The 66,056-nt window shown below is 42.8% G+C and overlaps 3 protein-coding genes across 3 annotated transcripts; all 3 read right to left on the bottom strand.

The window, feature by feature from the left end:
• Nucleotides 1–7,457: 7,457 nt before the first annotated feature.
• LOC105358433 (deleted in malignant brain tumors 1 protein) lies at nucleotides 7,458–17,645 on the bottom strand. Its single transcript, XM_023950396.1, has 7 exons — nucleotides 17,549–17,645; nucleotides 17,427–17,456; nucleotides 17,032–17,343; nucleotides 16,644–16,937; nucleotides 16,250–16,540; nucleotides 8,212–8,343; nucleotides 7,458–8,137 (listed from the first exon to the last, which is right to left on the bottom strand). Exons 1-7 carry the CDS (start codon nucleotides 17,589–17,591, stop codon nucleotides 7,866–7,868), a joined length of 1,374 nt encoding a protein of 457 aa, XP_023806164.1. The 5' UTR covers nucleotides 17,592–17,645; the 3' UTR covers nucleotides 7,458–7,865.
• A 5,151-nt stretch (nucleotides 17,646–22,796) lies between these two features.
• On the bottom strand, nucleotides 22,797–30,539 carry LOC105353568. Its single transcript, XM_023950397.1, has 8 exons — nucleotides 30,465–30,539; nucleotides 30,342–30,371; nucleotides 29,945–30,256; nucleotides 28,769–29,056; nucleotides 28,381–28,671; nucleotides 24,072–24,395; nucleotides 23,496–23,630; nucleotides 22,797–23,415 (listed from the first exon to the last, which is right to left on the bottom strand). The coding sequence occupies exons 1-5, from the start codon at nucleotides 30,505–30,507 to the stop codon at nucleotides 28,394–28,396; spliced, it is 951 nt and encodes a 316-aa protein (XP_023806165.1). The 5' UTR covers nucleotides 30,508–30,539; the 3' UTR covers nucleotides 22,797–23,415; nucleotides 23,496–23,630; nucleotides 24,072–24,395; nucleotides 28,381–28,393.
• A 12,737-nt stretch (nucleotides 30,540–43,276) lies between these two features.
• On the bottom strand, nucleotides 43,277–50,730 carry LOC101167265. Its single transcript, XM_023950390.1, has 10 exons — nucleotides 50,708–50,730; nucleotides 49,859–50,146; nucleotides 49,467–49,754; nucleotides 48,196–48,519; nucleotides 47,377–47,700; nucleotides 46,557–46,880; nucleotides 45,740–46,063; nucleotides 44,923–45,246; nucleotides 44,103–44,426; nucleotides 43,277–43,609 (listed from the first exon to the last, which is right to left on the bottom strand). Exons 2-10 carry the CDS (start codon nucleotides 50,118–50,120, stop codon nucleotides 43,278–43,280), a joined length of 2,826 nt encoding a protein of 941 aa, XP_023806158.1. The 5' UTR covers nucleotides 50,121–50,146; nucleotides 50,708–50,730; the 3' UTR covers nucleotide 43,277.
• Between the last annotated feature and the right edge of the window lie 15,326 nt (nucleotides 50,731–66,056).

Raw genomic sequence — 66,056 nt, 5'->3', positions numbered from 1 at the left:
CCCCCTTGTAACATAGCGCGCCGATCCACCACACCTGCTCCTCATCAAGAGGGACTTATAAAAGTCCCGACGAGGAAAGCCAAAGCAGGGCGCACGCCGACAGCAGGCGCATGCACGCGGGGCGCGAGTGGAACGTCGGGACCGCCAGACGTCGGGAAGACTCGCTGTGATCGGGACACACACTCTGAGAGCGCTGGGCGCTGGGACCATCAGTCTGCAGAGCGATCGACACGCAAGGGCAGGGCAGGGACCCTGCCTGTGTGTAAGTAGCCGAACGGGCTTCAGCAGACTGGTGGAAATAGGTGGGAGGGCTAGTGGCAGCCTGCATCAGGAATTGCTTTTCGTGCTGCCGCTTGCCTGTTTCCGCAGATTCCAGCGTGTCCAGGAGAGCCAGCTGGAGGTGACGCGGAGGAGTGCCAGTCACAAATCACAGAGGCGGAACGGAGCCCGCCCCCCAGGTCTTTGTGTGTATGACTGGAGGGATCCTCGGAACAACGTCGGGGGAAGAGAGACGTCTCCTGGTTTGGGATCAGTGATTCCCCCCTTTGAGCTGCATTTTTAAACCAGTTTTAACTGTTCTTTGGACTTTTAGCTCTCTTTTATCCTTTTTAACTGTTCCTGGGATTTTTATCGTGTTTTACTGTTTTAATCCGTCCCTAGAATTTTTAGACGCATTTTATGCTTGTTTTAAGTGTCTTTTAACTGAAACTTTGTGGCCTTTCATATGTTTTTTCCATCGGAATAAATTGTCATTGTGGCCAAGAATTTGGGTCCTCTTTGGTGGTGTGCGTGCGCTCTCCCCAGATCATTCCTCTAGCCCTTCAATACCCTCATTCAATTTTTTGTTGTTTACCCCAACTTTCAACCCTCCAGGCCTTACATACCTTTCTAATTTGGCGTTGTCGGCAGGATCTGGGTTCGAGCGCACTACCCTACCGAAGAGGCACCAGCCAAGATGATGATGATGCCAGTGTACCCAGGTGCTCCTTGGCTCCCAAAGTTTAAGGGACCAGGGGAAGAGTTGAAGCTCTGTGATTGGAAGGAGCAGATAGATGGGTTGTTGGGGTCTCAAGAGCTCACAGAGGCCAGGAGGGTGGCCATAGTCTTGGGAGCACTAGCAGGGGACGCTAAGCGACAAGTAGGTGTCTTACAGGAACGCGAAAAGAACACTGTTCAGAAAATCTTTTCCTACTTGGACTCGCTGTATGGGGACCGGACTCCAGTTGCTGTTTTAAGGTCACAGTTTTTTAGTTGTAACCAGAAAGCAAGTGAAACTGTTCAATCTTTTATTTTACGACTCCGTGAGTTATACTGCAGGCTGCAGCAGCATGACCCTGACGAATCTCCCTCTGCTTCGGCTCTAAAAGATCAACTACTCCTGGGGTTGCAAGCAGGACCGCTAGCCCAAGCATTAAAAGTGTATGCCCGGCGCCACCCAGAGGAGGATTTTGAGGACTTGCGGCAGGAGGCTTTTCTGTTGGACGCTGAATATGGAAACTCATCTGCTGAGGTAACATGCTCCATGGTCAATAACCAACCAAATTCATCCAAACAGCCACTGTTGGATTGGAAAGAAGCCCTCAAACAGGAAATTCTGGAGGAGGTGAGGAAGGAGATGAAGGGAGTAACCCAAGAAATAATTAGGGAACTCAAGCCCCGCCAGTCATCCGCTACGGCCACCACCGAGCCACCAGTGGCAGCCAGGGGGCTTCGCAGGCCAGCCACATACAACCAGCGCGATGAACAAGGTAGGCCCATCTGTCGACGGTGTAAAAGACCAGGGCATATTGCTAGGTTCTGTCAGACACAATCCACCCCAGAACCAGGGTTAAACTAGGAGTCCCCGCCGCCGAGGTCCGTGGGGTGGGGATGGCTGAGTTGACACCAGCATCAAGGGCCACCGAAGCATTTATAGGCCAATGTCCAACAGTAAAAATCACTGTAGAGGGGGTTGAACTAAAAGGGCTGCTGGATACCGGGTCGCAGGTCACCCTGATGGCGGAGAGTATGTTCAATGAACACTTCAGTCAGACTAGGCTTGGGAAGGCCCCACTAATGTTCAAGCTACGAGCAGCTAATGGTCTGGAAATCCCCTATGTTGGCTATGCCATCCTGGACGTAGAGGTCGAAGGGGTAAATATTCCTGGCCGAGGTGTGGTGGTGGTAAAGGATGATGACTGTACTCAGCCTCTCATTGTGGGCATGAACGTTGTGACGGCATACCAAGAAATCTTTTCTAAGTTGCCTAGAGAGTCTCCTCGCCCACCACAGAAGCTGGGTAGCCCATGGAGGGAAGCTTTTGCCGCCTGCCAACATATCGAGGCCACCACAGCAGAAGATGGATTTCTGGGCCACGTACGGCTGGCTGGGGGGCGACCGGTGACTGTTCCCCCTAACAGTGAGCTGCTAGTGTGGGCTAGAACCCGGCTACCACACTATGGGCGGGACTACTCTGCCTTGGTTGAGGCCTCGCCGAGTGCTGGAGAAGTAGGAGTGGCCAGAACTGTCGGTGTGGTGAGAGATGGCAAAATCCCTGTACGCATCTGTAATCCCCATCCCTACAGTCTGACGGTTGGCCGCTACCAGAAATTTGGACGTCTTTACCAGATCGACCCAGCTGATGTCTCTGGTCCAGACTATGTTAGTCTGTCCTTGGAGGAAGATGGTGTGGTCGAGGTGGCGCTGGTACACAGCACCCCGGATACTGGACAGCATAGCCTGACAGAAGGGGTGAGCAACCTGGTTAATAGGCCGGACCTGACAGAACGGCAACAGGAAGAACTGGCCACTTTGCTGCAGAAGTGGGAGAAGGTGTTTGCGCAGCATGAGGAGGACTTTGGCTGCACTAATACAGTTCTGCACCGCATTCACACGGGAGACTCTTTGCCAGTTCGTGAGAGGTTTAGGGCACTGCCACCATCGCTCTACAAAGAGATGACCTCACTGCTTACTGGCATGTTGGAAAGGGGTGTCATTAAGGAGAGCAAAAGTCCCTGGGCAGCACCAATAGTCCTAGTAAGGAAGAAGGACGGAACCCTGCGTTTTTGTGTGGACTACAGGAAGCTTAATGCAGTGACCCACAAGGACGCATTTCCGCTGCCAAGGATTGAGGAGACATTGACCAGTTTGAGTCAGGCGGAGTGGTTTTCCACCCTTGACCTAGCCAGTGGCTACTGGCAGGTCGAGATGCACCCACAGGACCAGGAAAAGACTGCTTTCACTACCCCATTGGGGCTCTATGAGTTTGAGCGCATGCCGTTTGGCCTTTGTAACGCCCCTGCAACTTTTCAACGGCTAATGCAACAGTGCTTGAATGGCCAGATTGCTCAGTCCCTGCTCGTATATCTGGATGACATAATAATCTACTCACCTGACTTTTCGTCTCACCTGCAGCATCTGGATGAGGTCTTCGGCCGGTTGTGGCAACATGGACTCAAACTGAGGCCAGACAAATGCAGACTGTTTCAGCAAGAGGTGAAGTTCCTGGGACACATTGTTGACCGTTCGGGGGTAAGACCAGACCCGGAAAAAGTGAAAGCGGTACAAGATTGGCCGATACCATCAACTATTAAAGGGGTGCGAGCGTTCCTAGGGCTGGCCGGATATTACCGGAGGTTTGTGGCCGGGTTTGCAAATATTGCTCGCCCCCTGAATTCCCTGCTAGTTGGTATACCAGCAACTAAAAGATCAGGTACGCAGAGGATCGTATGGACTCCTGACTGTAAGGCCTCTTTTGATGCTCTGAAAGAGGCATTGACGCAAGCACCAATTCTGGCATACGCAGATTTTAACAAGCCTTTTGTGGTGTATACTGATGCCAGTCATCACGGACTTGGAGCTGTCCTTGCTCAAGTGCAGGAGGGGAGGGAGCGTGTGATAGCGTACGCCAGCCGGAGCTTGCATCCCTCTGAGCGTAATGACGCGAACTACAGCTCATTTAAGTTGGAGTTGCTGGCACTGAAATGGGCTATCACAGAGAAGTTTAAGGACTATCTGATGGGGGCCAAATTTACTGTGTTCACGGACAACAATCCACTTGCACACCTGCAAACTGCCCGGCTGGGGGCTGTGGAACAGCGTTGGGTTGCCCAGCTGGCATCTTTTGACTATGACATCAAATACCGATCAGGAAAGAATAACACTAATGCAGATGCTCTCTCCAGATTTCCTGCCTCTGTGATTCAGGATGACCCGGACACGGATGCTCCAGCCATAGCTTCCACTGCAGCGGTGGAGTTGACCCCAGAAGGGTCCGAATGGGAAGAAGCCCAAGCTACTGACCCAGACATCCAGATGGTGAGACGGTATGTGGAGAAGCAAGAAAAGCCTAGGAAAGCAGACCGTCAGGCCATGTCCAGCAGAGGGCAGCGTCTCCTACAACACTGGAAAAGGCTGCAACTCAGGCATAATGTCTTATGCCGTAAGGTAATGGACAACAAGTCGCATGAAACCCATTATCAGATAATCTGCCCAAGTTCCAGGTGTCAAGAGGTTTGGAGGAGAGTCCACGAAGCTGCTGCCCATGCGGGTATTGACAAGACCCTTGTAAGCCTCCGAAAGAACTTTTATTGGCCTGGCATGGAGGGAGAGGTACGTCAGTTTCACCAGGGGTGTGCTGCTTGTAGTCTGCAGAAGAGTAGGGTGGAGCCCAAAGCCCCATTGCACCCAGTGACTGTTTCTTACCCTCTCGAGGTAATCGCGTTGGACTTCTTGTCATTGGGCCGCACCGCTGACGAATTCCCATATATTCTAGTGGCCACGGATCAGTTCACTCGTTTTGCTTGGGCCATTCCTACTAGGGACCAAACGGCGCAAACAACAGTTAAAGCAATATGGGCGAACATCATCCAAAACTTTGGTTGCCCAACACGTTTCCATTCGGACCGGGGGACTAACTTTGAGTCGGCTCTAATGAAGGAGTTATGCGAGGCCTATGGGGTTGTCAAGAGTCGGACCACACCTTACCACCCGGCTGGTAACGGTAGTGCTGAACGATTCAACCAGACTCTGCTTAAAATGCTGCGTGCTTTGGAGGAGGAGAAGCAAAACTTTTGGCCACAATACCTGGCTGAGCTTGTGCATGCCTATAATAATACTGTCCATTCAGCCACTGGTTACACGCCTTCTTTTTTAATGTTCGGTCGTCACTTGCGCCTTCCGGTTGATCTTAACCTAGCTGTGGGGCCCCAACAACCCGGTTACCTTGTAGGTGGGTGGGTGAAGGACCACCATCAGAAAATGTCTGTAGCCTACCGCATTGCTAGAGACCAGATGAAGACTGCTTCCTTCCAGCAGAAGCGACATTATGACCGCTCTGCTAAAGCGTTGCCTTTTTTGCCTGGTGAGAGGGTGTTGGTACGCCTTCGAAATAAGCGGGGTAGGGGAAAGCTGGCACCGTGGTGGTCCCCAGAACCATTTGTTGTTTTAGAACAGGTAGGCGACACAGGACTGGTCTACAGAATTCGGCCTGAGAAAGGTGGTCAGGAGAAAACATTGCACAGGAACTCTATGAAGCCCTGTGTACTGCCTCCAGTGGTTCCACAGCCAGCTGAACAGCTGCAAGAACCAGAGACTGCCTTACCTGTATTTTATGGATTTTTACCAACGGCGGCTCAAGAACGGGTGAATGTGGAGCCACTTCCCAGACGTTCCACTCGGACTAATCGGGGGAAGCCCCCAGCTCGGTATGGCGATTGAACGCTTAAGGTTGCAGGGACTGACAACCTCAAACTGTGGGGGGATGTGATGATGTGGGAGGATTGCATGTTGTAGGGTGTTTTTCTTTTGCATGTTTGCATGTTTGTGGTACTACTTGTTTGTTGCATGCTTTCTATGGACACCCCCCCTTGTAACATAGCGCGCCGATCCACCACACCTGCTCCTCATCAAGAGGGACTTATAAAAGTCCCGACGAGGAAAGCCAAAGCAGGGCGCACGCCGACAGCAGGCGCATGCACGCGGGGCGCGAGTGGAACGTCGGGACCGCCAGACGTCGGGAAGACTCGCTGTGATCGGGACACACACTCTGAGAGCGCTGGGCGCTGGGACCATCAGTCTGCAGAGCGATCGACACGCAAGGGCAGGGCAGGGACCCTGCCTGTGTGTAAGTAGCCGAACGGGCTTCAGCAGACTGGTGGAAATAGGTGGGAGGGCTAGTGGCAGCCTGCATCAGGAATTGCTTTTCGTGCTGCCGCTTGCCTGTTTCCGCAGATTCCAGCGTGTCCAGGAGAGCCAGCTGGAGGTGACGCGGAGGAGTGCCAGTCACAAATCACAGAGGCGGAACGGAGCCCGCCCCCCAGGTCTTTGTGTGTATGACTGGAGGGATCCTCGGAACAACGTCGGGGGAAGAGAGACGTCTCCTGGTTTGGGATCAGTGATTCCCCCCTTTGAGCTGCATTTTTAAACCAGTTTTAACTGTTCTTTGGACTTTTAGCTCTCTTTTATCCTTTTTAACTGTTCCTGGGATTTTTATCGTGTTTTACTGTTTTAATCCGTCCCTAGAATTTTTAGACGCATTTTATGCTTGTTTTAAGTGTCTTTTAACTGAAACTTTGTGGCCTTTCATATGTTTTTTCCATCGGAATAAATTGTCATTGTGGCCAAGAATTTGGGTCCTCTTTGGTGGTGTGCGTGCGCTCTCCCCAGATCATTCCTCTAGCCCTTCAATACCCTCATTCAATTTTTTGTTGTTTACCCCAACTTTCAACCCTCCAGGCCTTACAAATATGTGATGGAATCATTGAATGCAATGATGATGCCGGACTTTTGGCCATACAGGGCAGTTGGGCCGGAAATGGCCAGACTGGCCGCAGTAGAAGCAGAGCCGCTAGTAGATGCGGCGTTGACTTTCCTCAGGAGTGAGAGTCATCCTGCCGAGCTGCACTGGCTCCTCACTGCAGCGCGGCGTGCTCTGTTCCTGGGGAGGCGTGGTCGCGGTGTCCCGCTGAGTTGCAGGTGGAGGAAACACCGGCAGATGGAGGGCGTGACCGGCGTGGAGCTGGCTGGAGGAGAGGGTCCAGCTGCTCTTTCCCTGCGTCTCTCCCGAAGGCGGTTATCCAGTCTTATGGAGAGGGAAATTAACTCCTCTAGACTAGATGTTTCATCACAAGCTGCTAGTTCGTCTTTAATCTCCCCTCTTAAACCCTGGTCGAATATTCTGGTTAGCGCTTTTTCATCCCAACCACACTCCGCAGCAGAAGTACGAAAGTCAATGGATTACTCCGAGACAGAACCGGAACCTTGGCGTAAGAAGAGCAGGTGATTTCCAGACAATTTACTCCGGTGGAAAGGTGTTGGAGGGCGTTCATAATATCCTGGTGTGCTTGGTCGTGCCGTCCAACAAGAGCCCCTTGGGAGGAGAGGGCATGTCTAACCTCTTCAAGCTCTGCGGGATCCATGTTGGCCGGATTTTTCTCTTAGGTTGAGTGGGAGGATCCCAAAGCAGAGACTGAAGCTGATGGCAGGTTGACAATTTTATTCCTCAGGAACAAAAACTAAATCAGACAGGATGCTGAAATTCCGGAGCTACACCGATAAACAGGACAGGTGCTAAGAGCCACTGAATAATAATAAATCCGGCAGGGAGCAGTGACAGGCTCAGGCGTTTAAAGACAGTGACGCAATGAAGATCAGGTGTGCAGTGTAGAGAGGTATCGGGGAAAAGGTCAGCCACGCCCCAACTGCTCACACAGATCAAAACATTATGTTTACATAAATGGTTAAAGAGTCACAGTAAGTCATGGAATGTCAACACTGGAACTAAAGCTTTGGTGTTAAAGGGTTAAGCAAAAGTCTTGGATCTGGGAACAAACCAAACAAAGCTGAAAATCCTAAATCAGAGCCAGATTAAACCATATCTGAGCAGTTTACTGGACAGGCAAAGTTACAATGTTACAGTAGTTTTCGTCATCGCTGGTTTCTTTGTTCTCCTCCTCTTTTTCCTCTGTTTGTTTTTCACTCTTTGCACTCGCACTCTCTATGAAAGAGGGTGGACTAAATTCTTCATAGAGATTTGTCTCATCTCCATAATCATGTCCTTTGTCTTCATCTGCTTTGTACGTTAGTTTTGATGGAAAGGCTTCTCCAAGAAAATTTTCATAATCTGCCTCACAAATCCCTCTGTCCTCTCTGGTGAACCCTGAAACACAAAAAAGCATGGTTAAATGGCCCCTTCACAAAATATAAATATTTGAAAACCTTATGAACACACACTTTGAGTCTGGAAAAGAACCACTGGCTGTTTGGGTTTTCTTCTCCTGTGGACGAGATAGGCCAGGAACAAGACGAAGAGCAACAGGAGCAGGATTCCACCAAATACTGTACAGATCAGCAGCAGCAAAGATTCTGGAAGAGACAATATTTTACAATTTTATTTCAGTAAAGGAGAAATAAATGCTTCTTGTTGGAAAACATCAACAAGGGGTTAAAGCTTTGTAAAGTTAGAAGCAGTTGGAAGAATTTGAATCAAAAATATCAAAATGGCACGAAATCTAGTCAAACCAAAGTGTTTGGTTCATGTCACAGAAGAATCCAAAGAAAAGCTTAGTGGAATTTACTCTGTAAATAAAACGGTCAATTACAAAGAGCAAAGTAATGCTAGACTTCTGTTGGGTTCAAACAACTCCTGAACAAAAAGTATGTCCCCAAATATATAGTACAAAGCGAAGCAAGTAAAGTAAAAATGTGCATCTTACGGGAGCTAACCACCCCATTCACATGAAATGGGGCAGGCCAGCTCTGGCACCTTCCTTAAAACTAAAGTGGGACATACGTCATAAGTGCGTGCAACTTACTTTTGCCTTACAGATACTTTACGATACACATACCACAGAAATGAGCAACATTTGTACATTTAATTTCAGTGAAACCCCATAAGCGGGATGTACAAGGCTTAAGGGAACTCCGAGACTCACCTATGCTCACCCCGTCCCGTCCAGGTGCATGTGACTAATGCTTAAGAGTAAACCACTAGATGGGTCAACTACAATGATGGAAATGAATTATATTAACTCAAACTGTAAACTGGCAACTTGGATTGGTTTGGGAGGGGATGTCATGGTGCCTCTGGCAGAGAGAGGGGGGGATAGGAGGGCGATTATGGGGGGGTAAAGCCATGAAGCAGCATAAAGCAACAAGTTGCTGGATGATTATCATTACGGTAAGGGGCTGGGCCTGTCCACACACACACTCAAATGTTATAAACATACATGTTGGCTCCAAAAATGTCCATTTGTCAACATGTATACAATACAAATAGTGTTCAGACACGCATACTTTGCCTTCAAACCAACTAGTGTGAAATATTTCATTCAAGGCTGCATCCGCCACCCAGGCCAGGGCAATAAGGACTGCCCACGGGGCCACCAGAACCAGAAAGCAGGGAGGCATGGGGGGGACAGAGAGTGCAGCTCCGCCCCAACCAGGAGAATAGCCCCCCCACCCCCCCGCTGCGCAGGGAGGGCCCAACGCAGGGCCCAGCCCCACAAGAGTGCCCACAGCTGCAGAACAGTGCCCACAGCCCCAGACGAACATCTCGTCACCACCCAGGAGTTCTGGGCAGCCCCCCGCCCCAACCCCAGGTACGAGCCAGGACCCCCCAAGTGAGACCTGCCCCGCACTCCAGGCAGCCACCCACACGGCCCACGGTTGGTCCAGGAAGGAGCAAGGCAGAAACCAGATGCCCCTGCTCAGGAGGAAGACATCCAGGAGAAGAGGGGGTCCACAAGAGGTGTTGTAATCATGGCCCGACCAGGCTTGTCCACAGTTGGAAATTTGGTGAGGACCAGCGCTCGGGGGCAAAGACCAGAACCTACACGACAGGGACATGGACACCCCCCAGCTCAGGTGTGTTGTGATCCCCGGCTCTTGGTTTTGCCAGAAAGCTCAGGGATCCCTGTCCCTGGCCGGGCCCAGAAAGCCAGCACCCAGGCAACACGGCCGCCGTTGCCAAGGGCCCAGTACCTCCTACCAGGGATATGGTAGGTGACAGATGGTCCAAGGTCCCACCTTCCTTGTGAAATGTGTGTGTGTGTGTGTGTTTGTGAGGGTGTGTGTGTGCATGTGTGTGTGTTTATGTTGGAATGTATATATGGAGGAGTTAAGGGTGTGTGTACTAAAGGGGGTGCAGTTAAAAGTGGCGGGTAGGGCACTGAGGGGACATCTCCTGATTACTCACAGTGTTGTCCCATCGCCCTCCCCACCAAGGGGCCCTAAATATCTATGGTGCAGTTAAAATTGGCAGGTAGGGCGCTAAAAGGACATCTGCAGCTTGCTGACAGTGATGTCCAAGCACCCCCCTTACCAAGGGCCCTACATGTCTATGTTGCAAATATAACCGAGAGGGGATGGGGCCCATTCCATACAGCAACCAGGGGAGGGGGAACCACTGGCAAGTAGGCCCCCCCACAAGGTGCAACGCAGGCTGACCCCCCCCCCCATCACCCTAATAAGAGATTGGGGTGATGGGGCAGCTTCCCCTCGGACATTGTTTCTTACGTTTCTAAGTTGGGGACAGCTGGTAGACTGTCCCCCGGTGGTCAAACAGCCATCCCCCCTGGATAAATAAAGGTTAAATAAAAATGAATAAAAATCTGCGTCCCGCAACAATAAATAATCAAACTCACCTTACATTCTCCTGTTTTCCTTCCGGGTTCCAGCATCCAGGTCTGTACTGGTTCTTTGAAATCATGACAGAACAAACTGGCCAAACTCCTGACCCAGCTGACCCTGAAGAACTCACCATCTTACAGCAAGGAATCCTTCTCGACCGTCAATCGCATGCGCCAACCCAGATGTCTTCTGCACAATACGACCTTTACCGCCGTCTTGACGGTATGACACAAACTCTCATAGAACTAACGGGACAAATATCCAGTCCTACTTTTTCAGCTCCTCTTCCACGTTCCGGCAAAATTCCGGACCCCACTTCCGCCACGTCACCGGAAAACCTCTGCCTCCAGCCAGAGCCGTTCTATGGAAATGTCAAAGCCTGTGGAGTATTTCTACTTCAATTCCAGTTAATTTTCTAACAGGCACCCAGGTATTACCAGACCGATCACAGCAAAATTACCTTGATTGTTAATGCCCTCTGTAACAAAGCACTACAATGGGCTCAAGCCTTTCTGGCTGCTAATCCCATCTCCCACTTAGCCTTTGACAGGTTCATAAGAGAATTCTGCTTGTCACTGAAGCTCTCCGATCAGATGTCCGCCTTCGAGAATGCCAGGCCGTAAACAAAACCGTAAGCAGTCACCTAACGCTTCTTTCCGCTCCCCAACGACCCACGTTCCTCCTCCATCAGGACTCGAGTCCCCTCGTAACATCACAGGGAAACCCATACAGGTCGGGCACTCAAAATTAACTGCGGAAGAAAGACAAAAACGCAAAGAAGAAGGTTTGTGTTTCTAGTGTGGTAACCACGGCCACTTAGTGACTCAATGTGGGCATCGTTCAAGTTCCAGAACCCCCCCGATAGTGGACAGGCCACAGGGGGAAATTTTGTTAACACTGACGAAAACATTTTTCTCTTTGCCCCTCTTAAAATTTGTCACAACTCTGAGGTTCATGATTTCAAAGCTCTTACTGATTCTGGCGCAGAACAAAGCCTCATAGATCAATACTTAGTAACCTGACTTTCTCCACCTACTGAATCCCTTAATTCTCCCATCAAAGCTGCTGGGTTAGGTGGTCAACACCTTTCCAGAATTACTCACTGTACTAAACCCGTTCTACTTCTTTCTTCCGGCAATTACAGAGAATACCTCCAGTTTTTTGTCACGCAATCCCCTCAGTCCCCAAGAGTTCTAGGGTTTTCTTGGCTTAAACGTCATAACCCTCAGATTAATGGCATCACTAACTGGAGTACGTTTTGTTTGGCTAACTGCCTCCACTCCACTATTCCATCCACGACCACCGCAGTTACCAACGTAGTGGATAACGTGGACCTATCCAGACTACCCTCTTGTTACCACATACCAAAACGGTATTTTGTGAAACCAAAGCCAGCACTTTACCACCTCACAGCCCCTTTGATTGTGCCATCAACCCCCTTAATGACGCTGCCTTGCCTAAGGGGAAATTATTTAATCTATTCAGCCCTGAAAAGGCAGCAATGGAAAATTACATAAAGGAGGGCCTCTCCTCAGTTTACATCTGTCCCTCTTCCTCCCCGGTCGGTGCAGGGGTTTTTTTCGTTGAGAAGAAAGACAAGTCCTTATGACCCTGCATTGATTACCGTTAACTTAACCAAATCACTGTAAAATATAAATACTCACTCCCTCTCATCATCTCTGTTTTTGACTCCGTTCGGGAGGCTCACATTTTTTCCAAGTTGGGTCTATGTAACACTTATCACCTGGTACGAATCTTCTAAAGAAACATTTCTTCGATCCATCTATGAAGAAGGATGTACGCAAATACGTCGCTGCCTATACCACCTGTGCTCGCTCCAAGACGTCCAACTCTCCTCCTGCTGGTCATCTGCTCCCTCTGCCCACTCCTGGTCATCCCTGGTCCCACATTGCCGTGGACTTCATGTATGGACTGCCTGCCTCTCTCATGGCAATACTGTTATTTTCACCATTATTGACTGTTTCTCCAAATCTGCTAAATTTAGTCCCCTTCCCCACCATTCTACTGCTACTGATACCGCCGACATTCTGGTCAACCATGTTTTCCGCCATCATGGCATCCCCTCGGACATTGTTTCTGACCGCGGTCCTCAGTTCATCTCTCAGGTCTGGAAGGCATTCTGCTCTGCTCCGGGAGCCACAGCTAGTCTAACGTCAGGATACCATCCTCAGTCCAATGGCCAGGCGGACAGAGCCAACTAGGAGCTGGAAGCGGCACTCAGATGTCTGGCAGCTCAGATCAATGCGGACTGGCCCGGTATGGGTAGATTATGCCCATAATACTCACCATCTTCTGCCATGAGGATGTCTCCTTTCAAAGCCTCCTTTGGGTACTCATCACCTCTGTTTCCGTCACAGGAACTCGATCTGGCAGTGCCCTCGGTCCAGCTCCACCTCCAACGGTGCCAACAAATTTGGCACCAGACCAGGGCCGCTCTCCTCCGCAACAAGAAGAGCAACTGCCAGATAGCCAACTACCACAGGGTGGTGGGACCAGCGTATCAGCCAGGTCAAAGGGTGTGGCTTTCGTTGCGCCTCTGGTTGCCCGCTGCCCTCAAGGTTCATCCTTCCTTCCACGTCTTCCAGATCCTATCCACGAAAGCCCTCTATGCCCGCTGTCTGCTTCACCTCCACCCGCCAGTGTCATCGACAGTGCCCCGGCCTTCACCGTCATCCGGGGGCTGGACGTCCGGCGCCGTGGTCGCAACTTTCAGTTCCTAGTGGACTGGGAGGGTTATGGTCCAGAGGAAGGCTCTTGGATCTCCCGTTCCCTCATTCTGGACCATTCCCACGTGGACGACTTCTTCGACATCGTTGAAGGGGGGGGGGATGTACTGTCATGGCGCCTCTGGCAGCACTCCTCCCCCTCCCCTCTCTGCTCTGCTCCTGAGGATTCCCAGCTGTGTTCACTCAACTCATCAACCTCCAGCAGTCTTAAGGAGATCCAGCCGCAGCATTCATCGCCAGTTCATTGCTCCTCCATGGAAATACATACCATGAGTGTTTACCTGGGATTCACCTCCAGAGCTATCGGTCCTGTTCCTGTTCATGTTTATGCCAACCCTCCAGCCACGCCACGACTCCAAGTCAAGATTCCCCAGTTCTCACCTTGTTACTCATCTGCAATCCTCAGCCGTCATCCTCGCCTTGGATCTGCGTTCCACAACAATAAATCATCGAACTTACTTTACAATCTCCTGTTTTCCTACCAGGTTTCAGCATCTGGGTCTGTTTCGCTTCTTTGAAATCATGACGGGGGATACAATTTTGGAAAACCTTACTGTTTAATATTGTAATTATTGGTTGCTGTACCTTGTGTTTCTGTGCTCATGTACAATCAGATGTATAGAAATAATTTTCTTCTGACTGACCCTATTGTTCATGGCTTGTTAAATTTTGACCTATCTTGCATTCATAAATAAATTGGCATTAACAATAATCAATAAACAATGAATCAATCTTTTACATACTAATGTAAATTTGGAACCATCTGAAACCAGCTCCCAGAGGTCATTATAAACTGCTAATGCTTTAAATTTGGGAACAGAGTGTGGGAGGTTGGTTTTATCATTGGTGTGTTTCACTTTACTTACGCCTCACAACAACAGTGATGGGTGCTGACTCAGCAGAGGCCACGGTGCGTCCAGACAGGGTAACCTGGTACAGACAGCTGTAGTTACCCTGGTGTTTTAACTCTGCCACAGGAAAGGTAAAGGACGCTGCGTTGTTGACTGCTGGGCTGTTGGTAGTCATGTTGAATCCAGACATGAAGAGAAAGAAATGACCATGAGGAGATTTGGGGTTAATGGAGCAGGTGATGGTAAAGTTCAGACCACCAGTGATCTCTGCTTCTCCAGGACCCCAGACCAACTCTGCACCAGGAGAAGTTAGTGTGATGTTGGGCGCCTGTAGGCTCACTGTGAAAACACAAAACAATGAGGTAATTTAAGTTTTTCAGATCATCTATTGGAGATGAAGCCAACTAATCAGGATGCTTTTGAGGTGTACGTTTCATTTTGAAATTGTTTAAGGGACGAAAGTCAAAATCCAGAATTTAAGAGTTTTTCTGGATTTATACAATTTTATGTGATTACATGTGATTAAAAGAAAACCCAAATTCACTGTAGATGACTAATTTATGAATAGTTTTTAATAATTTTTCTTAAAGATGCAGACCAATTGACATTCTTAATACTTCAGGTATGTTTCCAAATGTCCCTCCATCTGTTGGTATTTCTGAATATTAAGGAGGCGGAAAGTTCCACATTTGAACAGTGAGACAATCTCAGGTTAGCCAGCACAGAGGAGTGGGCTTGTTCTGTAGTTCTATTTATTATGACTCAGAAGATGATGTCTGACATCACCAAAAGCAGGACATCATAAACCAGTGTGCCGTGGGAGATGGTCAGGTGTTCCGTGGAAAATTTCCCTCATCAACTGATCTAAAAACATTTACCATCTCCAGGATATCAGCTCTGTGTTCATCCAAACAGGCCCTGATAAAACACTGAGTAGTTTGGAATATAAATGATCACAAAATACTTTTTTCTTTGTGTTTATTTGATTCTATCGAAGATACTTTGATAAGAATGACAGTACAGCGATTTAGCCACAACTTCAGCTGTTTTTTGGAAAAGTCCCGCCCCTTTAACTGTCTCCACCAATCATTCTTGGGGGCTAAATCACAAGTCATCAGTCTGACCAATCAGAAGTGGTTAAAGTCTTCACTTCCTTGTCCCGATTTAGCTCGTAAAGTCTCTCAACAGTCTCTCTTCCAACAAAAATACCAGCTAAAGCTCGTCTTTAGCAATGTACCTTTCCACAGAATCCGGTGTCAAACCATGGAACAAGTGAACAAAACAATGAAGCTCAGAGAAGCGATCTCCGGCCGTTTGCACACCACATCTCCCATGATGCATTGGGTTAAAGTTACAGTGTCTCAGCACACAATGATATGATGTTGTTAGACGTCATGAAACCACAACGAACACACATCAAATAGTTTTTAAATCTTCTAACTTAACTTTTATTACATTGTTTAGAAGAAGAAAAAACAGCTGCAACTTCCAGCTTTTTCTGCCACAATTATCACAAAAATGCATGTGAGATGGATCAAAACAGACTATGAGTTTCTCCTGTTTTTTTTTTTTTTTTGGATGCTGATGTGCTGCGGGATTTTGTTCAAGGTTAAGGTGTGCCGTGGCTCAAAAAAGGTTGAAAAACACTGTCAAAAAAGATATTACAAGATACTGGGGTGTTGTCTCTTAAAAGAGGCAAATGCTGTACGTCCATAAAGATGACCTTAAACATCCGTAAAACTGAAAAGATGGGTTAACTTCTTTCTAATATTAAGCCTTATTACAGCAATAGAGATTGTTAATTGAAGTGTTGTGACAAAAACAAAAAGCAACAACAAATTTCTTATTTTAAGGCCGGTTCTCCAACTTCTGACTACAACTAAGAAAGAGGTTTTTTAAAGCATTTCAGTTTTTGGTTGAGAAAATTCTCACACTCAGGGAAAACTGCAAAAAATAGAAGCTTATGAACAAAAAAACACAATTTATATTTCAGCCAAAGAGATGTAGTTCTTCAAGACTTTCCGAATTGTGTGGATTTCTTACCGTTTACAGAAACTCTGACAGAGTTGCTTAATGGAGAAGTGAAATTTCGATGTGGTCCTTTTTTCTGATACTGACACTGGTACGACCCGTCATTTTCGATGTCAGCTTTGGAGATTGCAAAGTTGGCTGAATTGTTCCTTGAGGTTTGAGTCTCTTTAAATGAACTCTGAGTATTCATCAGGATGAAAGTTCCACCAAGGACTTGAGTTGGAATTGAACAAGTGAATCCAAATTTCTGACCCCAGGAAACATTAGTAGAACTCACAGAGAGTCTGGGCTTAAAGTAGTACACTGAAAAAATGTAGAAAATATTAAAAAAGAGTGAATCTGACTCCTTTCTCATGTTTTGCATTGCTTTAATTTTTAATTAAAAACAAAATGATATTTTTCTTACCACTAATATTGATACTAAGCAGGTCGCTTAGAGGTGAAGTGAACGTTTGACCAGAAACAGTTTTCTCGTAGTGACACTGGTACGATCCATCATGATCAAAATTCACTTTAGAGATGGTGAAGGTTGCAGTGCGGCTGGCAGAAATTTGTGTCTGTCTGAAGGAACCTGAGATCTTCTGGAGAAAAAAGGTTTCTCCTAAAAGTTCAGCTGCAGTGGAACAGGTGATTCTGAGTTCCTGACCCCAGGAGACCTTTCCAACAGGATCCATGGAGATGCTGGGCTTTACAAGACTTTCTGTTGGAAGTTTAGTTAAAGCAAATTGAAACACTCCTAACTGTGATTTTTGGTCTAGCTGATATTCTAAATATGAAATAGTACAGTGACTCACCTGAACAGATGACACCAGCATCTTCACCATGATTACAGTTATGTTTTCCATAACCGTTGTGACCACACTGTGTCAATGAGCTTTCACTGCCTGAACACTCCACATCATCCAGCCAGATTTTGCCTGATCCTTGACCAAAAAGAGCTGATCGTGGGGCATGTAGAGCTGTCCCACAGGACAACTGTCTACAGACCACTTTTGCATCATTTAGATTCCACTTGTCGTGACAGACTGTTCCCCAGACTCCATCGTGTAGGACTTCAACTCTTCCAGAGCAGCGAGTCGATCCAGATCCAACCAGCCTGATCTGACCTTAAAACACATCACAAAAAGGCTATTTCTATTATTTGTTTTGAACTGCAAATTAAGCAAAGGAAATAGGAGAATACACTTACCTGAGGCAAATGAGCTCAACAGACATAAGACTGAATTTTTTTGGGGAAAAAAGGTTCTTAATTAAATTAGAGACACAATTTTAAATCTCTCAGAATGCCTTATTTTGTAAACTGACTCTTACCTAAAGTCAGAAACTGAGAGTTTCTTTGCTGTTTGCTGAACATGGCTGAGATATTCCTGCAGTGTGTCACCAATTTGGATACAAAAAGAAAAATGGTGTTACATTTTTGCAGGAGAGCAAATGTTTCTTACTTCCTCTTTTGTGAATCATCTGTTTTGAAAGAAAAAAAACAGGGCGTATTTTCTGTGTTTGTCATTCAATAGAAAATTGCTGATTGTGTTTTCTATTAAAAAAAATAAAAGAACTTGGGATGATGTCATGATCAATGTGCATGACTTCTTGTTTCCATGAGTAAAGGTGATGAGATTTTTTTGGTAAATTGGCAAGAAAAATGTAGAGCACTTTAAAAATGCAACCAAGAAATTGCAGCAAGAAGGTATTACAAAGTCACAAAACCATGCACACTCAGTGAACACAGCAAAAAATTCTGGCTATAGCTTCAAAGAAATTCACCATTGAGCTCTCCCTAATGGAAATTCTTAATTCTTCTAATAAAAACATTCTGTCCACATCTCGGGCGTGCAGATTTGCCGTCTTAATTAAAATCTAACTCCATGTGTAGGCACCTGTCCTCTCTTAGTTCTGACGCCTACCTTAAAGGTGAGTCAATTTAAGTACCTTTCAGTACCTTTTGCTGTGTCATAAAAGTATTTGTTAAAGTCCTGTAAGATATAAAAAAGGAAATCCTAATCTTCAAAAGAATTAGCACTTCCAGTAAATATTTTGAAACTGAATCATGGCATCTGGACCTAAAGTCTTCTTTTTTGAAACCTTTCACCACTCATCTAAGTGACTTCATCTGTCCCTGTGGTGCTGGCTTAAAGCCTAGTGTATGTCCTATAGGTGGTTAACTAAAAAGACCCCACACCCAAAGAAAGAAGAAGCACTGCAGTTTACACTCACTGAGCAGTTTTTAAGGCACACCAGTCCAACGGCTTGTTAATGAAAATTTCTCATTTGCCAATCACATGGCAGCAGATCAATGCATTTAGACAAGTAGGCATGGTCAAGACAATCTGCTGCAGTCCAAACTGAGCATCAGAATGAGGAAAAAAGATGATTTAAATGACTTTGAGCATGACAGGATTGTTGGTGAGAGTCCCCGGTCTGCGTATTTCAGAAGCTGCTGATAAACTTGCTCCAAAAATTGAAAACATTATTCATCCTTTTTTTATTAATGTAACATAATTTTGCACATATTTTAACATTTGATACTTGATCAAATTTGGCTATGAAAATTTCTACAACAGTGTTTTTTTTATTTTACTGATATAGTATTTTATTAATCATATACACAACTTTTATAAGTAACATAATCTGAAAATATTTTGGATAAGTTATCTGCATTTACTTTATTGATTTTAAAAGTGAATGACCCTGGGAGTATTTCAGGCAGGCAGCTCCAGCAGTGTGTTTACCTGGTTACTCCTCCCTGCGGGCGGTTCAGTCTAATCAACTCGCCTGTTCAGCATCCTACTTAAGTCCAGGTGAGGTCCAATCCTCTTCTTCCATTTCTGCGAGCTCTGCGTTCGTCACCCCACCCTCCTGCCCGGCTTCCACCTGTGAGCTCTGTTTAGGGTTGGTTTAATACCCAAAGTTTCCTATTAAGATCTTTATTTATGTGTCTGAACGGAGCCTTATGCCAAACTAAAAGAAATATGGGAAAAATCTTCTTTACTGCAAGAGTTGTCTGACTGAAGTTAATTTTTTAAAATAATAATTTAGGCAATTTATCTTTGTCATGTGCTTTATTGATATTTCAGGAATCTTAATTCTGTCTGATAAAATGTATGAACCTGATAATGATAAATCATGTAATAAAATAGTTACGGTAGAACAGGGGTGGGATTGTATAAGTTTTCTTCCTTCCACTCCCTTTCAAGCAATATTTATTAATATGTCTAATTATCCTAAGTTTGATTTGTCATTGCATGAATCTATAACTGATGATTGTATTATTTTTGTGTATTATTCTTATTTGATTGCTTGAAATAAACCATTTAAAAATTAATGGGATTTTCACAAACAACTATCATTATTGATTTGCAGGAAATGGTCTAAAAAGAGAAAATATCCAGTGGGCGACAGTTCTGTGGGCAGAAATGCCTTGTTGATATCATTGGTCAGAGGAAAAAAGTCAGGCTGATTCCAGCTGATGGAAAGACAACAGTAACTCAAATAGGTCTGCACATGAGCATCTCTGAACACACAACGTGTCCAACCTTGAGGCAGATGGGCTACAGCAGCAGATAACCAGACTGGGTCCACTTCTTTCAGCTAAGAACATGATACTGAGGCTACAATTCACACAGACTCACCAAAATCTGGGCATGAGTCTCCATTTTTGTGACCATCTTGAGATGGTAGGGTCAGAATTTGGCATAAACAACATGAAAGCATGAATCCATCCTTCCTTGTATCAATGGTCAGGGTGGTGGTGGTGTAATGGTGTGGGGGATATCCTTAGTACCAATTGAGCATGGTAACGTAACACAGTTGAAAGTTATGGCTAGTGGATAGTGCTGTTGCCCCGTCATTGCAACTGAAGTTGCATTTGTTGTCCTTTGAGAGAGACCGTATCCCCGGGTAAAGTTGGGTCTGTGCACCATTTTGATTTCAGAATGTCTGTTACTCCTTTGAAAGGGGAGCTACAAGGTGGCGGCTGAGCATTACACAGATATATATGAACCTGAGTTCCTTTAGGAACAAAATAAATACCTGCCTTGTTGTATTTGGTCTTCACCTCAACTGCAATCCCTGAACCAACTGTTGTGTCTGATGCTCCGTGCGACTCTTCCTCTCATCAACATCAAAAACACAACGCAAAACCTCAGGGTCCCCAGAGAGGTATCAGTAAGGGAGGGTTATAGTTACAATGCCACAGCCTTCCTGAGTATTGTTGCTGACCACGTCCATCCCTTCATGACCACAGTGTACCATCTCCTGATGGCTACTTCCACCAGGATAAAGCGCCATGTCATAAAGCTTTCAAAAGAGTGTTCTTGTGTAATTAATTAGTTTATTTGGGTTTTTGTGTTGTAAAAAGTCCTACCTAATTAATAAAAAAAATATATATTATCAATTAAAAGAAAGAGTAGTTATAGTAAAATAAAAATGGGATTTTTGGAGTGATGGATTTAAGGCAGATTCTTGCAATTTAGTTTCAGTCAAAAGGGTCATGTCCCAGCTGTAGTTTTCCATTTTTTGCTGTTAGGAATGCACCAACACTTCTTAGAAAATAGGAGACGAGAAATAAAACATTATGTAAATGGTTTAAGTTGTATGCACATAAAGGCTTTTCTATCCTGATTGAGACCAAAAGCGCAGAATACATGCACAATCACAGTCCCATTCACCCATGCACACACACAATTACACACTGATGATGTCTCCCCATCATACATGGCATTAACGTCAAACAACCAGAAGTATGACAGGATTTGCTGTCATGTGATCATTTTTGTGCAAGTAATAGTGATTTGTGATTAATTAATCTAATTTTAATCTGACATAGTTGTTGCTGTAAAAGCCTCAATTTGAGACATTTTATTTAAATTGGTGACATTGTGGTGCAGTAAAATATCAAAATACAACTAAAAAAGTTGCTTCATGAAGTTTTTCTATTAGAACAGACTGCCAGATTTTACATTTACATCAACAAGGGATATTATTGTAAATCCTGAACTTTAGAGGAAAAAACCATCAGGTTTAGAGTGCTTTAATTTAACACATTAACAAAAAGCAGAGTCACTTCTGCGCAATCCCAAAAAATACGTACCATAAACTTTTTATTAATGGCCTACCATAGTGCATATGTTGACCTTATTCCACATATTTCAGCTGAGTTCCGATAAAAATGAATTTAAGCAAATAGTTGGAGCCTTATTTTATACTCTATTTGAGAAAACCACAATACTTATGGTAAAGGAGATTTGTTTTCTTTAGGCATATCCCTTCAGGGGTCGCCACAGCAAATCAGCTTTCACTGATTCCGACATTTGGTTTGGTTTTGTCACGTCCTGACACAACCCTGTATTTTATTCGGGCTGAGAACCGGCACAGAGAGACCCACAATTGGGCCCCCTTGTGGCTACATAGTTTGGCAGTAGCGTAAAGGGTCTTGCCAAAGGACCCACACTGGATTGAGCTCAACGCCACCCTGGTTTCCCAAGTGCCAGTCCTGCATACAACTGAGCCATCCAGCAGTGAGTTATGTAAAATGAAATTTATGCAATTTTTAAAAAAGGACTGATTTGTCTGTATTTATTCAATTGCAATAACGTAAAATTTTGACACCTCTATTGTAGGGTTCTACCACTGCACCACAGCAGATAAACTGTGTCATTGTCCCCCTCCCAAGTCCCAAGAGGGAGTCGAAGATCTGTGTTGCTCAGCAACAGCCCCAAAACATCACAGCTCTTAAAGGTATGCATAGAAGAATAGGCCCTGAACTTGATATACTTAATCTAAACTAGAAAAAGTTTTAAAACCAATAAAATAAAACCAAAACAGAGGAAACAAAATAAAGAATTAATGTAAGAAAAAATAAAAAAATTAATGTAAGAATCTTAAAGAAAAAAAAAACCTATTTACCAAAAAATGTACTTTCTATTTTCAATGTAAAATTATGAGACATTTGATCGGAACAGTAAGCTTACCATATGTGTTTTGCTCTAAAACAATAGTTAAATAATCCTTTCTGCCAATACAAACCATATTCTGTTATTTGCTCTTGTTTTCTGGATGAGATGATTAAAGTTTGATGAAATGAGACATGTCCATCTTTAAGGTATTTGTGTTTAACCTTTACCACCAGAGCTATTGGCAACAAAAGGACATGAACGACCCTGGGAGAATTTCAGCCAGGGAGCTCAGCAGTGCGTTTACACCTCCCAACAGGCAATTCAGCCCAATGAACTCATCTATTCCGTGTCCTACTTGAGAACTAGTTTTGCGCTTCACGCCCTCTTCATCCATTTCCACCTATGAGCTCCGTTAGGGGTAGTTCTGTACCCGAAGTTTTATATGGAGATTTTGTTTTATTGTATCTGATCAGAGCCTTCTGCCAAACTAAAAGAAATCATATGGGAAATAAAGCTATATCTACAGCATAAGTTGTCTGACTGAAATAACACACGCTTTCCCAACTACTGTGACTTTTTGACCCTTTACACAATAATGTGATTCCAACAGATTCTAAGGCGGAGTAAACCAGATTGCTGATTTTCTTCTTATTAGAGTCAGTTGGTTTGAATTTGTTGCATAAACATTTTAATATTGCAGCACATTTTGAAGGTTCTGTGTTAAAGCGACAACTCTTTATCACAGGTGACTTGAAATTATATCCTTCTTGAACTACCACAAGTCCTCAACATTTTACGCAATACACATAATTCCAACAGAATCTGAAGCAACAGTCATTAAGTGTTGCATATCAGTAATAAGATGCTTTGTCAATTACAGAATCTGTTGCAATTATGTTTATTACATAAATGGTTAAAGAGTCAAAGTAAGTCATAGAATGTCAACACTGGAACTAAAGCTGTGGTGTAAAAAGGTTAAGCAAAAGTCTTGGATCTGGGAACAAACCATACAAAGCTGAAAATCCTAAATCAGAGCCAGATTAAACCATATCTGAACAGTTTACTGGACAGGCAAAGTTACAATGTTGCAGTAGTTTTCGTCATCGCTGGTTTCTTTGTTCTCCTCCTCTTTTTCCTTTGTTTGTTTTTCACTCTTAGCACTCATACACTCTTTGAAGGATGGTGGACTACATTCTTCATAGAGATTTGTCTCATCTCCATAATGATTTCCTTTGCCTTCATCTGCTTCTGCCTCACAAATCCCTCTGTCCTCTCTGGTGAACCCTGAAACACAAAAAGCACAGTTAAATGGCCCCTTTATCAAATAGTAAATCTAAACTTTTGGAAACTTCATGAACACACACTTTGAGTCTGGAAAAGAACCGCTGGCTGTTTGGGTTGTTTTCTTCTCCTGTTGACGAGATAGACCAGGAAATAGACGAAGAGCAACAGGAGCAGGGTTCCACCAAATACTGCACAGATCAGCAGCAGCAAAGATTCTGGAAGAGACAATATTTTACAGTTTTAGATCAGTCAAGGAGAAATAAATGCTTTTTGTGGGAAAACATCAACAAGGGATGAAAGCTAAGTAAAGTTAGAAGCAGTTGGAAGAATTTGAATAAAAATATCAAAATGGCACAAAATCTACTCAAACCAAAGTGTTTGGTCCAAGTCATAAAAGAATCTAATGGAGGCTTAGTGGAATTTACTCTACCATGCTCAACCTATTTTTATGGTGTGTTTAATTTTGACCTATCTTGCATTCATAGTTAAATTGGCATAAACAATAACCAATAAACAATGACTCAATCTTTTTCATACTAATTTGGGTCCATCTAAAACCAGCCCCCAGGGGTCATACTATGAACTGCTAAAGCTTTAAATTTGGGAACAGAGTGTGGGAGGTTGGTTTTATCATTGGTGTGTTTCACTTTACTTACGCTTCACAACAACAGTGATGGGTGCTGACTCAGCAGAGTCCACGGTGCGTCCAGACAGGGTAACCTGGTACAAACAACTGTAGTTACCCTGGTGTTTTAACTCTGCCACAGGAAAGGTAAAGGAGGCTGCGTTGTTGACTGCTGGGCTGTTGGTAGTCATGTTGAATCCAGACATGACGAGAAAGAAATGACCCTGAGGAGATTTAGGGTTAATGGAGCAGGTGATGGTAAAGTTCAGACCACCAGTGATCTCTGCTTCTCCAGGACCCCAGACCAACTCTGCTCCAGGAGAAGTTAGTGAGATGTTGGGCGCCTGTAGGCTCACTGTGAAAACACAAAACAATGAGGTAATTTAAGTGTTTCAGATCATCCATTGGAGATAAAGCCAACTAATCAGGATGTTTTTGAGGTGTTCATTTCATTTTGAGATTGTTTAAGGGACGAAAGTCAAAATCCAGAATTTCAGAGTTTTTTTGTATTGATACAATTTTATGTGACCACCTGTGATTAAGGGAAACCCCAAATTTAATAATTAATTTCACTTAAAGATGCAGACCATTTGACATTCTTAATGCTTAAAGTATATTTCCAAATGTCCCTCCATCTGTTGGTGTTTCTGAATATTAAGGAGATGGAAGGTTCCACCTTTGAACAGCCAATCACAGGACAGCCAGCACAGAGAAGTGGGCTTGTACTAGTTCTATTTATTATGACTCAGAAGATGATGTCTCTTCTTTCTCTTTCGGCTTTTCCCATCAGGGGTCGCCACAGCGAATCATCCTTTTCCACCTCACTCTATCATGAACATCTTCTACCCTAACATTAGCCAACTTCATGTCCTCTGTCAAGACATCCATGTATCTCCTCTTTGGCCGTCCTCTTGCCCTCCTGCCAGGCAGCTCCATCTCCAACATCCTTCTACCAATATATCCACTATCCCTCCTCTGAACATGTCCAAACCATCTCAGTCTGGCTTCTCTGACTTTGTCGCTGACACAGGCAACATGAGCCGTCCCTCTGATGTACTCGTTCCTTATCCTGTCTAACCTGGTCACTCCTAAGGAGAACCTCAACATCTTCATCTCCGCTACCTCCATCTCAGCCTCTTGTCTCTGTCTCACTGCTACCGTCTCTAACCCATAGAGCAGAGCTGGTCTCACCACTGTCTTGTACACCTTTCCTTTGAGTCTTGCTGACACTCTTCTGTCACACAACACTCCTGACACTTTCCTCCACCCGCTCCAACCTGCCTGCACTCGCCTCTTCACCTCTTTTCCACACTCCCCATCACACTGAACTGTTGACCCCAAGTACTTAAACTCCTGCACCTTCTTCACCTCAGCCCCCTGTAACCTAACGCTTCTACCTTGATCCCTCTCGTTCAGACACATGTATTCTGTCTTACTACGACTGACCTTCATGCCTCTTCTTTCCAGAGCAAACCTCCACCTCTCTAGCTGTTCCTCCACCTGCTCTCTACTCTCACTGCAAATTACGATGTCATCCGCAAACATCATTGTCCAGGGAGATTCCTGTCTTACCTCGTCTGTCAGCCTGTCCATCAGCATAGCAAACAAAAAAGGACTCAAAGCTGATCCTTGGTGTAGTCCCACTTCCACCTTGAACTCCTCTGTCTGACCTACAGCACATCTCACCACCGTCATACTTCTCTCATACATGTCCTGAACTACTCTGACATACTTCTCTGCCACTCCAGACGACCTCATACAGTACCACAGCTCCTCCCTCGGCACCCTGTCATACGCCTTCTCTAAATCTACGAACACACAATGCAGCTCCTTCTGACCTTCTCTGTACTTTTCCATCAACATTCTCAAAGCAAAAATGGCATCAGTGGTGCTCTTACGGGGCATGAAACCATACTGCTGCTCACAAATCTCCACCTCTTTCCTAAGCCTGGCTTCCACTACTCTTTCCCACAGCTTCATTGTGTGGCTCATCAACTTTATTCCTCTATAGTTGCTGCAGTTCTGCGTGTCACCCTTGTTCTTAAAGATCGGAACCAGAACGCTTCTCCTCCATTCCTCAGGCATCTTCTCACTCTCTAGAATCCTATTGAAAAAACTCGTTAGAAATTCCACTGCTGTCTCTCCTAAGCACTTCCATACCTCCACAGGTACGTCATCAGGACCAACGGCCTTTCCGCTCTTCATCCTTTTCAGAGCCTTCCTAACCTCATCCTTTCCAATCTCTGCTACTTCCTGCTCCACAACAACCACATCTTCCTCCCTTCTTTCCCTGTCATTTTCCTCGTTCATCAGCTCCTCAAAATACTCCTTCCATCTTTTCTGTACACTCTCCTGGGTTGTTAGCACCTTTCCGTCTCTGTCCTTAATCACCCTTATCTGTTGCACGTCCTTCCCATCTCTGTCTCTCTGTCTGGCTAGCCTGTACAAGTCCTTCTCTCCTTCCTTTGTGTCTAACCTGTCATATAGCTCATCGTAAGCTTTCTGTTTGGCCTTTGCCACCTCTCTCTTCACTCTACGCTGCGCTTCCTTGTACTCCTGTCTACCTTCCTCAGTCCTTTCTACATCCCACTTCCTTTTAGCCAACCTCTTCCTCTGGACGCATTCCTGTACTTCCTCATTCCACCACCAAGTCTCTTTACCGTCTTTCCTCTTTCCAGATGACACACCTAGCACCTTCCTACCTGTTTCCCTGATAATCTCTGCTGTAGTTTCCCAGTCATCTGGAAGCTCATCCTGACCACCCAGGACCTGTCTCAACTTCTGCCTAAATTCCTCACAAGTTTCTTCATTCTGTAGCTTCCACCACTTGGTCTTCTTTTCTGTTTTCCCTCTTTTCTTCTTCCTGACCTCCAGAGTCATCTTACACACCACCATGTGGTGCTGTCTGGCTACACTCTCTCCTACCACCACCTTGCAGTCATTAACCTCTCTCAAATGACCTCGTCTACATAGGATGTAGTCCACCTGAGTACTCCTACCTCCACTTCTGTATGTCACTCTATGTTCCTCTCTCTTCTGGAAGTAAGTGTTGACTACAGCCATTTCCATCCTCTTCGCAAAGTCCACCACCATCTGTCCCTCCAGATTCCTTTCCTTCACACCAAACCTGCCCATCACCTCCTCATCACCTCTGTTGCCCTCACCAACATGCCCATTAAAGTCTGCTCCAATAACAACTCTCTCTCCTCTGGGGATACCCTCTATGACCTCATCCAACTCACTCCAGAATCTCTCCTTCACTTCTAACTCACAGCCAACCTGTGGCGCATACCCACTGACTACATTCACCATCACCCCTTCAATTTCTAACTTTAGGCTCATCATCCTGTCTGAGACTCTTTTCACCTCTAGAACACTGTTTACAAACTCCCCCTTCAGAATCACACCTACCCCGTTTCTCTTCCTATCAACACCATGATAGAACAGTTTGTATCCTCCTCCAATACTACGTGCCTTGCTGCCCTTCCACCTTGTCTCCTGCACACACAGTACATCTACCTTCCTTCTCTCCATCATGTCTGCCAGCTCTCTGCCTTTCCCTGTCATTGTGCCAACGTTAAGAGTCCCTATTCTCAAACCTATGTTCCTGCCTTTTCCCTTCTCTCTCTGGCCACGGACCCTTCTGCCTCCCCTCTTTCTTCGACCAACAGTAGTCAAATTTCCACCGACACCCTGTAGGTTAACAGCATCGGTGGCGGTCGTTGTTAACCCGGGCCTCGACCGATCCGGTATGTCAAAAGTGTTGTGGATGATTCGCATGGTTATTTTGGCAATTTTTACGCCGGATGCCCTTCCTGACGCAACCCTCTCTATTTATCCGGGCTTGGGACCGGCACAGAGGCAACTGGCTTACAACCCCTGTGGCTAGATTACTCAGAAGATGATGTCTGACATCACCAAAAGCAGGACATCATCCAGGATATTAAAAATTATTGGGGTGTTGTCTCTTAAACAAAGGGGCAAATGCTGGTTTAAGTCCACAAAGATGAGCTTACACAGTCTTAAAACTGAAAAGACTGGTTAAGTTCTTTCCAATACTAAGCCTTAATACAGCAATATGTCTCTAATCAAGAGATTGTTAATTGAAGTGACAAATACAAAAAGCAACAACAAATTTCTTATTTTAAGGCCGGTTCTCCAATTTCTGACTACAACTAAGAAAGAGGTTTTTTAAAAGCATTTCAGACTTTGGTTGAGAAAATTCTCACACTCAGGGAAAACTGCAAAAAATAGAAGCTTATGAACAAAAAAACACAATTTATATTTCAGCCAAAGAGATGTAGTTTTTCAAGACTTTCCGAATTGTGTGGATTTCTTACCGTTTACAGAAACTCAGACAGAGTTGCTTAATGGAGAAGTGAAATTTCGATGTGGTCCTTTTTTCTGATACTGACACTGGTACGACCCGTCATTTTCAATGTCAGCTTTGGAGATTGCAAAGTTGGCAGAAATGTTCCTTGAGGTTTGAGTCTCTTTAAATGAACTCTGAGTATTCATCAGGATGAAAGTTCCACCAAGGACTTGAGTTGGAATTGAACAAGTGAATCCAAATTTCTGACCCCAGGAAACATTAATAGAACTCACAGAGAGTCTGGGCTTTAGGAGGTTCACTGAAAAAATTCATAAGTGTTAAAAAAAAGTGAATCTGACTCCTTTCTCATGTTTTTCAGTAATTACATTTTTAATTAAAAAGTAAATGTTTCTTACCAGTAACATTAAGTAGGTCGCTTAGAGGTGAAGTGAACGTTTGACCAGAAACAGTTTTCTCGTAGTGACACAGGTACAATCCATCATGATCAAGATTCACTTTAGAGATGTTGAACGTTGCAGCGCGGCTGGCAGATATTTGTGTTTCTCTGAAGGAACCTGAGATCTTTTGGAGAATAAATGTTTTTTCCAAAAGTTCAGCTGCAGTGGAACAGGTGATTCTGAGTTTCTGACCCCAGGAGACCTCTCCAACAGGATCCATGGAGATGCTGGGCTTTACAAGACTTTCTGTGGGAAGTTTGGTTAAAGCAAATTTCAGTCAGACAACTCTTGCAGAAGAATATTTATTTCACAACATCTTTAGGTTGGCATTCACAACTTTGTTTTGGCATAAGGCTCCATTCAAAACCTTGAGATCATTTTTTCTTCCTTAAACTTTCGGGTAACAAAAACCCCACAATGGAGCCCACAGGTGGAAGCCGGGGAGGATGGAGGGGTGAAGAATGAGCACTAAAGTTAAGAGCACAATTGTGCACCTTACTTAAATAGACGCTGAGCAGGTGAGTTAATTGACTGACCCGCCCTAGGGGAGTAACCTGTAACTGCTGAGTGCGCCTGCCTGAAATGCGACAAGTCGCTATATAAACATTGTGATTTTTAGTCTAGCTGACATGCTAAATAAGAAATGGTACAGAGACTCAGAAGATTAAAAGTCTCCTCACCTGAGCAGATGACACCAGCATCTTCACTGTGACCACAGTTATGTTCTCCATAACCTTTGTTGCCGCATTGATTTAATGAGCTTTCACTCCCTGAACACGCTACATCATCCAGCCAGATTTTGTCTGATCCTTGACCAAAAAGAGCTGATCCAGAAACATGAAGTGCTGTCCCACAGGACAACTGTCTGCAGACTACATTTGCATCATTTAGATCCCAGTCATCATCACAGACTCTTCCCTAGACTCCATTGTGTTGGACTTCAACTCTTCCAGAGCAGCGAGTCGATCCGGACCCAACCAGTCTGATCGGATCTTAAAACACATCACAAAAATGTATGTTTTCCCTGGAAATGGTTCAGAGCCTCAGCAGAAGATTGGCAGCATCACAAACTCTGAGCAGCATGTCAGAAAAGGATTATCATAAAACTCACAATAATGTAGGAAGTCTCCTCACCTGAGCAGATGACACCAGCATCTTCACCGTGACCACAGTTATGGGTTCCATAACCTCTGTGACCACACTGTGTTAATGAGTTTTCACTGCCTGAACATGCTACATCATCCAGCCAGATTGGGTCTGATCCTTGACCAAAATGAGCTGATCCGGGAGCTTGAAAAGCTGGTTCACATGACAACTGTCTGCAGACCACATTTGCATCATTTAGATCCCAGTCATCATCGCACACTGTTCCCCATGATCCATTGTGGTAGACTTCAACTCTTCCAGAGCAGCGAGTTGATCCAGACCCAACCAGCCTGATCTGACCTTAAAACACATCACAAAAAAATCTATTTCTCTAAGTCATTTTTGTATAGCAAATTATGAAAAGGAAATAGGAGAATACACTTACCTGAGGCAAATGAGTTCAAAAGAAATGAGACTAAATAATTGGGGGGAAAACGCTTTTTTTTAATTAAATCAGAGACACAATTTTAAATCTTCAGAAAGCCAGATTTTGTAAAGTGACTCTTACCTAAAGTCAGAAACTGAGAGTTTCGTTGCTTTTTGGTGAACATGGCCGAGATATTCCTGCTGTGTGTCACCAATCTGAATGCAAAAAGAAAGGAGAGCAAATATTTGTTACTTCCTTTTTATAAGAATCTTCTGTTTCCCTTTAAAACAGGGTCCTTTTGTGGTTTTTTATTCTACATAAAACTGCTGATTGTGTTTTCCATATAAAAAGAAATGTAATGAAAGTGCATGACTTCTCCTTTCTGTGAGTAAAGGCAATGAGATATTGCGAGAAACTCAACGAGAAAAATCTAGAGTACCTTAAAAAAACAAAAAAACAATTACAGCAGGAAAGTATCACTTACTCACGAAACCATGCACACTCAGTGAACACAGCAAAAAATGCTGACTATGGCTTTAAAGAAATTCACCATCGAGCTCTCCCTTAAGGACATTCTTAATTCCTCCAGTTCTTGCCCAAATCCAAGCACAGGCAGCATTTGACTAAATTTCACGTTCTCTAAAAATCTAGTTTCTTTAATGGCAACCTTAATCTTACTTTCAATCAGTCATCATTAGCTGCGGTTACATGGGCAAAATATCTTGATCGGATCAATGGTCGGATTAAAATTCAACCATGCACATGGGCACAGAAAACCTTTTTCCGATTAGAACAAACGTACACATGGTCACACTTTCGTTCGGAATAAATCATTAGGGCATGCAAAGTGGTGTTGAAAATAACGAAAAAAGGAAACGAGTACCACAGTAAACAAACCTTTGCTGTCATATACGTTTATGCAGCAGCTCGGTAATATACGAGACGATCTTCCAAGCGTGTTTTTATTAATGTTATAAATATTATGAAGTGCCTGTTCGCTCATTATTTTATTTTTTTACCGTGTCGTCAGTGCTTTTTTTTGTGGAAGAACGGAGCTACCAACATTTGTCTTGTGTGATGAACATGCGAGAAATGCCGCAATGTGCATCTTGGCTGCACTTACATATGTGGGAATAACATCAGCCTTTATTTTGTCGGTACACGACTGGAAACACAAATCCATGTGATTGTTTGAACGGTTTCTAAGGACTGAGCAACATTCTGCTTTGAAAAGTTCGCACACCGCCCCAAAGCCGCTGTGTGTGCTGGAAGTCTGAGCTCTGCTAGGACAAACGGTTCTCCTGACAGCAGCAAACCGAGAGCGGCGGGACGGATCGCAGTCACACACAAACAAACAACAAAACGCACACGTAACAAAGCATCCTCCCTCCCTTCGAACACAAAGTTATTAATCCAGCTGCTCTGCCCCAGAGACACAGTTCGTTCGGTCCACCGGCACACGAGCCAGCACCGCGAAGGGTCCCGCTACTCCCCGGCAACCCCCTCGTGAGGGGCGTAAGAGAAGTGAGAGGCGGAGAGCCAGCAGGGCGAGAGCAGAGCGGCGAGAGCAGAGCGGCGAGAGCAGAGCGGCGAGAGCAGAGCGGCGAGAGCAGAGCGGGGAGAGCAGAGCGGCGAGAGCAGAGCGGCGAGAGCAGAGCGGCGAGAGCAGAGCGGCGAGAGCAGAGCGGCGAGAGCAGAGCGGCGAGAGCAGAGCGGCGCTTCGCACCGGGCTTCCGCAGAGCAGCTGGTTGGTCCTGTTTGAGCTTCAAAGCTTTCTCTGGAGCGATACACCGTCTATGCATGACGTTAAACCAGAGCAGAAGTGACACACGATCGGAATGAACCGTTTACATGAACAACAATCGGCATAACCCACATATCTCGATCGGAAAGAGATATGATCCGAACGAGTCTGATCCGGGCAGAGTATTCTGTATTCAGGCATTCTTTCCGCATGTAAACGCAGCTACTGATGAGCAACATACATGGAGGAAACATTCTATAAATGTTCTGTAAACCATCTGTCCCCTACCCCATCCCTGGAAGGGAATTACCAGCCTCTCGCCGATGGCGGCCGCATCCCTTGGGTGATGGCTTTCTGGGCCCGGCAGAATTCTCAGCACGGATGGAGAGCGATCCATGAGTTCTCTGGCAAAACCAAGAGCAGGGGATGACATCACAGCTGAGCCTGGGGGTGTCCCTGTGGTGTGGGTTCTGGTCCTTGTCCTTGAGTACTGGGTCTTGCCAAAATTCCAACTGCGAGTGAGCCTGGTCGGGCCATGTTTACAACACCTATTGTGGAACCCCACTTCCCCTGGGTGTCATCCTCCTGGGCAGGGATGGCTGGACACTGCTTTGCTTTCTACTGGACCAACCATGGGCCAGGAGCCTGGAGCGTCGGGTGGATTTTTCTTGGGGGTCCTGGCTCGTGCCTGGAGCGTGGGGTGGGGGGATGCCCAGAACTCCTGGGGGTTGGGGTACTCTCCTGGGGCGGGGCCCCACATCGGGCCCTCCAGGCGTGCCGGAGGGGCTAGTCTTCTGGTTGGGCTGGAGCTTGCACTCTGTCCCCCCATGCTTCCCCTGCTCTCTGGCAGTGGGGACCCCTGTAGCGGTCCTGCAGACCCTGGCCTAGGTGGCGGATGTGATCACCCGGGGGGCGTTTGTTCTTTATCCGCTGCCATGCAGGTGTTGGGGGGGGTTCTAGCTGCCACTGCTGCTGTGGCAGGGGTCTTGATGTGGGAATGAGTGGGCACTCTCCCTTATTTTTACATTCCATCATCCATTTTAGAAGAACATAAACACTTACTTGAGCACAGGTGTTAGCTCACCTTTGCTCTAATATTTTGCGTGGTTGAATGAAATATTTCACACTAGTTGGTTTGAAGGCATAAGTATGCGTGTGGGAACATTATTTGTATTGTGTACATGTTGACATGCGAACATTTTTGGAGCCAACAGGTATAGTTACAACATTTCAGTGTGTGTGTGGACAGGCCCCGCCCCTTTTAGATTTACATCTGAACCTGATTGTAATGATTATAAACATCCAGCAACTTGTTGTCTTATGCTGCTTCATGGTTTTATGCCCCCCCTTCTATAATCACCCTCCTACCCCCCACCCCCCACCCCCCCCACACACACACTCTAACATCCCTCTCTCTTCTTCCCTCATTACCTTTTCCGTCCAACACAAAAGATTTTTAAATATGACTAAAATGAATAAGGTTTGGCCTTGATTACAAAAGGGGTTTATTCAGACATACCTCTGGTTTGTCTGAAGAATCATAACCCCTATTGTTAAAATAAAACATGTCCAACACAAGAGGCCTTCAGCTCCCATCTGTTTACTCAGCTGTTGGACAGGACAAGTAAAAAAAAAAAAAAAACATTCTGTAAATTTATGTGACATATTTGCCCTCTAGATCAAAATCCAACTCCATGTGTAGGCACTTGTCCTCTCTTGGTTCTGACGCTACCTTAACCCCTGTGCTATCCTATGTCCCCACCCTTACATTGACGTGTTCTCCTTACCATGACAAAGGTGGATAAAGTTGAAGAGGATTACATGTAATTCACAGAAACCAATGAAGATCACAAATCATTGAAGAAAGAAGTTCAGTGCACTGTCTCTGATTGTTAAAGTGCCTAGTTTAGCACAAGGGTTAAAGGTGAGTCAATTTAACAACTACCTGAACTTTACTATAGTTCTGCAGCCCTTTAGATTCACTGTTATTTAATTATTATTATTATTATTTTATTTTAATTCATTTGGTCACTTAGCATTAAAATTAGGTATAAAAAGGCTTTTTTTTTGTCTTTGCTAATACAACACTTCACAATGCAATGCCTATAGACAAAAATGAATATCAATTAGAAAAAAAGAATCAAATAAAAATTGAATTTAAAAAATATTTGAGATTTTAGCTTATGTAAGAGAGGCCGACACAGTTTATACATTCAAAGTAAGACTTAAAACATTCTTCTTTCGACAGGCTTATTGTCACTTCCAGATTTCAGTTGGATCATTCGTGCTTCTGTACCTAACCGTGTACCTCGTCTCTGGCTTGCATCTACCGCTCCTACACTTGGCTGTGGATCCTGTCTCTGGCTCGTCTCGCACCCCCAGCCGTCCCCCAACTTCATCTGCATGAAGATCATCTGCTGGACTTTAAATATGTAGTTGTAGCGTTAGATAAGCTAATTATTCTCTAAGAGTTCTGGAACATCGTCTGTCCGTTCTGGGGGACAGAGTTTTTCCTTACCGCGAAAGGGAGGTCTAAGGGCAGGGATATCCAGTTTAGTTTAGTCTGTTTAGTTAAAGTTTAGTATTATCCAAATGAATTCAATGCATTTATGATCCTTTTTGATTGTATGTTTACCTTACAATTGTTGATACAACTGTTGTTGTGAATTTGGGCTATACAAATAAAATTGAATTGAATTGAATTGAAGAATACCTTTTTCTCTGTCATAAAAATATTTAATACAGTCCTGTAGAATATACAAATATGAAATCCTAATATTCAAAAGAATTAGCACTTCCAATAAATGTTTTGAAATTGGATCATGGCATCTGGACTTAAAGTCTTCTTTTTTGATACATTTCACCACTCATCTAAGTGACTTTATCAGTTGGCGTGGTGCTGGTTTAAAGCCTTGTATTTGTCCCATAGGTGGGTAACCTAAAAAAACCAACACCCAAAGAAAGAAGCAAATGCAACTTACACTCACTGAGCAGTTTTTATGGCACACCAGTCCAGCGGCTTGTTAATGAAAATTTCTCATCAGCCAAGCAGCTCAATCCATTTAGGCAAGTAGACATGGTCAAGACAACCTGCTGCAGCTCAAACTGAGCATCAGAATGAGGAAGAAAGAGGATGTCATGGCAAGCTAGGCGAGGCAGACCCAAGAAGGAAGGAAAACACAAGGTGAGTAAGTTGGTAAGTAAAGTTTTAATGTTATTCGGAGTTGCTTGAGATCTTGATTTGGCTGGAGAGCAGCGGGTGAAGTTGCTGGAAGTAGCTATGGCTCATGGCGTTGCTGGAGGTCAGAATTGGCTTGTGGTGTTGCATGAGGTTCTTGGAACTCCGTGAGGTTCTTCGTCTAAGGTGAACAGGCGACTCAGGTGTCCACTCATGATATGAAGGTCCTGAAGGCGAGGCATAAACAACGTTAGACGAGAGCATGAGCACATGGACTAGACTAGACATGAGACCAAACTAGGCACCATCAGGGGCAACCAACTGGCGATGAATACTGGTTCTTGATCTCCTTTTGAAGGTCTGGTGGTTGATGAGATGAGTAGATACAGCTGAGAGGAATCTGGAGCCAAGCAGAGAGGGGAGGGGAAGGAGAGATGACAGAGGCACCATGACAGTACCCCCCCCCCCCCCCCCCAACGACGGCCTCCGGGTGGTCCAGGAAGCCGATCGGGGTGGGCCAGGTAAAAGTCTTCGATCAGGGAGGGGGCCAGGATGAAGGAGCGGGAGATCCAGGACCATTCCTCAGGACCGTAACCCTCCCAGTCGACCAAGAACTGGCATCCACTGACCCGGCGTCGGACATCCAATACCCGACTAACCTTGAAGGCGGGGGCGCCGTCAATGACACGGGCGGATGGAAGGGAAGCGGACGGCGGGCACTGAGGACTGTGAATGACCGGTTTAATTTGGGAGACATGGATTGAAGGGTGTACCTTGAGAGCAGCCGGAAGTTTAAGACGGACACAGGTAGGATTGATGATCCTGTCAATCTCGATGTATCTGGGAGCCAGTTTCCGGTAGAGGGCTTGGAGGGGGATGTTCCACGCCGAGAGCCAGACCCTCTGTCTAGGCTGGTAAGTGGGTCCCACCACCCTGTGTCGATTGGCGATGTGGCAGTTGCTCTCTTTGGTGCGGAGGAGAGCAGCCCTGGTCTGACGCGCAGACAATGCTGGAGGTGTTGCTGGACCGACGGCACCGCCAAATCGAATTCCTGGGACGGAAACAGAGGTGGTGAGTACCCGAGGGCGGCCTCAAACGGAGACACCCCAGTAGCGGAGGATGGATCAGCGTTACACAGTTGAGAGAAAACAGGAGCCAAGCAGAAAGGGTAGGGGGAGGAAAGCTGACAGAGGCACCATGACTGGGGATTTAAATGACTTTGAACATGACATGATTGTTGGTGCCATCTGGTCAAGACTAAGGGTGTCGAACTCAAATCCACAGTTAAGCGTTGAAGTACGTCACGGGCCCAAATTCCATTTGTATTAAATCTGTATTAAAAAACATTTTCATATGGGAACAAACTTTAGTTGTGGTTAAACACATAATCTGGAACAACCAAAGCAACGTCAACGATCCCATTGGGGAAACATAACTAAAGTACCAGAAAACTATCAACTTTATCTAAGACGGGTTGTATCTTTCAACTATTATAATTGAACTTTAAAGTTCCTCTCTAATCCTATTTTGATCTATTGTAAAAAGTGTTTAAAATGGTGTTTTATTATTATGCAGTTTTAAGCCAAAATAAAAAAATCTGTTGTTTTGTAGGACATAGTTTCTATAGAGCAGCTGGAGTTTATTAAAAAATTTGCCTCTGGGTTGTGGATGGCACTGTTGGCGCAAAGTAAACCAGACCCGTTTACCCATCAATCCTCCGTTGACACCTTCTCCCGCTAGCTTACAGCCCCTCACAACCCCAACCTGAAATTAGCAGTGCAACTTATAAAAATGCTGAAGCGATACTGGAGTTATCCAGCCATACAGTTTTGAGCCAGATGCTTCTGGCTTCTTCGTCACATAGAAATGCAATTTTAAGTTTAATTTTCTTTTTATATGTCCTCCATTGTAAGACATGTGAAAAAAGAACATGTTAAAAACAACAAAAAACATGATTTTTAATGGAGTGGGTCCTTAAAGCCGGAAGGAAAAGTGATCACAACTTGGCAATAGGGAAATCCAAAAATAAAAATAGCTTAAAAAAAAATTATTTTTTTTAAACTGGGCTACAGCACAAATGTACTTCTCGTTTTCAGAGCTTACTGGCAGATTTTATAAAAATGTCAACAGAAAAACAAAAAAAAATCAAACGAATGAGGCTGAGTTACTGTACTAGTGTGACGGACATCAGGAAGAAGGAACACGAGAAACTGCAGAAATACCAGGGACTCAGAGAAGAACTGGAGAAAGCATTGAAAGTGAAGGTGACAGTGGTGCCTGTGGTAATTGGAGCACTCGGGGCAGTAATCCCCAAGCTGGAGGAGTGGCTACAACAGATACCTGGAAAGAAAGATAGACAGACAGACAGACAGACTTTAATGATCCCAAAAGAAATTTTAATTGGCCAGCTGCCCATACTTAAAATACACAATCATTCCAAAAACAAATAAAAACACAAAAAATCTAAAAGGATAAAAAAGTTAAAAAAAAGTATGAACAATTTTAAAAACAAGTCAAGTTTCCCAGAAATTCGGCTTAATCAAATACAAAAGTAAAAGCTCTCAACACAGAGTGTTGTGCAGTCTGATGGCTCGTGGGACAAAAGACTCTCTAAGTCTGTCCGTGGTGCAGCGTTGGGATAAGAGTCTGCTGCTGAAGCTGCTCTTCCTCTTACCGAAGGCCTCATGCAGAGGGTGTGTCACATTGTCAATGATCCCAGACCTCTGGTAGAGGACCCGAGCTTGGATGAGAAACCACCCGCGTTTGTGAACCTGAGTTCCTCTGGGAACAAAATGAATACCTGGCTTGTTCTATTTGGTCTTCACCTCAACTGCAATCCCTGAACCAACTGTTGTTTCTGAAGCTCCGTGTGACGCTTCCTCTCATCAACATCACAAACACAATGCAAAACCTCGGGGTCCCCAGAGAAGTATCAGTAAGGGAGGGTTATAGTTACAATGCCACAGCCTTCCTGAGTATTGTTGCTGACCACGTCCATCCCTTCATGACTACAGTGTACCATATCTTGATGGCTACTTCCGGCAGAATAAGGAGCCAGGTCACAAAGCTTTTAGAACAATGCTCTTGTGTAATTAATAAGTTTATCATGTGTCATGAAAAGCTGTTGATAAAGTCCTACCTAATTAAGAAAAAAATATATTTTCAATGAAAAAAAAGAGCAGTTTAAGTGGGATTTTTGGAGTGATGGATTTAAGGCAGACTCTTGCAATTTAGTTTCAGTCAAAAGGGTCATGTCCCAGCTGTGGTTTTCCATTGTTTGCTGTTAGGAATGCACCAACACCTCATGGAAAAAAGGAGATGAGAAACAAAAAATTATGTAAATGGCTTAAGTTTTATACACATGAAGGCTTTTCTATCCTGATTGAGACCAAAAGCACAGAATACATGCACAATCACAGTCCCATTCACCCATGCACACACACAATTACACACTGATGGTGGCTCCCCATCATACATGGCATTAACTTCAAACAATCAGAAGTATGACAGGGTTTTGCTGTCATGTGATCATTTTTGTGCAAGTAATAGTGATTTGTGATTAATTAATCTAATTTTAATCTGACATAGTTGTTGCTGTAAAAGCCTCAATTTGAGACATTTTATTTAAATTGGTGACATTGTGGTGCAGTAAAATATGAAAATACATCTAAAAAAGTGGCTTCATGAAGTTTTTCTATTAGAACAGACTGCCAGATTTTACTTTTACATCAACAAGGGATATTATTGTAAATCCTGAACTTTAGAGGAAAAAACTATTAGGTTTAGAGTGCTCTAATTTAACACATTAACAAAAAGCAGAGTCACTTCTGCGCAATCCCAAAAAATATGTATCATAAACTTTTTATTAATGGCCTACCATAGTGCATATGTTGACCTTATTCCACATATTTCAGCTGAGTTCCGATAAAAATGAATTTAAGCAAATAGTTGGAGCCTTATTTTATACTCTATTTGAGAAAACCACAATACTTATGGTAAAGGAGATTTGTTTTCTTTAGGCATATCCCTTCAGGGGTCGCCACAGCAAATCAGCTTTCACTGATTCCGACATTTGGTTTGGTTTTGTCACGTCCTGACACAACCCTGTATTTTATTCGGGCTGAGAACCGGCACAGAGAGACCCACAATTGGGCCCCCTTGTGGCTACATAGTTTGGCAGTAGCGTAAAGGGTCTTGCCAAAGGACCCACACTGGATTGAGCTCAACGCCACCCTGGTTTCCCAAGTGCCAGTCCTGCATACAACTGAGCCATCCAGCAGTGAGTTATGTAAAATGAAATTTATGCAATTTTTAAAAAAGGACTGAATTGTCTGTATTTATTCAATTGCAATAACGTAAAATTTTGACACCTCTATTGTAGGGTTCTACCACTGCACCACAGCAGATAAACTGTGTCATTGTCCCCCTCCCAAGTCTGGCTGCCATACAGACAACATGGCTGGTCAGGATTATACCAATTCAACTGGGTTATTAACTTTCTCCAGAAACTCCATCAAGTCAGTTGATAATGCTGTACCATGGCTACTCTACCAGATGCAGATGCCAACTACTCCTGGTGGGTGATTTCCATTGACAATCAGAAAGGGAGAGAACCTGGTTGTGTTCACAAGGGAACTGTGGGCACACTAAGCCTAGGGAAGTAAGGTTGACCATGTGCTGGGGTTCCTGGAACACATGGCCTGCAGTGGAGTCTTACAGTCCTGATTAAAGCACTATAGCTGGTCATTGATATATAAAAACCCAGAGCTCAAACTGATCTTATCCAGTAATGGTTTGTTCCTGACAAAAACATTAAATTCTCTACTTCAATTTGTAGTTCAGGAGTTTTTCTTTTTTTCTAATAATGCATGTACAGTGTATATGATGAAAGTTTTGAAGAGTTGTATAACTATACTTTATTTTAATTTTGTTTTTTTAACTGTTTTGAACATTTACTAATGAAATAAAATACACAACGTTTTTTAATCCCAAAAGCTTGATGGAAAATCCAGACACAAACTGATGTCCACCATCAGTTTGAGGCGAAATTAGTCCAGCAGGAGGTCTTGAGTGACCAAGCCAGTTTTAAGACCTCAGTTCAACAGAGGAACCTGTGGAGAGGGAGTCGAAGATCTGTGTTGCTCAGCAACAGCCCCAAAACATCACAGCTCTTAAAGGTATGCATAGAAGAATAGGCCCTGAAATTGATAGACTTAATGTAAACTAGTAAAGTTTTAAAAGCAATAAAATAAAACCAAAATAGAGGAAACAAAATAAAAAATTAATGTAAGAATCTTAAAGAAAAAAAAAACGTATTTAGCACATAAAATATTTACTTTCTATCTTCAATTTAAAATTATGAGAGATTTGATAGGAACAGTATGTTTATATGTGTTGTGCTCTAAAACAAAAGTTAAATAATCCTTTCTGCCAATACAAACCATATTCTGTTATTTGCTGTTGTTTTCTGGATGAGATGATTAAAGTTTGATGAAATGAGACATGTCCATCTTTAAGGTATTTGTGTTTAACCTTTACCACCAGAGCTATTGGCAACAAAAGGACATGAACAACCCTGGGAGAATTTCAGCCAGGGAGCTCAGCAGTGCGTTTACACCTCCCAACAGGCGATTCAGCCCAATGAACTCATCTATTCCGTGTCCTACTTGAGAACTAGTTTTGCGCTTTACGCCCTCTTCATCTATTTCCACCTATGAGCTCCGTTAGGGGTAGTTCTGTACCCGAAGTTTTCTATATGGAGAATTTGTTTTATTGTATCTGATCAGAGCCTTCTGCCAACCTAAAAGAAATCATATGGGAAATAAAGCTATATCTATAGCATAAGTTGTCTGACTGAAATAGCACACGCTTTCCAAATTACTTCAACTTTTTGACCCTTTACACAATAATGTGATTCCAGCAGATTCTAAGGCGGAGTAAAGCAGATTGCTGATTTTCTTCTTATTAGAGTCAGTTGGTTTGAATTTGTTGCATAAACATTTTAATATTGCAGCACATTTTGAAGGTTCTGTGTTAAAGCGACAACTCTTTATCACAGGTGACTTGAAATTACATCCTTCTTGAACTACCACAAGTCCTCAACATTTTACGCAATACACATAATTCCAACAGAATCTGAAGCAACAGTCATTAAGTGTTGCATATCAGTAATAAGATGCTTTGTCAATTACAGAATCTGTTGCAATTATGTTTATTACATAAATGGTTAAAGAGTCAAAGTAAGTCATAGAATGTCAACACTGGAACTAAAGCTCTGGTGTTAAAGGGTTAAGCAAAAGTCTTGGATCTGGGAACAAACCTTACAAAGCTGAAAATCCTAAATCAGAGCCAGATTAAACCATATCTGAACAGTTTACTGGACAGGCAAAATTACATTGTTACAATAGTTTTCGTCATTGCTGGTTTCTTTGTTCTCTTCCTCTTTTTCCTTTGTTTGTTTTTCACTCTTAGCACTCATACACTCTTTGAAGGATGGTGGACTACATTCTTCATAGAGATTTGTCTCATCTCCATAATCATTTCCTTTGCCTTCATCTGCTTCTGCCTCACAAATCCCTCTGTCCTCTCTGGTGAACCCTGAAACACAAAAAGCACAGTTAAATGGCCCCTTTATCAAATAGTAAATCTAAACTTTTGGAAACTTCATGAACACACACTTTGAGTCTGGAAAAGAACCACTGGCTGTTTGGGTTGTTTGCTTCTCCTGTGGACAAGATAGACCAGGAACAAGACAAAAAGCAACAGGAACAGGGTTCTACCAAATACTGCACAGATCAGCAGCAGCAAAGATTCTGGAAGAGACAATATTTTACAGTTTTAGATCAGTCAAGGAGAAATAAATGCTTTTTGTTGGGAAACATGAACAAGGGGTTAAAGCTTAGTAAAGTTAGAAGCATTTGGAAAAATTTGAATAAAAATATCAAAATGGCACAAAATCTAGTCAAACCAAAGTGTTTGGTCCAAGTCATAAAAGATTCCAAAGAAAGCTTAGTGGAATTTACTCTACCATGCTCAACCCCGTCCCGTACAGGTGCATATGACTAATATTAAGAATAAACCAGTAGATGGGTCAACTACAATGATGGAAATCAATTAAGTTAAATCAAACTGTAAACTGGCAACTTACTGTTTTTTTTTGTAATTATTTGTTGCTGCATCTTACTCCTCACAACAACAGTGATGGGTGCTGACTCAGCAGAGGCCACGGTGCGTCCAGACAGGGTAACCTGGTACAAACAGATGTAGTTACCCTGGTGTTTTAACTCTGCCACAGGAAAGGTAAAGGACGCTGCGTTGTTGACTGCTGGGCTGTTGGTAGTCATGTTGAATCCAGAAATGATGAGAAAGAAATGACCCTGAGGAGATTCAGGGTTAATGGAGCAGGTGATGGTAAAGTTCAGACCACCAGTGATCTCTGCTTCTCCAGGACCCCAGACCAACTCTGCACCAGGAGAAGTTAGTGAGATGTTGGGCGCCTGTAGGCTCACTGTGAAAACACAAAACAATGAGGTAATTTAAGAGTTTCAGATCATCCATTGGAGATAAAGCCAACTAATCAGGATGTTTTTGAGGTGTACATTTCATTTTGAGATTGTTTATGGGACTGAAGTCAAAGTCCAGAATATCAGAGTTTTTTCTTGTATTGGTACGATTTTATGTGACCACCTGTGATTAATGGAAAACCCCAAATTTACAGTGACCACCTGTGACTAAGGGAAAACCCAAATTTACTGTAAATGAGTTATTCATGAATAGTCTGAAATAATTTCACTTAAAGATGCAGAGCGATAGACATTCTTAATGCTTCAGGTATGTTTCTTCTGACTGACCCGATTGTCCATGGCTTGTTTTATTTTTGTCCTTTCTTGCATTCATAGTTAAATTGGCATGAACAATAACCATCAAACAATGAATCAATCTTTTTCATACTAATGTAAATGTGGGACCATCCAAAACCAGCCCCTAGTGGTCATATTTTGAACTGCAAATGTTTTTATTGGCGTGTTTCTCTTTACTTACGCCTCACAACAACAGTGATGGGTGCTGACTCAGCAGAGGCTACGGTGCGTCCAGACAGGGTAACCTGGTACAAACAGCTGTAGTTACCATGGTGTTTTAACTCTGCCACAGGAAAGGTAAAGGAGGCTGCGTTGTTGACTGCTGGGCTGTTGCTTGTCATGTTGAATCCAGAAATGACGAGAAAGAAATGACCATGAAGAGATTCAGGGTTAATGGAGCAGGCGATGGTAAAGTTCAGACCACCAGTGATCTCTGCTTCTCCAGGGCCCCAGACCAACTTTGCACCAGGAGAAGTTAGTGAGATGTTGGGCGCCTGTAGGCTCACTGTGAAAACACAAAACAATGATGTAATTTAAGAATTTCAGATCATCCATTGAAGATGAAGCCAACTAATCTGGATGTTTTTGAGGTATACATTTCATTTTGAGATAGTTTATTGGACGAAAGTCAGAAATCCAGAATATCCAAGTTTTTTGTATTGATATGATTTTATGTGACCACCTGTGATTAATGGAAAACCCAAATATACTGTAAATGAGTTATTTATGTATAGTCTGAAATAATTTCACTTAAAGATGCAGACCGATAGACATTCTCAATACTTCAGGTATGTTTCTTCTGACTGACCCTATTGTCCATGGCTTGTTTTATTTTTGACCTATCTTGCATTCATAGTTAAATGGCCATGAACAATAACCAATAAACAATGAATCAATCTTTTTCATACTAATGTAAATGTGGGATTATCAAAAACCAGCCCCTAGTGGTCATATTATGAACTGCAAATGTTTATATTGGTGTGTTTCACTTTACTTACGCTTCACAACAACAGTGATGGGTGCTGACTCAGCAGAGGCCACGGTGCGTCCAGACAGGGTAACCTGGTACAAACAGCTGTAGTTACCCTGGTGTTTTAACTCTGCCACAGGAAAGGTAAAGGAGGCTGCGTTGTTGACTGCTGGGCTGTTGGTAGTCATGTTGAATCCAGAAATGATGAGAAAGAAATGACCATGAGGAGATTTAGGGTTAATGGAGCAGGTGATGGTAAAGTTCAGACCACCAGTGATCTCTGCTTCTCCAGGGCCCCAGACCAAATCTGCACCAGGAGAAGTTAGTGAGATGTTGGGCGCCTGTAGGCTCACTGTGAAAACACAAAACAATGAGGTAATTTAAGAATGTCAGATCATCCATTGGAGATGAAGCCAACTAATCAGGATGTTTTTGAGGTGTACATTTCATTTTGAGATAGTTTATTGGACGGAAGTCAGAAATCCAGAATATCCAAGTTTTTTTGTATTGATATGATTTTATGTGACCACTTGTGATTAATGGAAAACCCAAATATACTGTAAATGAGTTATTTATGTATAGTCTGAAATAATTTGCACTTAAAGATGCAGAGCGATAGACATTCTTAATGCTTCAGGTATGTTTCTTTTGACTGACCCTATTGTCCATGGCTTGTTTTATTTTTGACCTATCTTTCCTTCATAGTTAAATGGCCATGAACAATAACCAATAAACAGTGAATCAATCTTTTTAAAACTAATGTAAATGTGGGACTATCAAAAACCAGCCCCTAGTGGTCATATTATGAACTGCAAATGTTTTATATTGGTGTGTTTCACTTTACTTACGCCTCACAACAACAGTGATGGGTGCTGACTCAGCAGAGGCCACAGTGCGTCCAGACAGGGTAACCTGGTACAAACAGCTGTAGTTACCCTGGTGTTTTAACTCTGCCACAGAAAAGGTAAAGGAGGCTGCGTTGTTGACTGCTGAGCTGTTGGTAGTAATGTTGAATCCAGATATGACGAGAAAGAAATGACCATGAGGAGATTCAGGGTTGATGGAGCAGGTGATGGTAAAGTTCAGACGTCCAGTGATCTCTGCTTCTCCAGGGCCCCAGACCAACTCTGCTCCAGGAGAAGTTAGTGAGATGTTGGGCGCCTGTAGGCTCACTGTGAAAATACAAAACAATGATGTAATTTACGAGTTTCAGATCATCCATTGAAGATGAAGCCAACTAATCTGGATGTTTTTGAGGTGTACATTTCATTTTGAGATTGTTTATGGGACAAAAGTCAGAAATCCAGAATCTCCAAGTTTTTTGTATTGATATGATTTTATGTGACCACCTGTGATTAATGGAAAACCCAAATATATTGTAAATGAGTTATTTATGAATAGTCTGAAATAATTTCACTTAAAGATGCAGAGCGATAGACATTCTTAATACTTCAGGTATGTTTCTTCTGACTGACCCAATTGTCCATGGCTTGTTTTATTTTTGTCCTATCTTGCATTCATAGTTAAATTGGCATGAACAGTAACCAATAAACAATGAATCAATCTTTTTCATACTAATGTAAATGTGGGACCATCCAAAACCATTCCCTAGTGGTCATATTATGAACTGCAAATGTTTTTATTGGTATGCTTCACTTTACTTACGCCTCACAACAACAGTGATGGGTGCTGACTCAGCAGAGGCTACGGTGCGTCCAGACAGGGTAACCTTGTACAAACAGCTGTAGTTACCCTGGTGTTTTAACTCTGCCACAGGAAAGGTAAAGGAGGCTGCGTTGTTGACTGCTGGGCTGTTGCTTGTCATGTTGAATCCAGAAATGACGAGAAAGAAATGACCATGAAGAGATTCAGGGTTAATGGAGCAGGCGATGGTAAAGTTCAGACCACCAGTGATCTCTGCTTCTCCAGGGCCCCAGACCAACTTTGCACCAGGAGAAGTTAGTGAGATGTTGGGCGCCTGTAGGCTCACTGTGAAAACACAAAACAATGATGTAATTTAAGAATTTCAGATCATCCATTGAAGATGAAGCCAACTAATCTGGATGTTTTTGAGGTGTACATTTCATTTTGAGATAGTTTATTGGACGAAAGTCAGAAATCCAGAATATCCAAGTTTTTTGTATTGATATGATTTTATGTGACCACCTGTGATTAATGGAAAACCCAAATATACTGTAAATGAGTTATTTATGTATAGTCTGAAATAATTTCACTTAAAGATGCAGACCGATAGACATTCTCAATACTTCAGGTATGTTTCTTCTGACTGACCCTATTGTCCATGGCTTGTTTTATTTTTGACCTATCTTGCATTCATAGTTAAATGGCCATGAACAATAACCAATAAACAATGAATCAATCTTTTTCATACTAATGTAAATGTGGGATTATCAAAAACCAGCCCCTAGTGGTCATATTATGAACTGCAAATGTTTATATTGGTGTGTTTCACTTTACTTACGCTTCACAACAACAGTGATGGGTGCTGACTCAGCAGAGGCCACGGTGCGTCCAGACAGGGTAACCTGGTACAAACAGCTGTAGTTACCCTGGTGTTTTAACTCTGCCACAGGAAAGGTAAAGGAGGCTGCGTTGTTGACTGCTGGGCTGTTGGTAGTCATGTTGAATCCAGAAATGATGAGAAAGAAATGACCATGAGGAGATTTAGGGTTAATGGAGCAGGTGATGGTAAAGTTCAGACCACCAGTGATCTCTGCTTCTCCAGGGCCCCAGACCAAATCTGCACCAGGAGAAGTTAGTGAGATGTTGGGCGCCTGTAGGCTCACTGTGAAAACACAAAACAATGAGGTAATTTAAGAATGTCAGATCATCCATTGGAGATGAAGCCAACTAATCAGGATGTTTTTGAGGTGTACATTTCATTTTGAGATAGTTTATTGGACGAAAGTCAGAAATCCAGAATATCCAAGTTTTTTTGTATTGATATGATTTTATGTGACCACCTGTGATTAATGGAAAACCCAAATATACTGTAAATGAGTTATTTATGTATAGTCTGAAATAATTTGCACTTAAAGATGCAGAGCGATAGACATTCTTAATGCTTCAGGTATGTTTCTTTTGACTGACCCTATTGTCCATGGCTTGTTTTATTTTTGACCTATCTTTCATTCATAGTTAAATGGCCATGAACAATAACCAATAAACAGTGAATCAATCTTTTTAAAACTAATGTAAATGTGGGACTATCAAAAACCAGCCCCTAGTGGTCATATTATGAACTGCAAATGTTTTATATTGGTGTGTTTCACTTTACTTACGCCTCACAACAACAGTGATGGGTGCTGACTCAGCAGAGGCCACGGTGCGTCCAGACAGGGTAACCTGGTACAAACAGCTGTAGTTACCATGGTGTTTTAACTCGGCCACAGAAAAGGTAAAGGAGGCTGCGTTGTTGACTGCTGAGCTGTTGGTAGTCATGTTGAATCCAGATATGACGAGAAAGAAACGACCCTGAGGAGATTCAGGGTTGATGGAGCAGGTGATGGTAAAGTTCAGACCACCAGTGATCTCTGCTTCTCCAGGGCCCCAGACCAAATCTGCACCAGGAGAAGTTAGTGAGATGTTGGGCGCCTGTAGGCTCACTGTGAAAACACAAAACAATGATGTAATTTACGAGTTTCAGATCATCCATTGAAGATGAAGCCAACTAATCAGGATGTTTTTGAGGTGTACACTTCATTTTGAGATTGTTTATGGGACGAAAGTGAGAATTCCAGAATAACAGAGTTTTTTTGTATTGATATGATTTTATGTGACCACCTGTGATTAATGGAAAACCCAAATATACTTTAAATGAATTATTTATGAATAGTCTGAAATAATTTTACTTAAAGATGCAGACCGATAGACATTCTCAATACTTCAGGTATGTTTCTTCTGACTGACCCTATTGTCCATGGCTTGTTTTATTTTTGACCTATCTTTCATTCATAGTTAAATGGCCATGAACAATAACCAATAAACAGTGAATCAATCTTTTTAAAACTAATGTAAATGTGGGACTATCAAAAACCAGCCCCTAGTGGTCATATTATGAACTGCAAATGTTTTATATTGGTGTGTTTCACTTTACTTACGCCTCACAACAACAGTGATGGGTGCTGACTCAGCAGAGGCCACAGTGCGTCCAGACAGGGTAACCTGGTACAAACAGCTGTAGTTACCCTGGTGTTTTAACTCGGCCACAGGAAAGGTAAAAGAGGCTGCGTTGTTGACTGCTGAGCTGTTGGTAGTCATGTTGAATCCAGAAATGACGAGAAAGAAATGACCCTGAGGAGATTCAGGGTTAATGGAGCAGGTGATGGTAAAGTTCAGACCACCAGTGATCTCTGCTTCTCCAGGGCCCCAGACCAACTCTGCTCCAGGAGAAGTTAGTGAGATGTTGGGCGCCTGTAGGCTCACTGTGAAAACACACAATACTTCAGATCATCCATTGTAGATTAAACCAACTAAGATGTTTTTGAGGTGTACGTTTCATTTTGAGATTGTTTATGGAACAAAAGTCAAAATCCAGAATATCAGAGTTTTTTTGTATTGATACAATTATATGTGACCATCTGTGATTAAAGGAAAACCCAAATTTACTGTAAACGAATAATTTATGAATAGCTTTGAATAATTTTTCTTAAAGATGCAGACCAATTGACATTCTTAATGCTTAAAGTATATTTCCAAATGTCCCTCCATCTGTTGGTGTTTCTGAATATTAAGGAGATGGAAGGTTCCAACTTTGAACAGTGAGCCAATCACAGGACAGCCAGCACAGAGAAGTGGGCTTGTTCTGTTGTTCTATTTATTATGACTCAGAAGAAGATGTCTGACATCACCAAAAGCAGGACATCCTTAAAAAAATATAAATAAATAAATAAATAACTAAATTTAAAAATTTTTTAAAAAAATAAATAAAAAATGTTATGAAAAAAAATAATAAAAAAAGCAGGACATCATCCAGGATATACCAAAATATTGGGGTGTTTCTTAAACAAAGATGCAAATGCTGGTGTAAGTCCACAAATATGAGCTTAAACAGCCTTAAGCCTGAAAAGATGGGTTAAGTTCTTTCTAATATTAGGCATTTCTACAACAAAATATCTCTTATCAGGATTGTTACTGGAAGTGTTTTGACAAACAAAGCAACAACAAATTTCTTATTTTCAGGCCGGTTCTCCAACCTCTGACTACAACAAAGAAAGAGGTTTTTTAATAGCATTTCAGTTTTTGGTTGAGAAAATTCTTACACTGAGGAAAACTGCAAAAAATAGAAGCTTATGAACAAAAAAACACTATTTATATTTCAGCCAAAGAGATGTAGTTCTTCAAGACTTTCCGGATTGTGTGGATTTCTTACCGTTTACAGAAACTCTGACAGAGTTGCTTAATGGAGAAGTGAAAGTTCGATGTGCGTTTTTCTGATACTGACACTGGTACGACCCTTCATTTTCAATGTCAGCTTTGGAGATTGCAAAGTTGGCAGAATTGCTACTTGAGGTTTGAGTCTCTTTAAATGAACTCTGAGTATTCATCAGGATGAAAGTTCCACCAAGGACTTGATTTGGAATTGAACAAGTGAATGCAAATTTCTGACCCCACAAAACATTAGTAGAACTCACAGAGAGTCTGGGCTTTAGGACGTTCACTGAAAAAATGCAGAAAATATAAAAAAAAAATGTGAATCTGACTCCTTTCTCATGTTTTTCAGTGCTTTAATTTTTAATAAATAGGAAATTATATTTTTCTTACCAATAATGTTACGTAGGTCACTTACAGGTGAAGTGTACGTTTGACCAGAAACAGTTTTCTCGTAGTGACACTGGTACGATCCGTCGTGATCAAAATTCACTTTAGAGATGGTGAAGGTTGCAGCGCGGCTTGAAGAAATTTGTGTCTGTTTGAAGGAACCCGAGCTTTTCTGGAGAAAAAAGGTTTGTCCTAAAAGTTCAGCTGCAGTGGAACAGGTGATTCTGAGTTCCTGACCCCAGGAGACCTCTCCAACAGGATCCATGGAGATGCTGGGCTTTACAAGACTTTCTGTGGGAAGTTTGGTTAAAGCAAATTGAAACACTCGTAACTGTGATTTTTGGTCTAGCTGATATTCTAAATAAGAAATAGTACAGTGACTCACCTGAACAGATGACACCAGCATCTTCACCGTGATTACAGTTATGTTCTCCATAATCGTTGTGACCACACTCTGTTAATGAGCTTTCACTGCCATAACAGGCCACATTATCCAGCCAGATTGTGCCTGATCCTTGACCAAAATGAGCTGATCCAGGAGCATGAAGAGCTGTCCCACAGGACAACTGTCTGCAGACCACATTTGCATCATTTAGATCCCATTCATCATCACAGACTGTTCCCCAGGATCCTCTGTGTTGGACTTCAACTCTTCCAGAGCAGCGAGTCGATCCAGACCCAACCAGCCTGATCTGACCTTAAAACACATCACAAAAAGGCTATTTCTTTCTCCTGGAAATGGTTCAGAGACTCAGATGAGGAGAAGATGACTGCATCACAAACTCTGAGCAGCTTATCAGGAACAGCAAAGGATTTTCATAAAACTCACAATAATGTAGGAAGTCTCCTCACCTGAACAGATGACACCAGCATCTTCACCGTGATGACAGTTATGTGTTCCATAACCTCTGTGACCACATTCTGTTAATGAGCCTTCACTGCCTGAACATGCTACATCATCCAGCCAGATTGGGTTTGATCCTTGACCAAAATGAGCTGAATCAGGAGCTTGAAGAGCTGTCCCACAAAACAACTGTCTACAGACCACTTTTGCATCATTTAGACCCCAGTCATCATCACAGACTGTTCCCCAGACTCCATCGTGTTGGACTTCAACTCTTCCAGAGCAGCGAGTCGATCCAAACCCAACCAGTCTAATCGGATCTTAAAACACATCACAAAAATGTCTTTTTTCCCCCTGTAAATGGTTCAGAGACTCAGCAGAAGATGACAGCATCACAAACTCTAAACAGCATGTCAGGAAAGGATTTTCATAAAACTCACAATAATTTAGGAAGTCTCTTTACCTGAACAGATGACACCAGCATCTTCCCCATGATTACAGTTATGTTTTCCATAGCCGTTGTGACCACACTGTGTCAATGAGCTTTCACTGCCTGAACATGCTACATTATCCAGCCAGATTTTGTCTGATCCTTGACCAAAATGAGCTGATCCAGGAGCTTGAAGAACTGGCCCACAGGACAACTGTCTGCAGATCACTTTAGCATCCTTTAAATCCCAGTCATCATCACAGACTGTTCCCCAGATTCCATTGTGGTAAACTTCAACTCTTCCAGAGCAGCGAGTCGATCCAGACCCAACCAGTCTAATCTGACCTTCAAACACATCACAAAAAGGCTATTTTTAGTTGTTTGTGATTTTGATCTGAAATTATGAAAAGGAAATAGGAGAATACACTTACCTGAGGCAAATGAGCTTATAAGACATGAGACTGAATTATTGGGGGAAAAAACGTTTTTTTAATTAAATCAGAGACACAATTTTAAATCTTCAGAAAGCCAGATTTTGTAAACTGACTCTTACCTAAAGTCAGAAACTGAGAGTTTTGTTGCTTTTTGGTGAACATGGCCGAGATATTCCTGCTGTGTGTCACCAATCTGAATGCAAAAAGAAAGGAGAGCAAATATTTCTTACTTCCTTTTTAAGAATCTTCTTTTTCCCTTTAAAACAGGGCGCTTTTTGTGGCTTTTAATTCTATCTAAAACTGCTGATTGTGTTTTCCATATAAAAAGAAATGTTATAAAAGTGCATGACTTCTCATTTCCGTGAGAAGAGGTGATTGGATATTGCGAGAAACTCAACAAGAAAAATTTAGAGTATCTCAAAAATGCAACCAAAACAACTGCTGCAGGAAAGTATCACTAACTCACAAAACCATGCACACTCAGTGAACACAGCAAAAAATGCTGACTATGGCTTTAAAGAAATTCACCGTTTAGCTCTCCCTTATGGACATTCTTAATTCCTACAGTTCTTGCCCAAAATCCAAGCACAAGCAGGATTTGAATCAATTTCATGTTCTCTAAAAAACTAGTTTCTTTAATGGCAACCATGTGATCGCCTGGGGGGCAGTTTTTCTTTATCCCCTGCCGTGCGGGCGTTGGGGGTTCTGGCTGCCACTGCTGCTGTGGCGGGGGTCTTGGTGTGGGGATGACTGGGCACTCTCCCTCCTTTTTACATTCCATCATCCATTTTAGAAGAACATTAATACGAACTGAAGCACAGGTGTTAGCTCACCTTTGCACAAATATTTTGCATGATTGAATGAAATATTTCACACTAGTTGGTTTGAAGGTATACGTATGCGTGTGTGAATGATATTTGTATTGTGTACATGTTGACATGTGAGCATTTTTGGAGCCAACAGTTGTGTTTATAACATTTCAGTGTGTGTGGACAGGCCCCGCCCCTTCTAGATTTGTTTTACATCTGAACCTGACTGTAATGATTATAAACACCCAGCAACTTGTTGTCTTATGCTGTTTCATGGTTTTACGCCCCCCCCCTTCTATAATCACCCTCCTACCCCCCCCCCCCCCCCCACTCTAACATCCCTCTCTCTTCTTCCCTCCTTTCTTTTTCCGTCCAATCCAACACAAAGACTTTTAAATATGACTAAAATGAATAAAGTTTGGCCTTAATTACAAAAGGGGTTTATTTAGACATACCTCTGGTTTGTCTGAAGAATCATCCTTTTGTTAATATAAAACATGTCCAACACAAGAGGCCTTCAGCTCCCATCTGTTTACTTAGCTGTTTGACAGGACAAGTAAAAAAAAACAAACACATTCTGTAAATGTATGTGACATATTTGCCCTCTAGATCAAAATCTAACTCCATGTGAAGGCACTTGTCCTCTCTTGGTTCTGGCGCTACCTTAACCCTTGTGCTATCCTATGACCCCACCCTTGCATTGACGTGTTCTCCCTACCATGACACAGATGGATAAAGGTGAAGAGGATTTCATGTAATTCACGGAAACCAGTGAAGATCACAAATCATTGAAGAAAGAAGTTCAGTGCACTGTCTAGTGGGGTCTAGATGAACTCACTCCCAATAGTAAAGTGCCTAGGATAGCACAAGGAATAAAGGTGAGTAAAACAACTACCTGAACTTTACTATCCAGTTCTGCAACCCTTTCCATTCACTGTTATTTTATTATTATTATTATTATTATTATATTTTTTAATCTATTTTTTATTTTGATTAATTTGGTCACTTAGCATTAAAATTAGGTATAAAAAGGCTATTTTTTTATCTTTGTTAATACAACACTTCACAATTCAATTCCTATAGACAAAAATGAATATTAGTTAAGAAGAAAGTATCAGATAGAAATTGAATTTAAAAAAGATTTGAGATTTTAGCTCATGTAAGAGAGGCCGACACAGTTTATACATTCAAAGTAAGACTTAAAACATTCCTCTTTGGACAGGCTTTTTCTCAGACTAGCTAGTGTTCAGAAAATATTTACCTTACTGTTAATTGTTTTTTTTTTGTTTTTTTTTTGTTTTTTTTAACTTGTCCTGTCCAACAGCTGGGCAGACAGATGAGAGCTGAGGGCCTCTTGCGTTGGACATATTTTACTTTAACAAGAGGGGTTATTAATCTTCAGACAAACCAAAGGTATGACTGAATAAACCCCTTTTGTAGTTGAGGCCAAACTTTATTAATTTCAATCATGTCTGAAAACCTTTGGTGTTGGACCGGACGGAAAAGGAAAGAAGGGAAGAAGAGAGAGGGACGTTAGAGAGAGGGGGGGTAGGAGGGTGATAATAGGAGGGGAAGGGGGATAAGACCATGAAGCAGCATAAAGCAACAAGTTTACTTGTTGTTAATCATTATGGTAAGGTTCAAATGTAGTACAAAAAGGGCGGAGCCTGTCCACACACACACACTCAAATGTTATAAACACACCTGCTAGCTGCAAAAATGTCCACCTGTCGACATGTACACAAAACAGATAGTGTTCACACACGCATACTTATGCCTTAAAACCAACTAGTGTGAAATATTTCAGTCATTCAGTCATGCAAACTGTTGAGCTAACACCTGTGCTCAGGTGAGTGTTTATGTTCTTCTAAAATGGATGGTGGAACGTGAAAAGAAGGAGGGAGAGTGCCCAGCCATCCCCACCCCAAGACCCCCACCGCAGCGGCAGCCAGAATCCCCCCAACCCCACACGGGAACCGGCAGGGAACATCCGCCACCCGGGCGAACTGTTAATTTGTTTAAATTAAACTTGACAATAAAGTTGTCACTAGGCTGCTAAAGGTTTGAAGCTGGGGAAACTATGGTGCACTGGGGTTCTGTCCTCTTTTCTCGTCTACTCTCCTTCTCTCCTCTCTTCTTGATACTTTCATCATGATACTAAACATGAACTAAATCTTCTTCCACTTTCGGCTTCTCCCATCAGGGGTCGCCACAGCGAACGAGTCGCATGGTAAAATTGGCAATGTTTTACGCCGGATGCCCTTCCTGACGCAACCTTCTCAAACCGGGCTTGGAATTGGCAGAGGTAGAGAAGGGAACAGGGAGCAGCCCGGAGTCGAACCCGGGTTTCACGGACGGAAGGCGCCGCAAACCAGCACGAGCTAAACTGGCTCCCACTAAACATGAACTAAATGATACTATCGTTTAGTTCTCCATGCCTCTGTTTGGTGCAGTGCGATTCATGTACTGTCCCTCTTCCCCACTCCCGTCCTGGTGAGTGGGAGTGCTTCCAGATTCCAGTTGGCTCATCTGTTGGCTCATCCCCAACTTCATCTGCTGGACTTTAAATATGTAGTTGTAGCGTTAGATAAGCTAATTATTCTCTAATAGTTCTGGTACATCAACTGTCTGTCCTGGGGGAGGATCCCTCCTTCATGTGGGCACCTCTGAGGTTTCTTCGTTTTTTTTCCGGAATCCGTTCTTTTAGGAGTTTTTCTTTACCGCGAAGGACGGGTCTAAGGGCAGGGATGTCCAGTTTAGTTTAGTCTGTTTGGTTAAAGTTTAGTATTATCCTAATGAATTCAATGCATTTATGATCCTTTTTGATTGTATGTTTACCTTACAATTACTGATACGAAGCCCATTAAGATGACTGTTGTTGTGAATTTGGAAAATTGAATTGAATTGAAGAATACCTTTTTCTCTGTCATAAAAATATTTAATACAGTCCTGTAGAATATACAAAAAGGAAATCCTAATATTCAAAAGAATTAGCACTTCCAATAAATGTTTTGAAATTGAATCATGGCATCTGGACTTAAAGTCTTCTTTTTTGATACATTTCACCACTCATCTAAGTGACTTTATCAGTTGGCGTGGTGCTGGTTTAAAGCCTTGTGTTTGTCCCATAGGTGGGTAACCTAAAAAAAAAAAAAAAAAAACAACACCCAAAGAAAGAAGCAAATGCAACTTACACTCACTGAGCAGTTTTTATGGCACACCAGTCCAGCGGCTTGTTAATGAAAAATTTCTCATCAGCCAAGCAGCTCAATGCATTTAGGCAAGTAGACATGGTCAAGACGATCTGCTGCAGTTCAAACTGAGCATCAGAATGAGGAATAAAGAGGATTTAAATGACTTTGAACATGACATGATTGTTGGTGCCATTTTCATGAAAGCGGAGAGCAAAAAAAAAGAGACCCAGAGGCTGGAACCCAGAAAGATCACACAAGTATTGTAGTGGAATATAAAGGATTTATTGTCCAAGAGTATCGGAGGAACTTGGGATGAGACAGCTGAGACGAAGGAGATGGAATGTGGGCCAATCGGTGAGTAGCGTCCCAATGTATGGAGACAAAGTGAGGAGTCTTGGCGTGAGGCTGAGTCCTGGAGTTGTGGATTGACTGGAGGGCAGGAGCTCAGGCATAACCGGACAGAAGCTAGAAGGGTGGACCCAGGTTGGCAGAGATAGCTCCTGTAGACAAGGAGGTAGACATGAATACATGAACGAGAGTGGATCTAGATTCAGATTATGATCACGTGAGATCGTGAGACTGAGTACTGCACCGTTGAGGGCAACGAACTGGTGATGAATGCTGGTGAAGGTCCATCTTAAATGGAGCAGGAGGCTGATGAGGAGAGTGCCAACAGCTGGGTTCAATCTGGGGAGCAAGAGCAGAGAAGAGAAGGGGAAGGCTCCTGGAGGTACCATGACAGCAATCTGGTCAAGACCAGGGGTGTCAAACTCAAATCCACAGTTAAGCAGTGAAGTAAAGTCACGGGCCAAACTCAATATGTATTGAAAAATAAACTGCAACTGGTATGTAATGTTTAGCGTTTTCATATGGAAACAAACTTTAGTTTTGCTTAAACACATAATCTGGAACAACCAAAGCTTGATTGTCAACGATCCCATTGAAAACTGGTATCTAAGAGGGGTTGTATCTTTTAAATATTATAATTGAACTTTAAAGTTCCTCTCTGATAATATTTTGATCTATTGTAAAAAGTGTTTAAAATGGTGTTTTATTATTATGCAGTTTTTAGCCAAAATCAAAAACCTGTTTTTTTGTAGGACATAGTTTCTGTGGAGCGGCTGGAGTTTATTAAAAAAAATTGCCTCTGGGTTGTGGATGGGACTGTTGGCGCAAAGTAAACCAGACCCGTTTACCCATCATTCCTCCGTTTACACGTTCTCCCGCTATCTTACAGCCCCTCACAACCCCAACCTGAAATTAGCAGTGCAACAAAAATGCTGAGCGATACTGGAGCTATCCAGCCATACAGTTTTGAGCCAGATGCTTCTGGCTTCTTCGTCACATAGAAATGCAATTTTAAGTTTAATTTTCTTTTTATATGTCCTCCATTATAAGAAATATGAAACAAGAACATGTTAAATACACCAAAAAACACGATTTTTGATGGAGTGGGTCCTTAAAGCCGGGAGGAAAAGTGATCATAACTTCGCAATAGGGAAATCCAAATATAAACATAGCTTTAAAAAAAAAGTTTTTTGGGGGCTACAGCACAAATGTACTTCTCGTTTTCAGAGCTTACTGGCAGATTTTATTAAAATTTCAACAGAAAAAAAAAAAAACAAATCAAACGAATGAGGCTGAGTTACTGTACCAGTGAGATGCACATCAGGAAGAAGGAAGGAACATGAGAAACTGCAGAAATACCAGGGACTCAGAGATGAACTGGAGAAAGTATTGAAAGTGAAGGTGACAGTGGTGCCTGTGGTAAATGGGGCACTTGGGGCAGTAACCCCCAAGCTCGAGGAGTGGCTACAACAGATATCATGAAAGACCTCAGTGTAGAAAAGTGCAGTGCTAGGAACAGCTAAGATACTTCAGGACCCTCAAGCTCCCAAACCTCTGGTAGAGGACCCAAGTTTGTGTGAGAAACCACCCACGGAAGGGTGAGAGGGGCATTTATATATATTTGGTGTCCCAAAAAATTTTTTTTCGGAAAACAAAAGTGATTTCCAGAAAACAAAAACAACTTTTTCCGGTCTCTTATCACGTTTCATTTTTTTTTTACATTTTACATTTTTTTTTACATTTTTTTACATTTTGATTTAATTTCTGTATATTATTATTTTTTTCTTTTTTTATGGAAGCTGGAAAAGAAACCCAGCCAGCAAGGCCAAGTGGGCCCCATATGGTTCAAAGTGCAAAGAAATCTCAGGCCCCGAATGGATTTGTCTGCAGTTTTCGTGGTGGCCCCACCAATGTTTGCCCACATTGGCTTAAGTGGGCACTCAGTAGGTTGGCACAGTATGCTAGCCAGCCACCCTGGCCCACATTTACTTCCCACTTTTAAACCACATGGGGTCCACTTGGCCTTGCTGGCTGGGTAGGTACTATGGGAGATCATACAATCAGCGATGTCCCATAGTACTCAATCTTTCCAGTTTTCTTATTGTGTTTCGTTTTTAAACATTTTGTTTGATTTCTTTAAATTACTTTTGTTTTCCAAAAAGGTTTTTCATTTTTGTTTTTTGTTTTTCTGGAATTTTGTTTAAATCTTTTCTAAAATGTAATGCTGTTTTTTTTTAAATATTTTTTTTATTTTTTAACTGCCATTGTAATCTATAAAATGTTTTTGCGTTGTGATATTTGTTGATGTGATTTGCAATTCAGGGCCATCATAAGATGTAGATATAGATAAAGATAGATACAAAAGTTTTTTTGGGCTTGGTTGTTTTAAAAGTAGCTGACATGCCAAAAGAGTGTGGGTTCCCCAACTGTAGGAGATAATGAAACATGCTATTATAAATGACACTGTCCTCACCAGACATTTATTTTGTTTTTGTTTTTTCTGTACCTAATCCAATCCTTCAGCTTTTCTCCTTTTAAACTAACTGCATTTTAACCACAGGGTCCTAGATATCATTAATCTGACTTTTACATGCGGTTGCATTCAGGTGCACTAGTGGTTATTTCTATGACCTATGAAACTGAGTGTGAGAAGAGGTTGGGCATGTCAAAATAAGAGCTTTTGGATGAGAGGGGAAGAGAGCAATGACTGCTCTATAAAGAACAAGGAGGACTTCAAATAGGTTTCTAAAAAGGGATTTGAATTTGCTGTAACAATGGGGGGTTGAATGGTGGGGGGTGTGGGAGGTCAGAAAGCACTGGTGTGGTAAATGAATTTAAGCAACTGCTGAGGCAGTTAAAAATCCCAAAACAGAGGGTGCACATGTTAATTTGTCCTGTCAGAATTTTTAAAGTGTGTCTTTTTCTTTAAACCACTGTTACTAATAATAAGAAAATAATATTAGCAAAATATTAGGCAACTGTGTGACCAGACGACGGGGTCAGGTTCAGTATAAAAGGAAATTTAAAAAAGACCGGATATATATGGATGGTCAAGAAAGTCCTGTTTTTTGTCTTTGTCAGCAGTTTTCTCACTCAGATATTGTTTCAATTTCCATAAAAAAATGTCCTTTTCAGGAAGTCTTTTTTGTGTTTAAACCCGTTCGTCTGTCAGCAGTATGATTTTTCAATGCTTAAAACCCTTCTAACCATGCTGCTGCTCACAGCTGCCAAACTCTGGCCTCTTTTTCATCATTCTGCACACCGTGACCCTAAGTCTGGTTGCAGTTCCCCTCCTATACACCTCTTTTAGATTGGAACATCTGTATGTTGACCACATCAGCTTTCATTTTTCCCACCCCCCACTCCCTCAACCCCCCTCCATTTTGCATTATGGCCAACCACTCAACTGGTGATTTCGAATACTGTCACTCTTCAGCCATTAACGCAGTTAAGATAATTCCAGCAGAATGTGAAGCGGAGAAAAGTGGCTTTGCACTGTGATGCGTATCGGTGCAAAGCCGATTTGCAAAGTTGCCTTTCAGAATCAGCTGATTCACGTTGATCATGTAAACAATGGAAGAGTTACAGTATGTCAAAGAGAGAGTGTTATTTGGGTGTCACCGGTTAAATGTCCAGTAGGTAAAGGTTTAATAAACTTTAGTTCTCATCTCATCTTTTACCTGTGTATCTTTTCTTTCATTGGGTTTAATCTGCTTAAGCAGCATGTATTATTGATCTAGTTCTATCTTGTTTTAACATTGTGGAGTAGTTTGTGAGTTGCTCTCTGGCAAAAGTACTACATATATATATAAAGATTTTCTTTCTTATTTATTTACTGGTCCTTCTGGGAATCAACACTCTGCAGTGGGGTTGCTTAAACGCCCTGACCGGGGGGTATCAGGCAGTTTAGGTGGGTAGCAACAAATCCAGCATATTTACTCTGAACATTGGAGCCCCTCAAGGCTGAGTGTTAAGTCCCCTCCTCCTCCCTCTGTTGACCAATGAATGCATACCGGCACACAGCTTCAACATCTCCAACAAATACACAGACAAAACGTATGTGCAACTGTGGTTGGTCTCATCAGTGGCAGGGATGAGACAAAATAAAGAATGTAGGTGAACCTCCAGGTCAGGTGGGGTAGAGACAACAATCTCTCTCTAAACATGGAGAAGACAAAGTGGATTGCTGTGGACTGTGTGGACTCAACATGCTCCTCTCAAACGTCAACAGAGCAACTGTGGAAATAGTGAACATCACCAAATTCCTGGGTTTTCACATCACGAAGACCCTCTCCTAGACCAAGATCACCAAAGCACTAGCCTAGAAAACACATCAATGTCTCGATTTCCTTTGTAGATTCAGAAAATCTACTTATAGCACCTACATCATGGCTACAAGCTTTTTCCAACGACTTTTTTGTTTGTTTGCTTCTTATCAACCACAATTTGAATAAAAAAATAAACAGAAACACAGTCAAGCACATCTAAATTTTCTTTATATATGCCTTCCGTTTAGAGAAAAGTGCAAGAACATGGTAAAAACACAATTTTTGATTGGAGTGGGTCCAATCAATCTGTAGTGGCACCAATTCATGTGTACATAACAAAAGTTACAACACAATAGAACGGTGCAGACATTGTTTAATTAAAAAAAAAGGTCCCAATGCAAATCTTTTGATTAAAAACTAAATAAATCAATGAAACAACCTTACTGGGATGAGTTTAAACGAGTTTTAAACCTTGTTACTGCACAAAAATGGCCTGCTTTTGCATGTGTTGACTACATACTGACTGTAGAGTGACAAAGTGCCCAAAATGCTCAGGATATTTTATTTTTTGCCATGACTTTTGCATGACACCTTGATAAGGCAATTATAGAGTAATTACCTTAACTGGTGGCATTAGAGGAAATTGTCCTATGTTTTCTGTGAAAAAAATAGCACCAAATCACCAGTGAGTGAATTTTCAAATCTCTAATCAGCAACTCATTATGCGCTGCAACTGCCTGATTCATGCAGCTGTCAAAGACAAATGCAATTAGGGCTACAAAATTTAAAAAGGGCAACATTGTGCCCAACAAGCCAGATTGAATCTGTCACATCCTTTAGAATTTTTTTTCTGTTTATTCAATTCATAACTGCTAATTGCACTCAGAGAGCCTGTGTGCACGATTTGAGCAACCTGGGAGATGTTATCTGCGGCCCAGGTAAAACAAAAGGCTCAAAGTCACGATGAGAGGAAGCGAGGGAGAGCTGCTTTTCCCTCAGCAAATGGAACAGATAAGTGGAAACGTTGTCTTCCACTCCCCCCTTGAGTTAGCTGGTGCAGCAAGGTCAGGCGAACGTGCTCAGCCAGTGTGTCCATGCACATTATCAGGTAAAAATTTGCCGAGCGATGTGAGCGAACCGGGCCAGTCAGCTGTCTGAAAAAAATCATTACAGACATTTTGGATAACTTTGGAGGCAATCGGCCACGTGGGATGAGGAATGGATCGCTCTGTGACCAGAACGCCCTTGAATGAACCACTTCCTCATTGCTCCGCTCAGCAGCCTAATCGAGAGATGACTGCTTTTAGTGAAACAATCCCAAATGAGCCTATGACCCTTAAAAACACACAGTGGTCTGTGGAATTGGATGCTGGGGTACCTAGAGTGATGAATAGCGCATAAATGTCATTTTCTGGCATTTAAAAAAATCTTGTTTGCTGTAAACAAGCCTTTAAAGCCTTTCCCTTCAGTGTGAAGAGCTATGAATATGTTACAGGTTCACATTACCCAAAAAACTGTCATGAAAAAAAAATAAACAGATGATACCCAACCACCACCATTAATACCTTTTATGGTTGACCGTATTTTCCGTATAATAGTGTGCACTTAAAAGCCTTAATCTTTTCAAAAAATGACAATGCGCCTAGGCTTTCTGAGTAGTGTGGTGTGGGTACCGGATCGACTCGGGACCCCGAGAACATCCGGCAGCCCGAGTGGATCCGGTACCCACAGTGGCTGTTATTGTGAATATGCTAACATGTACGTGAAACGTGTTGGACTGTGTTTTTTTGTTATCTTTTACTAAAAAGGTTGGGAGTTAGTGTTAGTCACAGTAATGTTTGTTTCAGCTGTATCACACTTTTTCTCCTGACTTGCAAATAATTTGCAGGTATTGTGAAAATGCTGATGCATCTAACGTGGCTAAAATTTTATTTTGTATTTGTTTTATGGTGCTGCTACTACAACTGAATTTCCCTAGGGGGATTTATAAAGTTAATCTTAATCATAATCTTTATATTAATGCAGTTAATGAAGTCTTACTGACATGTTGACTTGTAATTGACTCTTCACTTGCTTGCCTGTCTCCCTATAGTTTGGTGACATAGGTTCGAATATAGTTCTGTGCGCTCTATAGTGTGGAAAATATGGTAATGACCCAACTACAATTCACTATTGTTATTTTAAGAAAATCTAACAGGTTTGGGAGGGTAGCTCGCAAAAACATCGGGCTCCAGTAAAGAAAACTTAGACCAGGGGTGTCAAACACACGGCCCGTGGGCCGTATCCGGACCGCCAGGTACTATAGTCTGGCCCAGACATGAAGAATAAAAATCAAAAGGATGTTTTAAAAAAAAGCACATTTGTAGTCCATTCCTGTGGCGAGTTATGATTTTTTAAAGAAATAACCGAAATGCGCAATTCCGCCACTAGGGGGAGCAAAGGAAAAGCAAAACAGGAGAAACAGCATATCTCTGCATATCCCAAAAGCAAAGCCTAACAGCTCTGCGTCTGGGTAGTCCGGTTCCCTGTGAGCCTCACCAATGTTACGTTGCTATAAGAATGATCAGTTGTGACACAATAATGACCAAGTTGTCGGCAAAAAGAAAAAAAGGTTGATGTGAAGTCCTGAACTTTCCAGGAAAAATTGACAGTTTTGTCTGTTCACAGAGCTGAATTCAAAACCTGGATGGTTGGTATGTCATCAACAGGTCACAGTGCTCAGAGAATATAACTTTCAGCACCACAATGAGACTCACCATAGAGAAAAGTTTCACCATTTGCAGTTAAGAAAAAATAGGATTTATCAACTATTAGCTGGACTGATAAATAACTGTCTGCATTTACTGAAGCCGTGATGTCAGTGATGGAGCAGTGAAAGCTAGCTACCTTATTGCAAAAAAGTTGGTGCAAACATTCAAACCATTTTTAGATGGTGAACTTGTTAAAAAAATGCTGAAGGCTACAGAAAGGTTGTATCCCAAAAAGCAGTCGACCTTTGCTAGCATAAGTCTGTCAAAGATTACGATTATAGATCCAACATCTCTGAGGAGACTTGGGCGCCAAATGAAGGAATCCAGTCATTGATAGCCTTTTCAGTCGCTATTGATGAAAGCACCGACATCACAGGTATATACAGCTGTGTGCTCAGTCCAGCCCTCTTCACACTTTTTACACAGGACTGTGCCCCATCCACTCTTCCAACACCATAGTGAAATTTTGCGGATGACACTACAGTGGTGGGCCTCATTGCTGACAATAATGAGACCTGGTACAGGCAGGAGATTCAACACCTGGAGGAGTGGTGTTCAGCCAGCGATCTGGTCCTCAATCCCACCAAAACCAAGGAAGTCATTATAGACTTCAGGAGGACCAGGAGAACAACTCAACCCCCACTTCACATCAGAGGTGAGGAGGTGGAACAGACCGACTCCGTCAGGTTTCTTGGCATCCACATCTCCAAGAACCTGACACGGACACTGAACACCTCCAAACTGGTGAAAAGGGCCCATCAGAGGCTGTTCTTCCTGAGGAAGCCGAGGAAGGCGGGTCTGGCTCCGGGACTTCTCAGGAAGTTCTGCAGAAGCACCGTGGAGTCCATCCTCTCCCAGGGCTGTACAGTGTGGTACAGCAGCTGCACAGCAGAGGAGAGGAGAGACCTGTCCCGGGTGGTGAAGACAGCGCAGAGGATTGTGGGAGCCAAGCTCCCAGACCTGGACGTTATCTATAAAGACCGTCTACAGAGAAGAGCACGGGCCATCAGCACGGACAGTAGCCACCCTGGACATTCCCTGTTTGTGCCGCTGCAATCGGGCAAAAGGTACGGGGTTTTAAAAACAAGGACAAACAGACTGAGACGCAGCTTCTTCCCCAGAGCTGTAGTCTCCACCCCCCGCTTTCCATCTCCCATTGACTTAATCTTATCCATCAGAGACACCCCTCAGTACAACACACAACTATATGTGCAATAAAACTGTTTAATTTATCATGACATCTTTATTTAAAGCTTCCTAACGTTTTTTTACAGATTTTTTATATTCTTATATTTTTCTTTTATTTATTCTTGATGTTTACTTCTTTTTGACTGAGTGCCAACGGAATTTCGATGTAGAAATACACTGACAATAAAAATCTTTGAATCTGAATCTTTGAATCTGTGCATATTTATTAGATGTGTTGAAGAGACGTCACAGTGAAGTTTCTGGAGTTGATGGACACAACAACAGCTGATGACATAGTCAGCTCTCTAGTTAATGTGCTGGATGATGTTGGAGTGAACTGGTCACGTGAAGTTACTGATGGCGCCCCATTAAAGGTCAGGATGTAGGCAGGTGTTGCCACTGTGTTTTGCACACTTGAATGACAGTAAATGTGTTGCTGCACAGGATTTGAATCCTGACATTAATGGCCGGGTGAAATTTCAGGAGAGAAAGGGAGGTTAACTCCAAACTCCTATGTTCATAACAAGGTTATAATAGTTTCGGATTTTTTATTAGTTTTAGTTTTTATTTAGTTTTGAAATTTTTGTTTTTAAATTTATTTAGTTTTAATTAGTTTTTAGAGGCTGCTTTACTAGTTTTTATTAGTTTTTATTTTTTGAAATTGCTTCGTTTTAGTTTAGTTTTTATTAGTTTTAGTGTTAGTTTTAGTTTTTTCTTCTTTTTTTTTGTAAATTAGGATATTTGTCAGGTGCATGATTCAAAATCACCAGAATAAGTATTGTATGATAAAAACGCAATCAAAGATACATTTTGAAACACTTATTATTCAGAGGACACAAGGACAACCATCCTTAAATTAAAATACAACAGCCGATAACAGCATTACGTTATCTGCTCTCGCTTCTTTTTCGGGGGAAGGCGGGCGACAGGCTAGCTTGTCTAGGTACTGTTGATTTGCATTGTTGTGTGCGCTTTTTAAATGTACTTTTAGATTCATAGGGTTTTTCCCTTTGAGGAGCGTTCCACAAATGTTGTCTCCTGCTTCGACTACAAGGCACTTACTTTAGTTTTCGACGCTGTTATATTCAAAAAAGTCCCAAATAGGACTCTCCCGCTTTCTCCCAACTTTTAATGCAGCCATCACGCTCATGTAAATGTCTATGACCACGCTAGCCCGCAGTGTCCGACAGACATCATGTGACGTCACAGACTACGTGATGCCGTAAGGTTCAGATTAAAGCCCTGCGCGGGACCATTTTCTTCATCCCGCTCCCGCCCGCGCCCGCTGAATTTCTGACCAATCCCGCCCGCTCCCGCAACGTATACGTTACACTCCCGCCCACACCCGCAATATGTATGTCCGCTCCCGCCCGCACCCGCAAAACTCATAGAATTTAGTCCCGCACAGTAATAGAGATGCATTGATTTTGTAATGTCTCCCGTCCCGCAGGAAAAAAAAACACGTATTTGTATTGATATTATTAAAGAGATTCATGTCCCTCCTCCAGCCTCATCTTTTCATGCATTCCTCTTTAGTGTAATTTGCAACTTAATTATTAAATATATTTTCACAAATCCCGTTCGGTTAAAAGTGTGCGTGTGTGCGCGCGCAGACAGACGGCCTGAAGCGCGCTCTTAGTAAGAGGCGGGGCGGGGCGTTGCACACCCCCAACAACAGGTTAAATGACAGAGGCCAATAGGCGTTTCTACCTGGTGCCTTCACGGAGCTTCAGTACATAAGAATCCAACAGCCGCTCAGCCTTACGTAGTCCGCTAATATATATTCATGAGATATTCATGGCAGCACTGATCCCGCGGGGTTTTTTTTCTGCCGCCCGCTCCCGCCCGCAGCACAATTCAAACCGCCCAATCCCGCGAGATTTGGGTCCCGCGGGACCCAATCCCAATGCAGCCCTCTAGTTCAGATACACAGTAA

Source organism: Oryzias latipes, chromosome 20 (assembly GCF_002234675.1).
Source record: "Oryzias latipes chromosome 20, ASM223467v1".
NCBI lineage: Eukaryota > Metazoa > Chordata > Actinopteri > Beloniformes > Adrianichthyidae > Oryzias > Oryzias latipes.
This window is presented reverse-complemented; position numbering and strand designations above follow the sequence as displayed.

Coding starts and splice junctions, on each gene's coding strand:
- LOC105353568 (XM_023950397.1), bottom strand. CDS start 30,507: ATGTTCACCAAAAAGCAACGAAACTCTCAGTTTCTGACTTTAG. Junction 30,257..30,341: donor TTTGAACTCATTTGCCTCAG/GTAAGTGTATTC, acceptor ATGTGTTTTAAG/GTCAGATCAGGCTGGTTGGG. Junction 28,672..28,768: donor CGACCTACTTAATGTTACTG/GTAAGAAACATT, acceptor GAATTTTTTCAG/TGAACCTCCTAAAGCCCAGA.
- LOC101167265 (XM_023950390.1), bottom strand. CDS start 50,120: ATGGATCCTGTTGGAGAGGTCTCCTGGGGTCAGGAACTCAGAATCACC. Junction 44,427..44,922: donor CATCACTGTTGTTGTGAGGC/GTAAGTAAAGTG, acceptor GTGTTTTCACAG/TGAGCCTACAGGCGCCCAAC. Junction 43,610..44,102: donor CATCACTGTTGTTGTGAAGC/GTAAGTAAAGTG, acceptor GTGTTTTCACAG/TGAGCCTACAGGCGCCCAAC.
- LOC105358433 (XM_023950396.1), bottom strand. CDS start 17,591: ATGTTCAGCAAACAGCAAAGAAACTCTCAGTTTCTGACTTTAG. Junction 16,938..17,031: donor TGCTGGTGTCATCTGTTCAG/GTGAGTCACTGT, acceptor AACTTCCAACAG/AAAGTCTTGTAAAGCCCAGC. Junction 16,541..16,643: donor GCTTAGTATCAATATTAGTG/GTAAGAAAAATA, acceptor ACATTTTTTCAG/TGTACTACTTTAAGCCCAGA.